Source organism: Lolium rigidum, chromosome 4 (assembly GCF_022539505.1).
Source record: "Lolium rigidum isolate FL_2022 chromosome 4, APGP_CSIRO_Lrig_0.1, whole genome shotgun sequence".
Classification (NCBI taxonomy): Eukaryota; Viridiplantae; Streptophyta; class Magnoliopsida; order Poales; family Poaceae; genus Lolium; species Lolium rigidum.
Window position 1 is genome coordinate 247,936,034 of NC_061511.1, and position 60,881 is coordinate 247,996,914.

The window sequence follows — 60,881 nt, forward strand, 5'->3', positions numbered from 1 at the left end:
GTGTGTCACCCTACGGTTCGTGAACTATGTGGACATGGTTGAGTACTCACTCCGACCAATAACCAATAGCGGGATCCGGAGATCCATAATGGCTCCCACATATTCAACGATGACTTTAGTGATCGAATGAACCATTCACATACGATACCAATTCCCTTTGTCACGCGATATTTTACTTGTCCGAGGTTTGATCTTCGGTATCACTCTATACCTTGTTCAACCTCGTCTCCAGACAAGTACTCTTTACTCGTACCGTGGTATGTGGTCTCTTATGAACTCATTCATATGCTTGCAAGACATTAGACGACATTCCACCGAGAGGGCCCGGAGTATATCTATCCGTCATTGGGATGGACAAATCCCACTTGTTGATCCATATGCCTCAACTCATACTTTCCGGATACTTAATCCCACCTTTATAACCACCCATTTACGCAGTGGCGTTTGATGTAATCAAAGTACCTTTCCGGTATAAGTGATTTACATGATCTCATGGTCATAAGGACTAGGTAACTATGTATCGAAAGCTTTATAGCAAATAACTTAATGACGAGATCTTATGCTACGCTTAATTGGGTGTGTCCATTACATCATTCATACAATGATATAACCTTGTTATTAATAACATCCAATGTTCATGATTATGAAACTAATCATCCATTAATCAACAAGCTAGTTAAGAGGCATACTAGGGACTCTTTGTTTGTCTACATATCACACATGTACTAATGTTTCGGTTAATACAATTATAGCATGATATATAAACATTTATCATAAACATAAAGATATAAATAATAACCACTTTATTATTGCCTCTAGGGCATATCTCCTTCACTGCTGTAGTAGCAGGTGGAGCAATAGGTGTGCATAAGAAATCATTATTATTTGTGGTTGTGAAGTCACACAACTTAGTATTCTCAGGAGTGGCCATTTTAGCAGTAGTAAATAAAGCAAACTAGATAAAATAAATGCAAGTAACTAATTTTTTTGTGTTTTTGATATAGAGTGCAAGACAGTAAATAATGTAAAGCTAGCAACTAATTTTTTTGTGTTTTGATATAATGCAGCAAACAAGAAAGTAAATAAAATAAAGCAAGACAAAAAAAAAGTAAAGAGATTGGATTGTGGAGACTCCCCTTGCAGCGTGTCTTGATCTCCCCGGCAACGGCGCCAGAAAATATGCTTGATGCGCGTACAGCACGCGTCCGTTGGGAACCCCAAGAGGAAGGTGTGATGCGTACAGCGGCAAGTTTTCCCTCAGAAAGAAACCAAGGTTTATCGAACCAGGAGGAGCCAAGAAGCACGTTGAAGGTTGATGGCGACGAGATGTAGTGCGGCGCAACACCACGGATTCCGGCGCCAACGTGGAACCTGCACAACACGACCAAAGCACTTTGCCCCAACGTAACAGTGAGGTTGTCAATCTCACCAACTTGCTATAACAAAGGATTAGATGTATAGTGTGGATGATGATTGTTTGCAAAGAACAGTAAAGAACAATAGCAGCAGATTTGTATTTCAGATGTAAAGAATAGGACCGGGGTCCACAGTTCACTAGAGGTGTCTCTCCCATAAGATAAATAGCATTTTGGGTGAACAAATTACAGTCGGGCAATTGACAAATAGAGAGGGCATGACCATGCACATACATGATATGATGAGTATTGTGAGATTTAATTGGGCATTACGACAAAGTACATAGACCGCTATCCAAGCATGCATCTATGCCTAAAAGTCCACCTTCGAGTTATCATCCGAACCCCTTCCGGTATTAAGTTGCAAACAACGAGACAATTGCATTAAGTATGGTGTGTAATGTAATCAATAACTACATCCTTGGACATAGCATCAATGTTTTATCCCTAGTGGCAACAAGCACATCCACAACCTTAGAACTTTCGTCACTCGTCCCGCATTTAATGGAGGCATGAACCCACTATCGAGCATAAATACTCCCTCTTGGAGTTAAGAGTAAAAACTTGGCCGAGCCTCTACTAATAACGGAGAGCATGCAAGATCATAAACAACACATAGGTAATAGATTGATAATCAACATAACATAGTATTCTCTATCCATCGGATCCCGACAAACACAACATATAGAATTACGAGATAGATGATCTTGATCATGTTAGGCAGCTCACAAGATCCGACAATGAAGCACATGAGGAGAAGACGACCATCTAGCTACTGCTATGGACCCATAGTCCAGGGGTGAACTACTCACTCATCACTCCGGAGGCGACCATGGCGGTGAAGAGTCCTCCGGGAGATGATTCCCCTCTCCGGCGAGGGTGCCGGAGGCGATCTCCGAATCCCCGAGATGGGATTGGCGGCGGCGGCGTCTCGGTAAGGTTTTCCGTATCGTGGTTCTCGATGCGGGGGTTTCGCGACGAAGGCTATATGTAGGCGGAAGGGCAGGTAAAGGGGCGTCACGAGGGGCCCACACAACAGGCCGGCGCGGCCAGGGCTTGGGCCGCGCCGCCCTGGTGTGTCGCCACCTCGTGGCCCCACTTCGTCTATCCCTCGGTCTTCTGGAAGCTTCGTGCAAAAATAGGACCCTGGACGTTGATTTCGTCCAATTCCGAGAATATTTCCTTACTAGGATTTCTGAAACCAAAAACAGCAGAAAACAACAACTGGCTCTTCGGCATCTCGTTAATAGGTTAGTGCCGGAAAATGCATAAATACGACATATAATGTGTATAAAACATGTAGATATCATCAATAATGTGGCATGGAACATAAGTAATTATCGATACGTCGGAGACGTATCAGGCATTTACATCGCCATGCCCGCCTCCGAAGTGATGCGTGAGTAGTTCATCCATGAACTATGGGTCCATAGCTGTAGCTAGATGGTTGTCTTCTCCACTTTGTGCTTCATGTATCGATCTTGTGAGCTGCCCTACATGATCAAGATCATCTTTATGTAATCCTCTATGTTTGGTTTGCTGGGATCCGATGAATATTATTTACTATGTTAAGATTGATTATATATATATATCCATGTCATATGTTATTTGTGATCTTGCATGCTCTCCGTTGCTACTAGAAACTCTAGCCAAGTGGACACTTGTGACTCCAAGAGGGGGTATTTATGCTCGATAGTAGGTTCATGTCTCTAGTTTTCTGGGAGAGTGACTTTATAACTTCTAAGGTTTTAGATGTGATGTTTCTACTAGGTAGAAAACAACAATGTTTTATCCAAGGGTAATTTTATTGTTTACTTTACACACATTGCTTAATTTGATAGTCTGTTGCTTGCAACTTTATACTAGAAGGGGTGCGGACGCTAACCTGAAGGTGGATTATATTGTAATGCCCAATACCAAATTATCATAGTAATCATCTTGTCATGTATCGATCGATATTCTGTCTTTGCCCAACTGTAATTTGTTTACCTAACATGCTATTTCTTTATGGAGAGACACCTCTAGTGAACTGTGGACCTCGGTCCTATTTACTTTACTGATAAATTCTACTGCAATCCTGTTCTATTTACTTTCTGCAAACATATCCTTCCATTCGATACGTCTAATGCTTTGTGTTCAGCAAACCGGTGAGATTGACAACCTCACTGTAAGTTGGGGCAAAGTATTTGGGTTGTGTTGTGTGCAGGTTCCATGTTATTGCTGATGCCGGTAGTGCGTCCTGCCACTAGTCAGCCAGCAATACCTTCAGAAGTCACGCCTTTCTCCTACTGGTCGATTAAACCTTGGTTTCTTACTGCGGGAAAACTTGTTGTTGTGCTCATCACACCTTCCTCTTGGGGTTCCCTAACAGCGTGTCTGCGAGCACACGCCATCAGGTAGCACCAATAAAAAAGAATAGGGGAAACAAAGTAGAGATGGAAAAGTTGGTGAAACACACACCCACGAGAAAGTGTAAAAAGATGTTTCCGAGGAGTACAATTCCGAAAACCATTATTACGACAACTCTAATAGACTCCCTGATTTTTAGCCCTAAAAATAGTGGTTTTGGAGCTTAAAAATACGATAAATGTGGGTTTAGTGAGTCTTGTAGAAGTGCTTTTTTCCATGTTTGCTCCGAAATAGCAATTTTATTTTATCTAGAGCTAACTTCACTCCACTTTCTCTTACCCCTTCCTTTCTTCCTTCCTTTGTTTCCCCCTTTTGAATCCACACTCTTTTTTCTTATTAAAGAGGCGAGCTAACCCTAATTTCGTTAAGAAGCTAAAGTCTCAAACCATTTGTCACGTCACCTCTGCCGAACTACAAACTTTATGAAAATAAATAACATCTAAGCAACTAAAGTGGCACATCTAGAGAAACTTCGTTCTATACAAACATACATCTCTTTTATATACGGGTAGCCCTCGTTGTCCATGTAACACGTGGATAATCAATTCCCCAAAGTTTAGAAACCTATCAACCATCACATAATGACTGGTCTCATCCATGTCTTCTTCAAAAAACTTCACTTGCTATTTTCCTCAACCTCTCAGCCACCAAACCAAGCATTGTTTTTTGAACATTTCCTTTCTGAACATTGGACCAATCATATAATATGTGGCAAGAGGATGATTAGGCATGATTCTTTAAAAGGGAGCATTATTCTACTTTTTTTTTTCATATTCCACATGATTCAAGCTACACTAATCATAAACGTAATCCTATTTCTAAGTAAACCATGTTAACCAATTTCCGCACAAATCATAAAAGCATTAATTTTAGTACTAATGCCTAGTGCACTTCCTGCCACACTTTAGGTATATTTTGCTAAAGGACAATCAAAGAACATAGGTATATTTTGCTAAAGGACAATCAAAGACTCCTTACCACCACAAAAGTCACAAAAATTAATTCAATTCTGGCATTTCTTCACTAAGTTATCCTTAGTAAGAACCCTATTCTTGATGATTATTCAAACAAAATCTCAACTTTGAGAAGTAATTGTAACTTCCACACTATTTTATAAGATAACATAACTTTCCTAGATACCAAATAAGTATAAAGTAATTGAACATGAAAGATTCCATATTTGGTTAGAGTCAAGAAACTTTATCAGCCTCACCAGGCAATGATAACTGATCACATATATCTATCATTTTTTTCCACATCTCTCTTAAGTCGCGACATGATGCAATCGTTTGAATCCAGTACAACTAAGCTATTGCGTAAATCTTTAGAGAACATTCTTTCCTGAATAAAAGGTAAGTTATAGAGTCTAAGAAACATATTACATAGAAAGGTTTGCTTCCTACCTGAGACAGCCTCCCAAAACTGGTGCCTTTCCATCACCAAGAACTCATTTACGCAACTATATTTTTTTTTCCATTTTCATTAGACCAGACCAAAAATGAGAACAACCTGTATCTTTTTTTTACATATAGTCAAATGATTAAACTTGAAGAATGTAAAACAATAAGTAATAATGCACCACACATTACTTTTCAAAGTACCATGAACAATGATACAAAGTTGTGTGCATGTGTGAAACACAAACAAATATTATGCAAAAAAAAATGTTGCTAAACATTGGTCAAAATATTTTTTTTTAAAGACTTCATCTTTTGACTTAGAAAGAATTGAAAACAAGATAGGGCCTCCTTCGAGGAACGCTAGGATTAAAAGGCACTAGAGCGTAGTCGATTAAAATAGAATATATAATGTTTTGGAAGGTGTAGCTCATGTCAACACTTCATCATAGGTGTGGAGTTCCATTAATTGCTCCTATTATTAGCACTATTTATTGACACTTTTGCTTCTCTCTAAATTTCCTGAACATTAGGTGTTGCATTGATAATAAAAGTAAGTTGCAGGTTGACATTAGGCTTGAAATGTTTCATGTCTCCTTGACTGACTAGCCAGACCAACAACAACATGGCTTCAAGATCGTCTGGTAGTTGGATCAAATGATAACTTCCTCACATGAAAACATGGAGTTGGTTAACACTTCAATCCCAATGTCAGTCAACCTATATCATGTAAATGAATTTTTTTCATCCTCTCTTTATTTGCTATATCATTGTTTCTTCATTTTTATTTTCCACCCTTAGTAAACATAGTGTGTTCCTGCTGCACTCTATACCTGCCACTGCTCCCCTGCATTTTCTCTAAAAATTAGGTTCCACGATCCATTCTCCTCTCCATCCCGCAGGTCTCCCCGATGCAACACTTCCGTAGCCTAACCCGTTGCTATCCCGTGAGCCCTCGCGTCTCTGCCATAGTCCCCATGTGTGTGCCACCATTATCATAGTCTCGTGGGAGACTGAAGAGGACAGGTTTCCCTCGGGTCAACGAGAACATTACCTGTAATTCCGAAGAGGTATGATTTTACGGTTTGCTTGATTTCGAGTTCTTGCTATGCCGATTTGATTTGATTTATACATTGTCATCTAGGAATCAACGTATGTATTCGGTCCTCATGGTATGGAATTGAGTAGAAGCATGGTATCAATGTCGTACTGCTAATTTTGAATGCTTTGAACTTCACAATCAACGAAAAGAAGAAGGTCGAAGAAAAACTAGAGCTAGCTCACGAAGGCAACCTAGAGGATTGAGAAAGTGATGATGAAGACAAGAAAAGGATATAATAAGATAACCGAAGAAGTGAAAAATACAAGTGAAGTTGCATATGGCCAATATTATCCATGATCAGAAGACCAGGTTGAATACAACTCAGATGAAGATGCAGATCATGAGATATGCTCCCGAGAAGGAAATATGCCTACAATAAGAATTTGGAGCTTTTGTAATCTTAATCGCAATACTTGGATTCTTTTAGCAGTTAGTAGTTATTTAGATTAATGTGGTTTATGGTTGATTTTTCACAAATAAATTGTAGGGAAGGTGGATCTCACTCCTGGGCCCCTGGGGATTTCTATTTGTTGCTTGAGCATTGGCTTGCCCTGCAAACCTCAACATTGCTTGAAAATTTCGACAATCCTTCTGCAAGTGACCTGACTACCTTCTTTCATTATTGTCGAGATAAAAAATGCATCTGACACGGCCCGTTCATCATATCCTCGGGAGATACATACGGTCTCTGGAACCTTGGTCCACTATTTTGCCTGTTATTCCGGGAGTCATCTCTATTGTCGCCTCGCTGCTCACTACTCCTTTGATATTCATCTCTGTTGTTTCCTCCAGTATTTCCTCGAAAACCAGCCGATATTTGGCCAGGAGCATCATAACTTGAGAACTGTCGAGGGAATCGTCGTCTATTTTGGAAATTTCGACCACGGTCCTCCTCTGGTGACCTATGTCGCTTATTGTGAACAACATCTTCTCCATCTTCCCACCTGTTTGCTATCTCCATCAATTCTGATACTGTCCTTGGGTTGGTTCTCCCCAAGTCCTCGACGAAATCTCCTCGTTGAATACCTGCCACGAACGCATCTATTGCTCTCTCGTCAGATATGTTCTATGCCGAGTTTTTAATGATGTTCCACCTCTGGATGTACTTTCTCATTGATTCATCATGCTTTTGTCGACACGACCTCAACTCTTCTAATGAGGCAGGTGTTTTGCAGGTAGATCGGAAATTCTTAACGAATACATCCTCAAAACTGTCCCAGCTGTCGATGGAACCTGGAGGAAGCTTCTTTATCCAAGATCGTGCGGCTCCACTCAGGTGTACCTGAATGCTCTGCATGGCTGTTGCTCTGGTTCCACCTATCAACTTCACCGTCTCGAGATAATCCACAAGCCAATCCTCGGGATCTTGCAGGCCATCGATTTTTTTTTGAAATTATCGGGTAACTTAAACCCTGAAGGAACTCGAGTTTTCGGACCCTCCTTGTAAAGCACGGTAGCCCACACATATCCTCTTCATCTATTTCTGGGGAATGCCGATGTTCCCTTCTATTTTGTCGTGCTCTGTCTACCCGTGCTTGAGTTGCTGTGTCTCTTGCTCCACTTGTTCTCTCGGGACCTGGTGCTCGCTGCGATGAGGTCGTGGACTATTTTGCCTTGCTGATCCTTCGGGAGGCGAATTTACAAACGCCGTTCCCATGGCTCCAACTCCTGCCATGACCATATTGTACAATGCTTCTCTTGGATCTCCGGGAGGTGGCTTGGATGCGAGGATGAACGCTTGCGTCGCCATGTACCCAGCTTCTGGTGTCTTAGGGATAATGTTCCCCCTCGTGTCTATCGACATAAAGGACATGTCGAGGTTTTGAACCAGATTCTCACTATCTGCCTCAGGTATATTTTGCAGCCGAGATCTCGCTCTGTTTCGAGCTGCTCTGTGACTATCTCCCGAAGTGCCAGATTGTTGACTCAAATTAGCTCTCCGCCTGCTTGACGCAGAAGCTGCTTCCTGCCTCCTATCCAACTCGATTTTCTGCTTCTCAAGCTCTCGCCTGGTACGTGCAAGCCTATATTGATACGCTTGTAGCTCCTCAGGTGTCGCTGTTATGGTCATTGGCTCTGTACCATCAATGGCTCTTGCGACTCGATCCCATACTGCCTGCGGAAATCGCACCATCTCTCGCATTCCTGGTCCAATATATTTTGTTCCTAAACCTCGCGTGAGATCTGCAGGATCAACATACGGATTTCCCGCCTCGTCGAAACTCTCTAATGTCTCCTCCTGTGGGCGACTTGGTTCTCCAATGGCATAGATCTGATGATATTTTGGATTCTGAACTTTGTCGGGTTTGGTGCACCATCATAAAGATTGGTGAAGACCTTTCCAACAATAGTGGATCTGTCGATGAAGTTGAAGCTGTCTATGTTGCTCGAGTCATCGCTTATATCGGAGTCCGCAGATGACTCGAAGGACATGTCGCTAAAGATCTTGGCGAGTTTTTCACTTGCCATAGTGCTGATGAAGCGTGACGAAGAAATCTCCTCGTCGCCTGACTCGATTGACGATGTTGAACTCAAAAAATCGGGATCGGCCGCCGATAATCCCGACGAGATCGGAATTTCGAGACGATACGATCCTTCCTTCTCGACGCGGAAGTGGAACTTTCCGAACGTCATTTCCATGGGCTCCTCCAGATACGCATATGCATCCAAACGGGAGGGCGGGTGAGGAACAAAATCGACTAGACCAGTTTCGATCTGTTTACCTCTGTCCATCGCGTTGCTTGCAGTTGACGAAGTCGACGATCTTGAACGTGCCATCGAGATCAGCTCCTTGACACCTCTAATTCCCACAGACGGCGCCAATTGACAAGGGATTAGCTTATCAATGCCTACGTATTGTAGACTAGGGTTTTAGTCGGAAGTAGAGGGCAAGTAGATCTCGAAGGTTTCAGCCGAAAGGTACTCAACTATTATGAAAACTAGGGTTGCGTGAAACAATGAGTCGATTCTCTCTTTGTCCCTCGACTCCCCCTAATATAGGAGGCGGAGCCGAGGGATTCGTAATACACAAGTTACAGAGTCTGGGAGGGTTTCTAACCCGTCCCGTAAAATTACAAATCTAATACAACTCTAACTTTCCTTAATATAACTTGGGCTTCTGAACTTTTATTCTTCGACTCGTGGGCCTTCAGTAAACCCCGGGTACCATCTTTGGCAGATCCATTAGGAATACCTATGTCAGCCAGATTTAGGGAAGATGCTAGAGACGAAGAGCATTGCTAGAGCATCTCCAGCTAGCCGATATTGTAAAATTTAAGATGGCCTATAAACTGTTTTTACGATACCACGGAGGACTGGGAGAACATATACCATAAAAAAAATCCTCAAAAATACTCTCCTTTCTTCCCCCACGGACACGAAAGCTCCTGCCTGCTTCGTCCAACCGCTCATGGTCGTGCCCCGGCCGGCTGCCTACTCCATCGTCACCATATCCAGCGCGTACCATCCTACCCATGCCCGAGCAGTGCCGCTGGTGCTCGGGTGCTCGGGCGTGGATCTGGCCGTTCGCTTGCTCCGGCGCCGCTTGGCCTACCCCATGTCGCTTTGGAGCATATCTAGCCACTATCGAGCTCCTCATGTCCCCTACAATGGCTGACTTCCTTTCCAATACGATTTTGTTGTAATTCTGTTAAAAGATGCTCGTAACTAGAGTAACGTGGTGAAATACGACGATGATTTGGCCAGACTCCAAACATCGCGGTGGAATTCCACCGGAACTAGTACCGGTCTGTCGACCATCCGAGGCAAAATTCCCTCTTTCAATACCAGTGTTTTTTTTTACGTTTTGGATCTTTTATGGATTGCTAGAGATGTTTTTTTTGAACTTGGATTGCTAGAGATGTTGTTAACTCCTAAATTTCATCTCCCTGATCATTAAAGCATATTTAGGAAGTCAAAACAAAAAGGACAGAGAGTAGATAAATGGAGGCCGAGCTATATATAGCCTTCTATTTTTTAAAATTCTAAAATGATCTTTTGAAGTTATGAAAATTTTCGAATTTTTTTTCTGGATGTAGCCCAATGATGTATCTTACAATGGTGCAAAATATGTAAAGTTCTTTATATTTTAGGCTACATAAAAATGATAAAGTGTGACGGTTTTATAATTTTGAAATATGCACTATTCACCGTACTACGATTCACACATTTGCCTTTTTTTTGTGTGTAGCCTATAATACAGCAATAATTTTCACATTGAGGTTTTGCAGGTTTGTAATAAACATTATTAGCTACATCCAGAATTTTGTTTCAGGCTTTTCAAAATTGCAAAATATAAATTTCGAATTTTAAAATAAATAGCTACATATAGCTTGACCTTTCCGTGCTACAGATTCGCCTAGAATTTATGAAGTCTTAGAGCATCTTCAGTCGCGTCTCCCCAAAGCGTCCCCCAAACCGCGCCGGATCGAGCGTTTGGGGGACGTGTTTCGTTCGTGCCGCGTTTGGGGGACGTCGCTTCCCAGTCGCGTCCCCCAAACGCCTCCCCCAAATGAATATTGGTGCACGAAAATAAAGGTTTTCATTCAATTTTGATTATATATTACAAAGTTTGAATGAAAACGGCTAGATTTCATCTAAACCTAGACTACGACCGCCCGGCGGTGCGTTCGACGGCCCCGCCCGTCGTCGCCTCCCCTACGCCGCAGCTCCTCCTGCGCGCGCCTCCTCTCCTTGCGTTCGGCGGTGGCCAGACGGTGCCGCTCCCGCCGCGCGTCCTCCGCCGTCCCCTGCTGCGCCGCCTGGAGGGAGAGCTCGACGGCGCGACGAATCTGCGCCTCTTCGCGGGCACGGGCGTCGTCCTGGAGCTTCTTCTCCAACTCGAAGGACTCGACGAGCGCGCGTTGCTGATCGGCCGTCTCGTCCGGGTGCGGCCCGTCGTCGTTGGACCACTCGAACTCGTCGTCGTCGTCGTCCTCCACCTCGGTCTCCTCCGCCTCGGCCTCCTCCTCCTCCACTGGCGCCTCCTCCTCCACATTTGTTGGCGCCTCCATCATCGCCGCCGCCAATGCGTCGGCCTCCGCCGCCAACTGGTCCGCCCGCCTCCCCCATAGCGCCGTCAGCGCCGCCTCCCGCTGATGACGCTCCTCCATCGTCAGCTGCTGGCGGCGCTCGATCGACTCCGCCGCCGGCGCTCTGTCGCATCCCACCGTTCACGGTACGGCGCCTCCCGCTCATCGCGGCGGCGCCGGCGCTCATCGGCCCACGCGCCGCTCCATCTCCTCCCGTGCCGGCGCCGTCGCGCCTCTTCTCCCGTCGAGGCGTCGAACGCCGCAACGGTGTCGCGCCTGCTCGCTCTGCGCGACGCTGCTGCCGCCGCGGCCTCGTCGGCTGCGGGGGCGAGGGCGTAGAACGCCGCTAGATCCGCCGCGTGCGCCGCCTCACGCGGCCGGCGGGCCTCGCTCCTCGAGTGCCTCCCGCCGGCTGGCCGATGAGAGCCAGGCCAAAGCGGCGTCCCTCGCCGCCGCCGCTCATCCCGGGCCGCGGGGTCGGTGTCGACCTGCGATTCCGGGACTGGAAGTGGAGGAGACGACGGTGGAGGGAAGTGGCCAGCGTCGGGGTGGTTCGCCATTGCCACTGGTGGTGGAGGAGACGGCGGTGGAGCGACGAGGGTTGTGTTTGTTGCCGGCGGGGTGTGGTGGCTACCATTGAGCCGGGAGACCTTTTATAGACGCCAGCGTCGGGAAGAAAGCGCGGGAACAGACGAGAAGAGGCGGGAAGATCGCGCGGGAACGGGCGGTGGCGTGCGAACGCCGGCGACGGGTGGAGGCTGCGCAGCAGACCGACGAGACGTCTCGCCTGCCCTCCGTCGCCATTAAGGCAAAGATGCCGCCGTGTGTCACTACGCGCGAATAACTTCCATCGCGAGGTAGGCGACGGTTAGGTTAAAATTAACTGTGCCGCTGACGGGTCAGCCCCGCCACTCCCCGCCTCGCTTTTCGTTGTGTCCGGCGTGCCCGGTGCGTCCCCTGTGGGACGGGGACGAGCTCGAGGCGCCGAACACCGTATCGGGACGCGCCAGACAAAAATGAGTTTTGGGGGACGCAGCTGTAACGTATTTTTTGTTCGGCGTGCCCCAAATCCCTTTGGGGGACGCGGCTGGAGATGCTCTTATGGAGGTGCTCTTCCTCTCTCCTTCCGAATCCACACCTCCTCACCATCTATATACCTGCCGCTTCATTCAAAAAGATTAAAAAAAAACACTATCTACCTGCGGCTGCTGCCGACGCCTCAGTCACTCCAGTCCACACGCCTCCACGCCCGCCCCCGTCTCCGGCCTCTCACGCGCGTCGCCGGCTTCATCGTTTCCCCCATCTTCCTCTCCCCACGGTACATCGCGCGCGTTCTTGCTGCACCGTCTGGCTCGTCCCAGTCTTCGGCAATTCGTCTGCTTCCAATTCGAGGTATGAGCTATGCTGTTTGTTCACATCCAACGCAGCGAGCGATTCTTCTACGGAGTAGTTAAATCAGTTAGCTAGGGAGGGAGGGACCTTCACAATTTCTGAGTATGTGTGCACCCGTCACACCATCTAGATCCGCCCCTGGTTCGTGGTCGAAAATAGAGGACAAGAAGAGTTGGGATGTGCACCGTTTATAAATCTTTAGCTTCCAACTTCCCATGATAGATGAAGTAGCATAATTCTTTTTCTCCATCATAAACTTTCCATGAGAAGAGTGTTCATGAAATTTACATATAATTTTCTATATAAGCATTTTTGGGAAGATTTTTTTAATCAATTTTCTCATTGTTGGTATAAAATGATAATTGGTTCTCCAGTTAAACCAAAAGTGCTAATGATTCTTTGCTTTCAGCAGTTTTAATCCCGAGAACTCTCCTATGGTGTAGAGGTACTCGCAAGGTTGCAAACCCACCCAACTAATACTGGGAGTGTGGGGGATAAGTCTTCTGCACCTAAAAGAAGTGTTGATTCGGAGTGTGGTTGTGTTACCGTCGCGAGACACGATGAAGGAGACTTCCCAGGTGAGACTATCTGCTGCGCCCCTTTTTTAAGGGGTTGAGCTGCTAAGGTTCAGGTTACATTATAAAAATTTAGAAACCTTCCATTTTAACAAGTTCCATGTTTTTAGGGGATATGGTTATGCGGTATTGTATTGAAATGCTTTATAAAAAAATGGTTTGCTTCGACGAGTTTACGCAAAATATAACCTTATACAGTTTCAAAGCAGAAGGTGCAGACATCTTTACTTTTGGAGGGTGTATTGAAACACTTAAAGTAGCTATCTTACATAAATTTCACAACTTCATTCTCTTGTAAATTAGAATCCAGAAACAGACAATAACCAACTGGTTTTCTGAATCTTGGAGTAGTGGAGTATATTCACCAAATTAGTATAACTGTATAAGCCACTGACTTTGCTTTCAACATTTATTGATAGCTGTTATCTTTTTATTGCATTTGATTAATTTGGCACATTATGGGCATTTCCACAGGATATTGAGAGCAAGCCAAATCTGCAGCGGTCAGTGCAAGTTGGTGATGAAGATTCTGAACAGCCAAATACAACAGTGACCGACGAACCTTTAGGGGATTCCTGTTCATTATCATGTGCAGACGATGATAATAAAAAGGTTTCCCGTGAAGATATTGAATTAGTAAGATGCCTAGATTCTCTGCTATTTTTGTGGTAATAATTTGTACTGTAGCTTTTGCTATAACTAAATAACTAAGCATTTTGGGCTATTGCAGGTCCAGAATTTAATAGAACGATGCCTACAGTTATACATGAATAGAGGAGAAGTTGTTAGGACTCTTTCTACTCGCGCAAGAATAGAACCTGGTTTTACTACATTAGGTAAGGTTTCGTGCTGAGTTTGTCCTGCAACTCATTTGGCAGCAATGCCATAGCTCTTTCTCATATCACATGAAAGAACCTGTCATCAGATAATCTGCTTGTACACCAGCCAGAACTATTTTGGCGTAGTGACTAATTTCATAAATTGAGAACTAGTTCTATTAAGAATATGTTTTAACATAACATTTGTTGCTAGACTGCATTGTACATATTTTTCATTAAGATTGTATCCACTACTGATCCTGTTCTGCGTGTTATTGAAATGATCTACTAATCCATGTTGTTCGACACTCCTTCTGGAAATATTTATATGTCTTTAGGAAGCTCAGCAGTTAGATGTAACTATTTTAGCACTAAAGCCTTTCTCTGCCTTTGCTCGTTCAGTATGGAAGAAGCTTGAAGAAGAGAATTCTGAGTTTTTTCAGGCTTACTACATAAGGTTGAAATTGAAAAAACAGATCAACTTGTTTAACCATTTACTAGAGCACCAATACAATCTGATGAAGCAGCCAGTACCGCAGCAGGTTCCATTTGCTCCAACACAGAATGGGATCCGTCCTATGCCCGGTAATGTCTATCTTCATATTGTAGTATCGTAACTAAATTAGGTAATGTTGGATTTTGAAATTGTGCTTGTTGTTATTACTTATTAATAAGCCTTTGGTTCATCACTGCAATGGATGTATTGTTTATAATAGCTTTCTTTTTGTGCTAGTTGGCCAGTTGGTGGTGTCTGTAACTCCCACATAAACAGCAGAATACTTCAATAGTCACTATATCCTATGTTAGGTTATTGCCTGAATGACCAATACCTGCCTCAGGCTATCAGCTTAATGACCTTGAAAACAGCTATTTACTGATATGTTTTGGAAACAATAACTTAATTTCAATCTGACCTTGAACATGCAATACATTGCCATATTGGTCTAGTCTATTATTTCTGCAAAAGTTTTTTTTTTCAGTTGTAGATGCTGATAAACAGTACTGGACTTAAACCAGTTGAATCCCTGATTCAAATAGCACTCCCTTTCTTTTGCTTTGCTTTCCTCCATGCACGTGCTAATGATGCTCTTGGCGCCTATGTTAATATGCGGGCCTTCTGCCCTGGATCGTGTTGTGATTACTATGGCATACCTTGATAGCTCATGCAAGACAGTTATAATGTTTCCATCTTGACAGTGAAATTGCATGCTATCTTTTCTTTTCAGGTTTTGCTCCAGTTTTTTCACTGATCTGCTTCTTTTGTTAAGTTCTATTACGTTTTTTCTTATTCGATTCTACCTGTTATCAGTGCAGTTAACAATTTGCCTATGGGATATCCAGTTCTTCAACAACCTGGACTACCTGCTCCTGGTCAGCCTCATGTTAATGCAATGGCTTGTGGTCCACCGGGCTACCATATAGCAAATGGAATTCCTTATCATCCGATTCGCATGAGCTCAGAAAATGGGTAAGCATTTTCATTACCTTGTTTCCATTTGCTTATGTGTCTTTGCAGCTTTCTTTCAGTTAATTATGATAAATTTGAAAAGTGAAAATAATATTTCTATCTTGGTAGATATCGTTCTCGTGTCCTCTTAAGATCTATAGCTGTACAATCATGCTTGTTCAAGTATATTATTTTTCTCGTAACTTTTGAAATTCATTTAATGTGTAACTTGTTTTGCTAAAGCATAATGGAGAATGAAGCACCTGAAGTTGCACATGCTGCAACAGCCTTTGGTACTGTGTCATCTGAGATTGCTATGAGTCCATCATCTGCAATGTCGAGCAACCATGTTTCTTTCACTCCATCTGAGATATCAGCGATGGATGTGGATGCATCAGCAATAGATGCCAGCTTTGGAGTTGATGTGGGGAATGGAGGTCCTCTACAAATAGGATTAGACAGTGGGGATGGCTCTTCCTTGGGGCAGCAGATCTGGGATTTCAGCCTATCTGATCTGTCAGCAGATTTGACAAATTTGGGAGGTAGTTTTCTATCTCTAAGATTGCATGTACATCAGTTAAGTTTTTTTTTTATCATGCCATCCCAACTGATATTGCAAGCTAGTAACATTGCTTCATTTGATTGGAAGTTACGACATATATGATGAGATATTCTTGTAGCCTGACTCTTGTTTTACTGAGGAAGTTAGTATGCTAACTAAAAAGAATTTAGAATATTTGTTTAAATCCTAGTTGCAGCAGAGCAATAATCTGAAAAACCTACTATTGTTTTTACGAGAAAAGTAAGATAAGGACAACAAGCTATAGCTTCTGTAAATATGCTGTTATTCCAGAACTTTGTTTTCTTGGAACTCACAAACATGTTGAAATCTTAGTTGCAACAAAGCAAGAATCAGAAATCGCTGCTAGTTTTTTTATGGAAAAGAATTAGAAGGACAACAAGCTATAGCTTTCGTTAAAATTGCTGCTATCCGAACCATCTTTCCTGGAATTGTCTATCCATAACATATTGTTCTGCTATGATACTATCGTTCCACTTTCTTTGGAAGATCAGAGTACAAATAAGACGTAGCAAAGTATGTTTCTTTGTGTAACTATATTCGAGTCTGAATACTATTGACTACTTGATCGTGATTTAGTTTTGCTATCTCTTAGTAACGGCTGTTCTGTTGATTTTCAGACCTGGCAGCTCTTGAGAACTATGCTGGCAACCCATTCCTTCCCTCAGACTCCGATCTCTTACTTGATTCCCCAGATCAGGAGGACATAGGTGATTTTCAATGCTTCTTTAATGTGTCTATTGATATTTTAAAAGCTGGATCTGTTACTAGTCAAGGCTAATTGTTTGCATGCTGATTACTTGTAGTTGACTATTTCGCCGACGCTGTGGACGGGCCTTCACAATCAGATGAAGAGAGATAATCACAGATGCATAGAGAAAGAGTCTCAAAACCTGACCCGGGGCAGGCTGCTTGATCTTGTAGTGTTTTGAAGCTACAATACTGTATGAAACGAACTTTCTATTAGCTTAAATGTACCAAGTTTTATTCATGAGGAACTCTGGAATTTTGTAGTCACTGGTTCCAGTTTTCAATAAACAGTGAGGCAGCTTATTTTGCTCACTTGATATTTTAGTTTCTTGAAATAATGACATCTACAACAGTGCTGTCAAAACTTTATGAGCCCTTTTCATTACACTGAATCTTTTGATTCGTTGGCATGCCTGCCACATTTCAGGCAATATAAATTATATTAGGTTGTGATGAAATCTAAACTATAATGATGTGATAAAATATACTCCGTAGCATATTTTTCTGTCAAACCAAATTGGCAATTGCAACTTTGTTTGAGGGTGGACCATCCCTGGCGCGTGTGGGCGAACGCATTTGCATGTCTACTGCTGAAATTAAGGCTCTTGTCGGTACAAGCGAGATGATGACTGGTTTCCTAAGTTGAAAGGGATTTTGCATTTGTCGGCAGAAAGTATACTTGCTGCCGTTTACAATAGATGCAACGGAAAAGGTTACGAGAAGTCCAATTTACCCCCCTAAATTCGTCTCAAAATTCAGATTACAACCCTCAACTTTATTTTGGTTTCAACCCTAAATTCTATAAACCGTTCGGAATTGAACCTTCTATCCTTTTGGCAGGTTTTGAACCAGTTTTTCTTGCCAGTTAGCGGTTTTTCTCCCTATATATTGTGCCAACTCATCAACATACACATACACGGTACATGTACTTCCTCTCTCTCCATATCGCATGATCACCTCATGTCTCATCATGATCGTCTTCCTCCCTGGAACACGGCCATGGCGATCACAGAGAGGTGCCTCTATCGGACAATAACACCCGGCGTATGCCCTCTATATAACCTGTCGTGCCCAGCCTTCCGCCAACACGGGGCAACCACCACGCAGCGCATCGAGCCGCATGGGAGCCATTTTTATTCCGGCGGGTGAAGAGTTGAAGATGAAGCATAGAGCTGAAGATGAAGAGTTAAAGACATAGAATACATGTACGCACTTTTTACCAATACAATACATTATGTGACAAGAAAAACCGGCTTAAGACAATGCAAGGGGTGATTTTGAACCCTTTTTAGAATTCAGAGTTGAAAGTTGAACCAAAATAAAGTTTTCATGGTTGTAAGCTGAACTTTGAGACAAGCTTAGGGGGGGGGGGGGGGAAATTGGACTTCTCTCTTGCTAAATTGTTTCCGCTTTATCCTGTAATGTCAGGAGCAAATTGAGCCTTTTTTACTTTAACAGTAATAGCAGTCACTAACATATTTGTTTGAGCATACTTATTAGCAAGGATTCAAAAAACCCGGATACAAGAAATTGAAAACTAAACCAAAGATGGCACTAGTGAAAGTGCATGAAACCCCCATGTGTGGTTTTGGTAATAATGACAATCACTATGGACTAATGTGTCCATTGAGTTCTATTTGTAGAATTTATTCATAGACAATGCTTGAACCGTGTGTTGCATGAAGGTTGAAAGAAGATCAATTGATGATCAAGATATTCATGGAGTGATCCGAAGATTGAGCCTATTAAAAGTATGCCTTGAAAAAGAAGATGGAGTGAGCTGTCTAGTGTATTTTCAAGACATCAACTTTGAAGAAAGAAAAATTAAGTGAAAGTTTAAGATGAGCCATCTTGAACCATTCATATGCTTTCCATCCATATGGTGATCATGGATATTAGAAGAAACTCTGTCATAATGGTTTACGGAGGAGCAATCTACTAGAATTCATCAAGCAAGCACAATCCAGAAAGGTGTTTCATCTTGACGCGGTTAAGATCCTCATCATCCAACTCAAGTGAAATGCGCAAGTTAAAGGTTTGTTTTTGATAGGGTCTCTTTTTCTTACCGGTCTCGTGGTGTAGTTGGGAGACTGGTCTATAGGATAGTTGGCCATATTATTAGTATGGATCTCGAGTGAGTAGCTTGATCATATCGTTTGGAGAGAGCTCAAACTCTTGTATGATTTGCATCATCTTTCTTGGTTGTTCTTGGTTCTATCCATGTAGTGATTTAGAGCTTATGGTTATTTCGATGACAATTTCTAGCTCATTAAAAACCGATTTCGTATAAAACACTTGTTGCGTTTTTTTATTTTTGAGTTTCCCCGGTTCTTCGTATTGAGAGGTTCCACCTTGATACGTCTCCGACGTATCGATAATTTCTTATGTTCTATGCCATATTATTGATGATACCTACATGTTTTATGCACACTTTATGTCATATTCGTGCATTTTCTGGAACTAACCTATTAACAAGATGCCGAAGTGCCGATTGCTTGTTTTTCGCTGTTTTTGGTTTCGAAATCCTAGTAAGGAAATATTCTCGGAATTGGACGAAATCAAAGCCCGGGGGCCTATTTTTCCACGAAGCTTCCGGAAGTCCGAAGACGAGACGAAGAGGGGCCACGGGGTGGCCAAACCCTAGGGCGGCGCGGCCCCACCCCGGCCGCGCCGGCCTATGGTGTGGCCCCCCGTGCCGCCTCTTGACTTGCCCTTCCGCCTACTTAAAGCCTCCGTGACGAAACCCCCGATGCGAGAGCCACGATACGGAAAACCTTGCGAGACGCCGTCGCCGCCGATCCCATCTCGGGGGATCCGGGAGATCGCCTCCGGCACCCTGCCGGAGAGGGGAATCATCTCCCGGAGGACTCTACGCCGCCATGGTCGCCTCCGGAGTGATGAGTGAGTAGTCTACCCCTGGACTATGGGTCCATAGCGGTAGCTAGATGGTTGTCTTCTCCTCATTGTGCTTCATTGTTGGATCTTGTGAGCTGCCTAACATGATCAAGATCATCTATCTGTAATTCTATATGTTGTGTTTGTCGGGATCCGATGGATAGAGAATACTATGTCATGTTAATTATCAAGTTATTATACATGTGTTGTTTATGATCTTGCATGCTCTCCGTTTCTAGTAGAGGCTCTGGCCAAGTTTTTACTTTTAACTCCAAGAGGGAGTACTTATGCTCGATAGTGGGTTCATGCCCGCATTGACACACGGGACGATGACGAAAGTTCTAAGGTTGTGTTGTCTTGTTGCCACTAGGGATAAAACATTGGCGCTATGTCCAGAGGATGTAGTTGTTGATTACATTACGCACCATACTTAATGCAATTGTCTGTTGTTTAGCAACTTAATGCTTGGAGGGGTTCGGATGATAACTTGAAGGTGGACTTTTTAGGTATAGATGCGGTTGGATGGCGGTCTATGTATTTTGTCGTAATGCCCAATTAAATCTCACTATACTTATCATGTCATGTATGTGCATTGTTATGCCCTCTCTATTTGTCAATTGCCCGACTGTAATTTGTTCACCCAACATGCTTTTATCTTATGGGAGAGACACCTCTAGTGAACTGTGGACCCCGGTCCATTCTTTAATACTGAAATACAAATCTGTCTGCAATACTTGTTTTACTTGTTTTCTCTGCAAACAATCATCTTCCACACAATACGGTTAATCCTTTGTTACAGCAAGCCGGTGAGATTGACAACCTCACTTGTTTCGTTGGGGCAAAGTACTTTGGTTGTGTTGTGCGGGTTCCACGTTGGCGCCGGAATCTCTGGTGTTGCGCCGCACTACATCCCGCCGCCATCAACCTTCAACGTGCTTCTTGGCTCCTCCTGGTTCGATAAACCTTGGTTTCTTTCCGAGGGAAAACTTGCTGCTGTGCGCATCATACCTTCCTCTTGGGGTTGCCCAACGAACGTGTGAAATACACGCCATCAAGCATATTTTCACGGCGCCGTTGCCTGGGAACCGAAGAAAAGCTACACCACAAAGATTTCTAACTCCCACGTCAACTACGCACCAGCATATTTTCCGGCGCCGTTGCCGGGGAGATCAAGACACGCTTGCAAGGGGAGTCTCCACTTCTCAATCTCTTTACTTTGTTTTTGTCTTGCTTTATTTTATTTACTACTTTGTTTGCTGCATTATATCAAAACACAAAAAAATTAGTTGCTAGTTTTACTTTATTTACTGTCTTGCACTCTATATCCAAAACACAAAAAAATTAGTTACTTGTTTTACTTTACTTAATATCATGCATGTTTTTATTTCACTAGTTAAGCATAATGGAAAACAACAAAAATATGAGAGATCTTTATGAACTTTATCTTGAATTAGGACATGATGTGTTTGAAGAGAGAATTAAAAAACCCATGGAACTTTATATGCATGCTAATGGGAATGTTATTACTACGGATGCTTTGAACACCATTGTTGCTAATGCTATGGAAAATTCTAAGCTTGGGGAAGCTGGCTCTGATGAGCATGATCTTTTTAGTCCCCCAAGCATTGAGGAGAAAATTTTCTTTGATGATACTATGCCTCCTACACTTGATGAGAATAATAATGATAGCTACTTTGTTGAATTTGCTCCCGCTATTACTAATAAAATTGATTATGCTTACGTGGAGAGTAATAATTTTATGCATGAGACTCATGATAAGAATTCTTTATGTGATAGTTACATTGTTGAGTTTGCTCATGATGCTACTGAAAATTATTATGAGAGAGGAAAATATGGTTGTAGAAATTTTCATGTTACTAAAACACCTCTCTATGGGCTGAAATTTTTGAAGCTACACTTGTTTTATCTTCCTATGCTTGTTACTTTGCTCTTCATGAACTTGTTTATTTACAAGATTCCTATGCATAGGAAGCATTTTAGACTTAAATGTGTTTTGAATTTGTCTCTTGATGCTCTCTTTTGCTTCAAATACTATTTCTTGCGAGTGCATCATTAAAACTGCTGAGCCCATCTTAATGGCTATAAAGAAAGAACTTCTTGGGAGATAACCCATGTGTTTATTTTGCTACAGTACTTTGTTTTATATTTGAGTCTTGGAAGTTGTTTACTACTGTAGCAACCTCTCCTTATCTTAGTTTTATGTTTTGTTGTGCCAAGTAAAGTCTTTGATAGAAAAGTAAGTACTAGATTTGGATTACTGCGCAGTTTCAGAATTCTTTGCTGTCACGAATCTGGGTCTATCTCCCTGTAGGTAGCTCAGAAAATTATGCCAATTTACGAGCATGATCCTCAGATATGTACGCAACTTTCATTCAATTTGAGCATTTTCGTTTGAGCAAGTCTGGTGGCCTAATAAAATCCATCTTTACGGACTGTTCTGTTTTGACAGATTCCGTCTTTTATTTCGCATTGCCTCTTTTGCTATGTTGGATGAATTTCTTTGATCCATTAATGTCCAGTAGCTTTATGCAATGTCCAGAAGTGTTAAGAATGATTGTGTCACCTCTGAACATGTGAATTTTTATTATGCACTAACCCTCTAATGAGTTGTTTCGAGTTTGGTGTGGAAGAAGTTTTCAAGGATCAAGAGAGGAGTATGATGCAATATGATTAAGGAGAGTGAAAGCTCTAAGCTTGGGGATGCCCCGGTGGTTCACCCCTGCATATATTAAGAAGACTCAAGCGTCTAATCTTGGGGATGCCCAAGGCACCCCTTCTTCATCGACAACATTATCAGGTTCCTCCCCTGAAACTATATTTTTATTCGGCCACATCTTATGCACTTTGCTTGGAGCGTCGGTTTGTTTTGTTTTTTGTTTTGTTTGAATAAAATGGATCCTAGCATTCACTTTGTGGGAGAGAGACACGCTCCGCTGTTGCATATGGACAAATATGTCCTTAGGCTCTACTCATAGTATTCATGGCGAAGTTTCTCCTTCGTTAAATTGTTATATGGTTGGAATTGGAAAATACTACATGTAGTAACTCTAAAATGTCTTGGATAATTTGATACTTGGCAATTGTTGTGCTCATGTTTAAGCTCTTGCATCATATACTTTGCACCCATTAATGAAGAAATACTTAGAGCTTGCTAATTTGGTTTGCATATTTGGTTTCTCTAGAGTCTAGATAACATCTAGTATTGAGTTTTGAACAACAAGGAAGACGGTATGGAGTCTTATAATGTTTACCATATGTCTTTTATGTGAGTTTTACTGTACCGTTCATCTTTGTGTTTGTTTCAAATAGCCTTGCTAGCCTAAACCTTGTATCGAGAGGGAATACTTCTCATGCATCCAAAATACTTGAGCCAACCACTATGCCATTTGTGTCCACCATACCTACCTACTACATGGTATTTATCCGCCATTCCAAAGTAAATTGCTTGAGTGCTACCTTTAAAATTCCATCATTCACCTTTGCAATATATAGCTCATGGGACAAATAGCTTAAAAACTATTGTAGTATTGAATATGTACTTATGCACTTTATCTCTTATTAAGTTGCTTGTTGAGCGATAACCATGTTTACGGGGACGCCATCAACTATTTCTTGTTGGATATCATGTGAGTTGCTATGCATGTCCGTCTTGTCCGAAGCAGAGAGATCTACCACCTTCATGGTTGGAGCATGCATGTTGTTAGAGAAGAACTTTGGGCCGCTAACTAAAGCCATGATTCATGGTGGAAGTTTCAGTTTGGACACATATCCTCAATCTCATATGAGAATAATAATTGTTGCCACATGCTTATGCATAAAAGAGGAGTCCATTATCTGTTGTCCATGTTGTCCCGGTATGGATGTCTAAGTTGAGAATAATCAAAAGCGAGAAATCCAAAATGCGAGCTTTCTCCTTAGACCTTTGTACAGGGCGGCATGGAGGTACCCCATTGTGACACTTGGTCAAAACATGTGCATTGCAAAGATCTGGTAGTCCAAGTTAATTAGGACAAGGTGCGGGCACTATTAGTATACTATGCATGAGACTTGCAACTTGTAAGATATAATGTACATAACTCATATGCTTTATTACTACCGTTGACAAAATTGTTTCATGTTTTCAAAATAAAAGCTCTAGCACAAATATAGCAATCGATGCTTTCCTCTTTGAAGGACCATTCTCTTTACTTTTATGTTGAGTCGGTTCACCTATCTCTCTCCACCTCAAGAAGCAAACACTTGTGTGAACCGTGCATTGATTCCTACATACTTGCATATTGTACTTGTTATATTACTCTATGTTGACTATTATCCATGAGATATACATGTTACAAGTTGAAAGCAACCGCTGAAACTTAATCTTCCTTTGTGTTGCTTCAATACCTTTACTTTGATTTATTGCTTTATGAGTTAACTCTTATGCAAGACTTATTAATACTTGCCTTGAAGTACTATTCATGAAAAGTCTTTGCTTTATGATTCACTTGTTTACTCATGTCATCACCATTGTTTTGATCGCTGCATCCACTACATATGTTTACAAATAGTATGATCAAGGTTATGATGGCATATCACTTCAGAAATTATCTTTGTTATCGTTTTACCGCTCGGGACGAGCGAGAACTAAGCTTGGGGATGCTTGATACGTCTCCGACGTATCGATAATTTCTTATGTTCTATGCCATATTATTGATGATACCTACATGTTTTATGCACACTTTATGTCATATTCGTGCATTTTCTGGAACTAACCTATTAACAAGATGCCGAAGTGCCGATTCTGTCGTTTTACTGCTGTTTTTGGTTTCAGAAATCCTAGTAAGGAAATATTCTCGGAATTGGACGAAATCAAAGCCCGGGGGCCTATTTTCCACGAAGCTTCCGGAAGTCCGAAGACGAGACGAAGAGGGGCCACGGGGTGGCCAAACCCTAGGGCGGCGCGGCCCCACCCCTGGCCGCGCCGGCCTATGGTGTGGGCCCCCGTGCCGCCTCTTGACTTGCCCTTCCGCCTACTTAAAGCCTCCGTGACGAAACCCCCAGTACCGAGAGCCACGATACGGAAAACCTTACTAAGACGCCGTCGCCACCGATCCCATCTCGGGGGATCCAGGAGATCGCCTCCGGCACCCTGCCGGAGAGGGGAATCATCTCCCGGAGGACTCTACGCCGCCATGGTCGCCTCCGGAGTGATGAGTGAGTAGTCTACCCCTGGACTATGGGTCCATAGCAGTAGCTAGATGGTTGTCTTCTCCTCATTGTGCTTCATTGTTGGATCTTGTGAGCTGCCTAACATGATCAAGATCATCTATCTGTAATTCTATATGTTGTGTTTGTCGGGATCCGATGGATAGAGAATACTATGTCATGTTAATTATCAAGTTATTATACATGTGTTGTTTATGATCTTGCATGCTCTCCGTTTCTAGTAGAGGCTCTGGCCAAGTTTTTACTTTTAACTCCAAGAGGGAGTACTTATGCTCGATAGTGGGTTCATGCCTGCATTGACACCAGGACGAGTGACGGAAAGTTCTAAGGTTGTGTTGTCTTGTTGCCACTAGGGATAAAACATTGGCGCTATGTCCGAGGATGTAGTTTTTGATTACATTACGCACCATACTTAATGCAATTGTCCGTTGTTTAGCAACTTAATACTGGAGGGGTTCGGATGATAACTCTGAAGGTGGACTTTTTAGGTATAGATGCGGTTGGATGGCGGTCTATGTACTTTGTCGTAATGCCCAATTAAATCTCACTATACTTATCATGTCATGTATGTGCATTGTTATGCCCTCTCTATTTGTCAATTGCCCGACTGTAATTTGTTCACCCAACATGCTTTTATCTTATGGGAGAGACACCTCTAGTGAACTGTGGACCCCGGTCCATTCTTTAATACTTGAAATACAAATCTGTTGCAATACTTGTTTCTACTGTTTTCTCTCGCAAACAATCATCTTCCACACAATACGGTTAATCCTTTGTTACAGCAAGTCGGTGAGATTGACAACCTCAGCTGTTTCGTTGGGGCAAAGTACTTTGGTTGTGTTGTGCAGGTTCCACGTTGGCGCCGGAATCTCTGGTGTTGCGCCGCACTACATCCCGCCGCCATCAACCTTCAACGTGCTTCTTGGCTCCTCCTGGTTCGATAAACCTTGGTTTCTTTCCGAGGGAAAACTTGCTGCTGTGCGCATCATACCTTCCTCTTGGGGTTGCCCAACGAACGTGTGAAATACACGCCATCACACCTCTTATTTTTTTTTTGTGGGTAGCTCTTGCCATCCTATTTCCAATAAAATTATTTTCACCTAAATTGGAGTTTCTAACTCAAGTAATTGAGTTTCTAGTTTGCGGTACCATGCCGCTGCTGGTCACCAGCCCGCTCGCCCCAGTACTTCCCCATAGTACCGGGCCGCCCCTGGCTAGTAGTACCGGGCTAACCTAATTGCTCCATGTGTTGGCTGTTGGCCTTGCGCCATGCCGATATTACCGACCCATGCTAGGTCGAGCCCAATGAGCAGAATTTCTTTGTCAACTCTTTAAGCCTTTCTTCTTCCTCTCTAGCTCTCTTGTCCCATTAGCTCTCCACCATTGTAACTTTTTGAGAGCTTCCTTTCTCCTTAATACCTCCATGATTTTTGTACCTATTTGAAGGAATAGAGAGAGGAGATTTAGATCCACAATCCTATCAATTAATATTTCCTCTTTGCGAGGAAATCCCTAAATCTAGATCTTGGAGAAATTTCACATTCTCTTCATTTGTTTTCTCTCTCTTATTTCCCAATCGATTTTGTAGCTCTGGTGGAATTTGAGAGTGAAGGACTTGACATTGCATCTGGTGCACCGGTTTGAGTTCTCCATGGTGATTCGTGAAGTGAAAGTGAGAAGCTTATTACTCTTGATTTCTGGGAACCATAGACGGCTTTGGTGCTTAGTGGTTTTCTTGGAACCTACAATTGAGTTCTAGAGGTTCCTCAAACATGGGACCTTCGTAGCGATTTCATATGAGTCTCTAATTAAGTTGTGGGGATTGTCTCAAGTTTGTACGCGTTCGGTGACCACCCCCAAGGTTCCATAGTGGATCGGCGACGTCTCTTTTGGTTGGAAAGTTCGAGGAGAATGCGACAGCACTGCGTGTGTGTCCTCCTGTTGCTGCCCTGGACCCTACTGGCAGTGAGTCAGCGGCCGCTTCGCTTTCCTGCGCGCTCTGGTCACTGCGGCGCCATAACGGCCCGCTTCGACTATAGTGGCCACGCCAGGTCTGGTGTGCGATAGCTGGTCTTCTATGCCCCCTGCCCCTGCAATGCCACTCTCGCCTCCTTGTGTCCCTAGAGCACCGTCAACCTCCCTCGAGGCGATCTTGTGAAAGGAATCCTAGCCGTGGAGGAAGCCGATGCAAGCATGACCGTGAGGCCGGGTCGTCGGCAAAGTCGAAGAAGCAGCGCGCCAACGTCCCCATTCATATGGATGTCGCATGTACAATAACATGACCAACTGTGAGGGGTCGGACAACATCCACCTCCCCGACAGCTGGCACCTCAACGCGCGGAGGGTACCCATGACATTATTTCTCTTTTCGGACTACCAAAGATGGATGGACGCATCTGCGGCTTTAATCCCTCTTGGGATGTGGAACCATGAGTACTGTCAGTGTGCTCCTCCCCTCTTTTGCGGCTCAGCTCTAGATCTGCACAATTTTCAACCGGCCGTCACCATAGAGCTCGAAGAGTGGCACAGTAGTGGTCATGCAAACGAGGTGGCATGGTGTCAGTGCGAGCGATAAGCTCTGATCTACAGGAATTTCAAATTCTTCTAAATTTCCTTTTTTTCAGCACTATTTTTCTAGTTTATTTGCTTTCATTTTGCTGTTCTTTTTTGCAGGGCTTCTTTGCTTGGTTTAAAGATGGAAGATCGATTGATCGCGCGCGGTTCCTCACGGACGAGACGGCCTTGTCTGTGCTTTCGACTTTACTTTGTCTTTGCCTTTTTGTTGCTCTGCCTCTTCGCCGTCTGCCTACGTAGACATGATACCAACAGGAACTTTTTTTTTTTTTTTTTTTTTTTTTTTTTGCTTTAGTTGTGTTTCTCTCATTTCTTAAGCCTTGACGACCATGGCCTTTTATCATGGCCTATTTAATTATACTGTCTCGTTCATACAAAAAGAAGGCATAGTTAACATAGACATGCTCGAGATGTTGGATGTTTCCTTAGATTGGCACAAGAATATCCTAGAGCTGTAGGTCTTTGTACATGGAAATTCAATTACTGAGGCTCTTTGGCCAACAAAATTACAGAGGCTTAGCTGCAAGAAAGGTATGGCCCATCTTCCTCCTCCTGAAGAAGAGGCGGTCGAAATATTTGCCATTTGGTGAAGACGGTCATGCTTGCTTAACTTATGTCAATCCAAGACGCCGAAATATTTGCCATTTGGTGTAAGTAGTTCATTACATATATATTTAACACCAGAATAACAAACTTACTCGGCCAGGGCCGCGGTCCCTCCCTCCCTCCACCATCGCCCCCTCCCATCCCCTCTCCTCCCTCGCCACCTTCGCCTCAGGTTGTCTCACGCGAGGCGGCTCCGGGCGACGACCCGAACCCAAGAAGAGGCGGCCCATCTTCCTCCTCTTGGCCGCTGCCGCCGTCGGGTTCGCCGGAGGCGGCCGCGTCCGGCTGCCAAAGGCAGGGGGCGGTGGTGGCGCGTCCATGGACTCCCCTTCGCGCGGAGGCGGGGTCTTCCAGGGGCGGCGATGGTGGACGGCGGGTCTGGTGGCGGTGGCCTTTGGCTACTTCACCTAGATAAAAGCGGGAGACGCGGTGGTGTGGCGGAACTCGGCGGGGGAAGGGCGGCAGCGGGATCGCTGCTGACCTCCACCGGCCGGGTTGGAGGAGGAAGATGGACCACGGTTCCCTGCCAGGGCGGCGGCATGGGGGCCGGCCATTCCGACTTTCATGGTGGTGGTCCTAGGGTTCTTCTTTCGCGAAGATGAAGACGTTCCGGATGTCGATCTTTCTTCATCTAGCCGGAGTGATGAGTTCCGGAAGGCTCCGACAGCGAATGGAACAGTGCATCTTTTGCTTGGAGTTCACATGATCGGGTGGTATTCGGTCGCGCGCACCCATGTTTTTATTCCGACCGTTTGGTTCCGGAGGGAGCGGCGCGAAGCTCTGTTCTGTGTTGATATCAAGAGACTTTTGGTCCATGATGAAGTCAGAAGCAGAGAATTTCATGAAGGCGGGATTGGGGGATTAGCTAAAGAAGGTTCAAGTCTCCGCGATGTTGAGGAACTTGCTTGGTGTTCCGGGATTCGCACAAGTGGTATGAAAGTGGGGGCGGCGGCACACGTGAAGTTCAGAGTCCTACCTTTCAGGGTGAAAACCCAAGGTCTGATCTTAGCTGGTTGTGCCTGACAATGACCTTGTTGGAGGCATTGTTTTGAGAGCAGGGACTATCTTCAGGGTGAAAATCTAAGATCTTTGATCGGACGACGACAGCGCTGGTGCACTGTTTCCTTTTTGGAGGCGTCGTTTTTGGAGAGTCTGTATTTCAGGTGTTGTCTAGGGGGTGAATGTATTACTGTTGCTAGGCCTAGGATAATATAGCGGGATTTTTCTTTCTTAGTTTTCTTTTTATCTTTTTTGGCTGTATGCATCCGTACTGCCATTAGGGTGTTGCATTGTTGCAGAGGCTAGGTGTAATTGGTATCTTTCGATATTAATATATTCCCTTTATCGAAAAAAAAGTTCATTACATACAAATGAATTCAAATAAATTCAAAGTGTATGTCTAAATTGCTTAAACTTCGGTCGGATTTAAGTCCAACTCAAATACAAGTTCCGGTCTATTCACCAAAAATATTTTCTGGTTAGACCAAGAGTCCGCAATCTCCAAATCATCCCTTTTTTTTAAGCATATCTCCAAATCATCCTCTAGAATGGTATGTTCTCAGTCGGAATAGGCGGTTTCTTCCCTTAAAACCGCACTTGAAAATTTTATATCTTAAACTGAATTGCGATTTTTCACAAATTGATCCTATTTGTTTTTGGGTTAAGCAGAAGAAGTTAATCACCCAAGTTTCAAACCCTATCTTTTATTAATAATTAGTTTGATCTTTTTTCCCACCTTTAGAAGCGCGAAGCATAAATAGATCTAAAGACTTCTTCCATTTTATGAAAGGTAACTATCCCGGTTTCATATACCCCAAAGTCTACAACCATGTGTGCACAACACAGTTATTTTATCACAATTTCAACGCCCCGAAATAGACAAACAAATAAAAGTATTGTTATCTCGAGGAGTAAGAGCATGTCGTGATTGTCAAATTAATGGCCAAAGTTAAATCACGTAAAATAAAGCCGTCATATAAACAGGATCGGGGAGTAACTTTTATTCCCAGGCGCCCCTTTTATTTGAGAAAAACATATGTATCCATGGTTGCCGTGTAACATAAAACCCCACATTTTGGAAGAAGAAGAAAGACAATCAAACTTTTACCATAAACTTTCTGAGAAAGCCGTTTTGAAAATCACTTCATGTAAACTACAGTACAGACGAGGACATGCATGCGCGACAGCTTCTTGAAAGTTGAAGTAAACAAAACGAAGATGCTGGTCAAGATCATAAACAAGCTCGCTTACCCAAGTTCAGTACCAACTCCAACGCCAGACAAGACAAGAGGATATTCGGCAATGACGACAATGTGCGTCCGTGCCGGCCATCCCCGTTTCTGGCGCATCATACGGGTAGTGCACAAGAAAGTTGCGGCGCGCGGACTTGGTGCCTCTCCGGCTTGGGGGTTCGGACTGAAAGTCTGAAACTGCTCTGCTAGTGCCGCAAAAATCACGGCATGATCAGCTGAGGCCATGGCTCCACCAAAGTCAAAAGCTCAAATGGAAACGGCCGGCACGCACGGCGCGCGCCACTGCGCCTGCATCAAACGACGCGAAAGAAAAGAGTGGTGAGAAGAGGATAAAGGTAGGCCCGCGGCAGTATGTCGTCGGAGTACATGCCATATTGCAATCTTCCCGTGCCAATTCCAGTGTCTACACGGTAGCAGGCTTTCGATCTTCTTGTAAACATGTTATGTTGTGATTTAAACTTATATAAATGCCAACTTTTGATGAACAGAGCTGGTCTTATTATCAGGGGTTTAGATCTAAGGGCATCTCCAACGGACCGATCCAAACCAGCTACCCAAACAGTTTATTTATGTATGTTTCGGTCCGCCTGTGCTCGCGTGGTCCGGCCTGTCCGGACATCACGCTCAGCGGTACGACCCATTTGATCCGCTGACGATTTGAAAACCTTACCAGTTGGACAGCTTCATTTCAAATTTCAACACAAAAACATAGCAATTGACAAGCATAATATGTGACAAACATATGCCTTCGCCCTTCAGGCAGCGCCAACTAGTAACAAGTTTCTGCGGAATGTGCAAAGTTAGACACTATCTTACAATATATCCAAAAATGGCAAGTTTCACCTAAAAAGTGGCAACTTTAACCCAAATAGCAACCATCTATGCCAATGCCTTCAATCATCGCGATCAAGGATCATCTTTTGCTTCTTCTCGATCCAAGCCCTTTGCACATGATCGGTGATGGTGGCCAAGTCCGTGAGCATGATCCGATTCTCCTCGGCCATGATCTTGGCTTCGGCCTCCAACGCCTTGGACTAGGCATCGGCATCCATGACCCTTGCCTTGGCCTCGGCCTCGACAAGCCTAGACTTGGCAAGTGCCTCTTCCACCACAAGAGCTTTCAGTTGAAGATCAACAAAGCTCATTGCGGTTGCCTCTTTCTCTTTGTGCCGCCTCTCTTCCCTCTCGGCGACGGTCTCTTCCTTCTTGACCATCAACTCCCTCAAGGTATCTTGGAACGCCAATGAGGAAGCTTTACAGTGCATGTCGGTCTTGGTTGCCTTGTGGCCAGCTAGTCATTTCGAACGGCCACCACCGCCTGCCTCTTCGGTTGCGTCGGCGCCTAGGCTTTAGCCATCGTATTCAAGGTCGATGATACCGCCCGTTGATGAATTGCCATTGCCCTTTTTCTTCACCATCTCGAGTTTCTTCCGAAGGGCGTATCTTGTTTCCCACTTCTTGGTGTCCTTGAGAAACATTCAACAATGGCTCATTCTGAAGCCCTTGTTTTCGTAGCTCGACTTGAAGTGCTCAAAAGCATAAACAACCTACACACGCACAACAATCAATGGTATATGCTCTCATAAGTGGTAGCAACCTTGAGAAGATGGGAAGAGGTTTACCATGTCAACGGCCGAGACACCGCTCGTTGGCCTTCCCTTGACCGTCTCGAATGAGCCTTGGAACCGGCTACACTCGGCATGGATGAAGCCCCACCTCTTTGCAAGGGAGAGCTCTTTGCATTTGCCAAAGAAGGGTTTTTTCCATCAACAACCTATGCTCATGGAAGTACTTGCCCACGCGGGCCCAATAAGCATTGCCCTTTTGCTCGGCACCGCAAAGTGGATCTTGGGAAATCTCAATCCAAGCGGCACATAGATATTGTACTCTTCGACGGTGTAGCTCGTCGTCCTTTGGCTGAACTTCTTGCCATCGGCAACCAAGGTGGCAAGTGAAGCGGCCGGTGTTGCCGCGGTGGCTTGGGTGATTTCCTCGGCCTGTCTTGGGTGACATCGTCGCCCATGCCTTGTGTGTAGTCGTCGTTTCCAAACAACGGCTGCTCGTCAATGGAGTAGCCCTGATGAACCTTCTCGTACTAAGTGTCGTCATACTGAGTGTAGTCTTCGTCTTCCTCGTCGGCGCCCTCGTAGATCATGTCCTGCATGATGGCCTCGCCATTCATGTCCGCACATTTCTACACGCATAGTGGCCATGAGAAGCCGCCAGGACCATTAACAATTACAAGAGATGGGCAAGAGCTTTACCATCTTGGTCCCCAATGGGAGCTCGCCTATAATTCCATCGAACATGTTTGCTGGTGGCGGCATATCGGCAACAGAGATTCGCCGTTGTTTCTTCCGCCCTACCGGTGATGATTTCCCGGTCGTGGGAGTCCGGTTGAGGTCGATTCCTTGGCCGGACCTATCCGACGACGTCGTGCATGGATCACCTAGCCGGGACAACGCACATCTAGCCCTGCTATGGCCTCCGCCCTACTAGGATGGCTTAGGTTGAAGGGGAGGCCGGCCGCTCGGCTTCGACGTGATGGCTCTCATCGACGACGCGTCAACGGCCAAAGAGATAACCGCCCCATGGCCGAACGCCACGTTCAACGCCTCCTGCTTCATCATCATGACGGCCTGTTGGGCGGCTTTCTGAGCCAGCAGCTCGCCATTGGCATGCTGACGCTGAGCGATGATGCGGTCGTTCGCCATGAGCCACTCTTCTTCCAGGTTGGTGATCTTTCGAGATTTGATGGCTTCTCTCCGGCCTGCGCGCTTGTCGGACTCGTCCCGGCGCTCCTCCTCTGTAAAATCCTTGGTGGCTTTCTTCAGCTTCACCTGCTTCTTCCCGGCGGTGGTGATGGTGCTTGATGAGCGCAAATTGCACACCGTTGGGGAATCCCAAGAGGAAGGTATGATGGTCACAACAGCAAGTTTTCCGTCAGTAAGAAACCAAGGTTTAATCGACCAGTAGGAGAAAGGCGTGACTTTTGAAGGTGTTGCTAGCTGACTATTGGCAGGGAGCACTACTACCGCCAGCAACAACGTGAAACCTGCACACAACAGAACCAAAATACTTTGCCCCAACTTACAGTGAGGTTATCAATCTCACCGGGTTTGCTGAACGCAAAGGATTATACGTATAGTGTGGAAAGATGATGATTGTTTGTAGTGAAATTAAAGAGAACAATGCTTGCAGTAAGTAAACAGAACATGATGATTGTATCAGCGTAAAAGAAAGGACCGGGGTCCACAGTTCACTAGAGGTGTCTCTCCATAAAGATAAATAACATGCTGGGTGAACAAATTACAGCTGTACAATTGACATAATAAAGATCATACATGACTAGATGATTACTATGAGATTCGTTTGGGAATTACAACATAATACATATACCGTAATCCAATTGCGTCTATGACTAATAATCCACCTTCCGATTATCGTCCGAACCACTTCCAGTATTAAGTTGCAAGCAACAGATTATCGCATTAAGCAATGTGTGTAAAGTAAACAATAGAATTAACCTTGGATAAAACATTATTGTTTTCTTCCTAGTAGCAACATCATATCTACAATCTTAGAAGTTATTGTCACTCTTCCAGAAAACTAGAGGCATGAACTACTATCGAGCATAATAGCAACGGAGAGCATGCAAGATCACAAATAACATATGACAAGTATATATAATCGATCTCAACATAGTATTCAATATTCATCGGATCCCAGCAAACACAACATGTAGCATTACATAAAGATAATCTTGATCATGATAGGCAGCTCACAAAATCTAAACATGAGGCACAAATTGGAGAAGACAACCATCTAGCATCTAGCTACTGCTATGAATCCATAGTCCAGAGATGAACTACTCACGCATCACTTCAGAGGCGGAAATGGCGATGTAGAGGCCTCCGGTGATGATCTCCCCCTTCGGCAGGGCGCCGAAAAGATCTTCAGAACCCTCCCGAGCTAGGGTCTACGATGGCGGACGCGACGGAAATTTTCGTGGATGGAGACTCGGGTGTTTAGGTTTTTCCCAAGATCGTGAATAAATAGGCGGAAGGGCGAGGTCGGTGGACACATGGGGGGCCCACACCACCCCTTGGCGCGGGCCTACCCTTGGCCGCGCCATGGGGTGGTCTGACTGTAGGATAACGTTGCATAGAAAACAAAAATTTTCCTACCGCGAACACGCAATCCAAGCCAAGATGCAATCTAGAAGACGGTAGCAACGAGGGGGTATCGAGTCTCACCCTTGAAGAGATTCCAAAGCCTACAAGATGAGGCTCTTGTTGCTGCGGTAGACGTTCACTTGCCGCTTGCAAAAGCGCGTAGAAGATCTTGATCACGATCGGTTACGGCGCCACGAACGGGCAGCACCTCCGTACTCGGTCACACGTTCGGTTGTTGATGAAGACGACGTCCACCTCCCCGTTCCAGCGGGCAGCGGAAGTAGTAGCTCCTCTTGAATCCGATAGCACGACGGCGTGGTGTCGATGGTGGTGGAGAAATCCGGTGGAGCTTCGCTTAAGCGTGCGGGATGTGGTGGAGGAGAGATACCGCTAGGGTTTGGGGAGAGAGGGAGGCTAGGGCGCCGGCCAAGGGCAGCCCTAGGTGGTGCGGCCAAGAGTGGGCAGCCCCTCCTCTCCTCCTCATTATATAGGTGGAAATCCCCAAGTGTTGGTATCCAAGTCTTCGAATAAGACCCCAACAATGAAACCTCCCATATGTAGGGAAACCTACCCAAGGTGGGAATCCCACTTGGGGTGGGATTCCCCCCTTCCATGAGGGGGTTGGCCGGCCACCCTAGGGGAGTCCACCTTGGACTCCTCCCCTTTAGGGTTGGCTGGCCATGCAAGGTGGAGTCCCTCCGGGACTCTACTTTCCATGGTGATTTCTTCCGGACTTTTCTAGAACCTTCTAGAACCTGCCATAAATGCACCGGATCATTTCCAAACATGGAATATGACTTCCTATATATGGATCTTATTCTCCGGACCATTCCGGAACTCCTCGTGATGTCCGGGATCTCATCCGGGACTCCGAACAAATATCCGAACTCCATTCCATATTCAAGATCTACCATTTCAACATCCAACTTTAAGTGTGTCACCCTACGGTTCGTGAACTATGCGGACATGGTTGAGTACTCACTCCGACCAATAACCAATAGCGGGATCTGGAGATCCATAATGGCTCCCACATATTCAACGATGACTTCGGTGATCGAATGAACCATTCACATACGATACCAATTCCCTTTGTCACGCGATATTTTACTTGTCCGAGGTTTGATCATCGGTATCACTCTATACCTTGTTCAACCTCGTCTCCGATAAGTACTCTTTACTCAGTACCGTGGTATGTGGTCTCTTATGAACTTATTCATATGCTTGCAAGACATTAGACGACATTCCACCGAGAGGGCCCGGAGTATATCTATCCGTCATCGGGATGGACAAATCCCACTTGTTGATCCATATGCCTCAACTCATACTTTCCGGATACTTAATCCCACCTTTATAACCACCCATTTACGCAGTGGCGTTTGATGTAATCAAAGTACCTTTCCGGTATAAGTGATTTACATGATCTCATGGTCATAAGGACTAGGTAACTATGTATCGAAAGCTTATAGCAAATAACTTAATGACGAGATCTTATGCTACGCTTAATTGGGTGTGTCCATTACATCATTCATATAATGATATAACCTTGTTATTAATAACATCCAATGTTCATGATTATGAAACTAATCATCCATTAATCAACAAGCTAGTTTAAGAGGCATACTAGGGACTTCTTGTTGTCTACATATCACACATGTACTAATGTTTCGGTTAATACAATTATAGCATGATATATAAACATTTATCATAAACATAAAGATATAAATAATAACCACTTTATTATTGCCTCTAGGGCATATCTCCTTCGATCTCCCACTTGCACTAGAGTCAATAATCTAGTTTACATTTGTAAAGATATAACACCTTGGCCTTCGGTGCTTTATCATGTTTCGCTCACGAGAGAGGTTTTAGTCAACGGATCTGACATGCTCAGAACCGTATGTATTTTGTAATTCATTTGCGTCTCAACGCATCACTCATTTCCAAATGAGTCGGCATTAAATATGTTTGGTCTTCTGGTGGAACCTTAATTCCGCGGTCTGAAATATGTCACTAATATTGTCACACACAATATAGCTTCAAAGTTCTGACTGCGTCGGAAATACACCAAGTTCTCAAAGAACCTCTTGACTTAACATCCTTTGTCATTGTCAAAACAATGACATACTACTGCCTTCTTTTGTAGATTCCGTCACAATATTTAGAACTCTTCTAAATCTAGCATAGACAACTTCTAGCTCATTGTGCTACCTTTTAAACAACACTTAGTCTAATTTGAGATTGAAATTATATTTTATATGTGACAAAACCAATATTGGTGTAACACCTTACAGCGATTTGTTTGTCATTTCTTCATACAAAAAAATATATATATATCCTTAGTTCTTCTAAAGTACTCAAGGATATTCTTACTGTTGTCCAATGATCATCATATGAATCATTCTGGTATATGCTCATAACACTTTATAGCACATGATATCTGATTGTGTACATATTATTTATAATCACTCATGTGTTTTTACTCATTGAGTGTCAGATACACTCAAGTCTTGTTAAACCTTCACATGACAAGAACATTTTCTTAATATTTCTATATTGAACTACTTCAATATCCATCATATGTACTTTGACTTAAACTTATTTATGTGTTTCAATCTATCTTCATAGATCTTGACACTAAATTTGTTTCAGTCCATATCCTTTCATTGAAGTTAATTCTCAATGAAACCTTTTTAATCAAGTATATAATTACATCATTTATAACCAACTATATGTCACCTACATAAAGTATTATAAATGTGTCTTAGCGCTCCCACTTAATTTCTTGCAAATGCAAGCCTCTTCATCGTCTTTGATGAAATCAAAAACTCTTTGACTATTTCATCTGGTGAAGATTCCAACTCCGCAATACTTACTTCATCCAATTGAAGTTCGTATACCTATCTAGTATTCCACGGACCAGACAAAACTCTTGGTTGTATCTTGTATACACCTTTAATACATACTTCTGATAAGTAATGTATTTTGCCATCCTACTAGCATATCTTATAAAAGAAATATGTAGTGATTACTAGAATAATCCACATAGACTATAAGCATTGCTACGGAAGATCTAATCTTATCGTAGTCAACTTTCAACAAGTCGAGCTTCTTCAAAGATATTTCATCTAAGTCTATAGATCCATTTACTTTCAAAAAGTATTCATCTATTATGGATTTCATGGTGCATGGCCATTTTAACGGAGTCAGGGCCCATCATAACTTCTTTGCTTGTAGTTGGTTTATCATTGTTCAAAATCAATCCTTTGTCCACAAATCATTTATTTGATCACAAAGTAAACCATACCTACAAGGTTCAATATGTACTTCTATCTCCATGGCTAAAACACTTTGTAGTCATAGGAGCCATGATCGTCGTGGCCGCTTCGGAACCAATTCCGATGTCTGCGCTACTCGATCATTATGCTCGAGTTCATAAACCTTATCAAGTTCTATTGTCCTCCCACTCAAAAACTTCGCTAGAAACAATTTCTTGGAAATAAGAAACATTGACAAACACTTTTGTCTTTGTCTCCATTGTGGGAAGAATTCCCAATCAATTCTCCGGGATAACCAACAAAGACATTCATCCGATTTTGGTTGTAAACTTATTTACTTATGCTATGCATACCAAAATTTAAGAAAAGACTATTAGGGTTTATACCCATGTCATAACTCGTATGATATCATTTCAACGGATCATGATGATGCTCTATTCAGTGTAAAGCGGTAGTCTCTAAAGCATAATTCACAAAAATATAATGGCATTAATATTTTATCTCATCATTGACCCAACTAGGTTTGGATACATCTCTCGGATACTTCATCATCACTATGATACTCCAAGAAATGTGAGTTGTAGAACAATTTCATAACTCTCTTAGATGTTCGCTAAAATTCGTAATTCAAATATTTCCTCCATGATCCAATCATAGATATTTGACTTTTCTATTACGATGATTTCCACTTCATGCTGAAATTTATTTGAATCCTATTCAAATGTTTCAAACTTTTCCTTATTGAATATATCCACATATATACTCAATTCATTGTTTGAAAGTTTTCATGAAGTAGAAGAATCTTCCGCACACAACTATGCCCAGTGAACCACATATATCATTATGCATGTTTTCACTAAGTTAGTTGCCCGTTCAATTCTTCGGCCTATGAACGGTATTTCGGTCATTACCTTTTAGAAAAGATTTTGCAAGTGCCAAACGATTCAACAAATCGAATGACTCCAAAAATCCATTTGCATGGAGTTCCTTCATGCGATCCTTTCTAACATGACCTAAATGGCGGTTCCACAAATAAGTGGAATTCAAATCATTTGCCTTATGGCATTTTAGCGTCAGTGTTATGTATGTGTGTTTCACCATTCAGATTTATAATAACTTATACATCGTATATGGAGTAATGTCATAATTTGAACAACTCATTGTTTTCATTTGACCAAAGCAAAATAACAATTATTAAGTTCTTTATTATAAATTCTAAGGGCTAGATAGAATGCCAACGACGAACATAATAACACATTATTTTGTTCCAGACGTACATTTCTATCATATTCCTTGTCAGTCACTTAGGCCATTGTATTCTTGTATTGCGTTGTTTTGTATGACACTTCATACCAACCAATATAGTAATAATATCCAAGAATTTCATAGTGTGACCTAACTAGGAATACAACCATAACATGTATATCATTTATATACACATGAGCTAGACTTTCTAGTCTTTTCTTTCTTTCTGCCAAAATATCTTTTGCAGTTTCTCTTTTAGCTTTCCTCATTATTCAGAAAAAACACTTCAACATTAATAACTTCTAGGTTTGTTGGTCTAATACCAATAACCTTGAGGTTCTTATTTTGAAGTTGATCATCATATGACAAGTGTTCTAGATTTCACTTATTAGTAACTATGATGAACAATTTCACTCATAATTTTATCCATCAATTCATGACAACTTTTTGAGACCATGTCTGTACATGCTAGGCTCATAAAGTTTAACCTTAGTATTCGCATGTGCAAATCTGGCTTGCACCCGTTGTAAGCACACGTAGAATCTATAACACCCGATCATCACGTGATGCTTCGATACGACGATTCTTAGCAACGGTGCATACTAAGGATGATAACTTCATGGATATGCGAATATTGTTAGTGCCCCAATAGTTGGAGGATTGTGACGCCTGGCGTCTTCAACCTTCATACATTCCCATAAAACTTATGAGTTTATGTAGTCTCACCAAAATATATTCTATCATCTTGCAATAAGGTCTTAGATATCACATATATCTCATACCTTGATTATTTCTGAAAACTAAATTTTCAGCTCCTTACTTTTCAAACAAATTTGAACTTCAAGTTTGACGGAGACAAGATAACTTTAGGTACTAATTGAAACCTTAGCTCTTTGAATTAATAATGTGAGGTTTACTAAAAGTTTGCAATAGGACTTAATTAATTCTTGATTCTTTAACAATACGGTACCAATCCGTAAAGTTTCTTGTCAGATTTTTACAGTATTTTTATCTCAATAACAAGACTAGCGCATAGTAGAAAACGGATGCCAATACTACAAAATTAATTCAAAATACTACTCAGACTATGTTTATGATAATTAGTTCATGTTTTAATCTAATTACTAATGAACTCCCACTTAATACAACATCCCTCATAGTTGTTAAGTGGTACACGATCCAAATTCACTACACCAAAAAACGATCATCACGTGAGATGATGTAGCTTCAATGGTGAACATCAACATGTTGATCATATCATCCATATGACTCGTGTTCAACCTTTCGGTTTCCGTTGTCCCGAGGCCATGTCACGTACATGCTAGGCTCGTCAAGCAAACCCAAGTATTCCGCGTGTGCAACATGGCTTACACCCGTTGTATGTGAATCGTTGAATCTATCACATCCGATCATCACGAGATGCTTTGAAACGACGAACTGTTACAACGGTGCATACGAGGGAGAACACTTTATTATCTTGATATTAATGTGAGGGATCATCTTATAATGCTACCGTCGCGTTCTAAGCAAAATAAGATGCATAAAAGGATTAACATCACATGCGGTTCATATGTGATATGATATGGCCCTTTTGTCTTTGCGCCTTCGATCTTCATCTCTAAAGCACGGACATGATCTCCATCATCAGCGGGCATGATCTCCATCATCGTTGGCGTAGCGTCAAGGTTCATGACGCCGTCTTCATGGTTGTTCACCTCATGTAGCAACTATTACAACTACTTTGAAATACTACTCAACATGAAAATTAAAGACAACCATAAGGCTCCTGCCGGTTGCCACAATACAATAATGATCATCTCATACATATTCATCATCACATTATGGCCATATCACATCACCAAACCCCTGCAAAAACAAGTTAGACGTCTCTAATTTGGTTTGCATATTTTACGTGGTTTAGGGTTTTCGAGTAAGATCTAATCTACCTACGAACATGAACCACAACGGTGATACTAGTGTTGTCAATAGAAGAGTAAATTGAATCTTCACTATAGTAGGAGAGACAGACACCCGCAAAACCTCTTATGCAATACAAGTTGCATGTCGAACGAGGAACAAGTCTCATGAACGCGGTCATGTAAAGTTAGTCCGGGCCGCTTCATCCCACTATGCCACAAAGATGCAAAGTACTCAAACTAAAGATAACAAGAGCATCAACGCCCACAAACCATTGTGTTCTACTCGTGCAACCATCTATGCATAGACACGGCTCGATATCACCTGTAGGATAACGTTGCATAGAAAACAAAAAATTTCCTACCGCGAACACGCAATCCAAGCCAAGATGCAATCTAGAAGACGGTAGCAACGAGGGGGTATCGAGTCTCACCCTTGAAGAGATTCCAAAGCCTACAAGATGAGGCTCTTGTTGCTGCGGTAGACGTTCACTTGCCGCTTGCAAAAGCGCGTAGAAGATCTTGATCACGATCGGTTCCGGCGCCACGAACGGGCAGCACCTCCGTACTCGGTCACACGTTCGGTTGTTGATGAAGACGACGTCCACCTCCCCGTTCCAGCGGGCAGCGGAAGTAGTAGCTCCTCTTGAATCCGACAGCACGACGGCGTGGTGTCGATGGTGGTGGAGAAATCTGGCGGAGCTTCGCTAAGCGTGCGGGATGTGGTGGAGGAGAGATACCGCTAGGGTTTGGGGAGAGAGGGGAGGCTAGGGCGCCGGCCAAGGGCAGCCCTAGGTGGTGCGGCCAAGAGTGGGCAGCCCCCTCCCTCTCCTCCTCATTATATAGGTGGAAATCCCCAAGTGTTGGTATCCAAGTCTTCGAATAAGACCCCAACAATGAAACCTCCCATATGTAGGGAAACCTACCCAAGGTGGGAATCCCACTTGGGGTGGGATTCCCCCTTCCATGAGGGGGTTGGCCGGCCACCCTAGGGGAGTCCACCTTGGACTCCTCCCCTTTAGGGTTGGCTGGCCATGCAAGGTGGAGTCCCTCCGGGACTCTACTTTCCATGGTGATTTCTTCGGACTTTTCTAGAACCTTCTAGAACCTGCCATAAATGCACCGGATCATTTCCAAACTTGGAATATGACTTCCTATATATGAATCTTATTCTCCGGACCATTCCGGAACTCCTCGTGATGTCCGGGATCTCATCCGGGACTACGAACAAATATTCGAACTCCATTCCATATTCAAGATCTACCATTTCAACATCCAACTTTAAGTGTGTCACCCTACGGTTCGTGAACTATGCGGACATGGTTGAGTACTCACTCCGACCAATAACCAATAGCGGGATCCGGAGATCCATAATGGCTCCCACATATTCAACGATGACTTCGAGTGATCGAATGAACCATTCACATACGATACCAATTCCCTTTGTCACGCGATATTTTACTTGTCCGAGGTTTGATCATCGGTATCACTCTATACCTTGTTCAACCTCGTCTGCCGACAAGTACTTTTTACTCGTACCGTGGTATGTGGTCTCTTATGAACTTATTCATATGCTTGCAAGACATTAGACGACATTCCACCGAGAGGGCCCGAGTATATCTATCCGTCATCGGGATGGACAAATCCCACTGTTGATCCATATGCCTCAACTCATACTTTCCGGATACTTAATCCCACCTTTATAACCACCCATTTACGCAGTGGCGTTTGATGTAATCAAAGTACCTTTCCGGTATAAGTGATTTACATGATCTCATGGTCATAAGGACTAGGTAACTATGTATCGAAAGCTTATAGCAAATAACTTAATGACGAGATCTTATGCTACGCTTAATTGGGTGTGTCCATTACATCATTCATATAATGATATAACCTTGTTATTAATAACATCCAATGTTCATGATTATGAAACTAATCATCCATTAATCAACAAGCTAGTTTAAGAGGCATACTAGGGACTTCTTGTTGTCTACATATCACACATGTACTAATGTTTCGGTTAATACAATTATAGCATGATATATAAACATTTATCATAAACATAAAGATATAAATAATAACCACTTTATTATTGCCTCTAGGGCATATCTCCTTCACTGACCGCCCTGTGGTGCCTCTTCGACCCCCCCTGTGGACTCTATCTTCGTTACGGTAAAATATTAACTTCGGCTTTTGTTTCGTCCAATTCCGAGAATATTTCCTGTACAACTTTTCTGAAATACAAAACAGCAGAAAACAGGGAACTGACACTATGGCATCTTGTTAATAGGGTAATGCCGGAAAATATATAAAAGTGCAACTAAATGTAAGAAAAACATATATAAATTGGTATAAAACAAGTATGAAGCATCAAAAATTATAGATACGTTTGCGATGTATCAGGTGGCCGTGGCAGGCGTGGTGGCAGAATCCATTGCTTCCGTTGGCTTTCCTGCCGGCCAAATTTCCGTGGAAGGGTTTTTGGAGGGAATGTGTGTGCCACAAGCGGAGGGCCATGGTCTTCTAAGGAGGACATGGGAGGACACGCGAATTTTCCGGCCCGACGCATGTGCGTCCCGAATTTGGGAAACGATGGATCGGTCCGCGCGAGACGATCCGTTTGCGTTGCCCCGTTGGAGCGTGCGCGGGCTGTCCGGCTATCCTCGCGGACCATTTCAAATAGCCCAGAACCATTTGGATCGGTCCGCTAGAGATGCCCTAAGTGAAATGGAGTCCGAAATTAACCCATAACATCGCGCCAAGTCACCTAGGTCATTACCAATACTTATACCAGGGGCGGGCTCAGATATGAGCCACACAACGGGCTGGCCCTTTTGGGTAGGCATTGAGCTACTGTTTACATGATTTTTTCAAAAATCTGAAGGAAATTTATTAGTTTTTCGGGCCTAAGCCCAGGGCTGCAGCATCGGCTGTACTAGGTGCAGTCCACCTATTGTATATTTCATTATCTATCTATCTAATGATATTAAATTTTTTTTTTTTGCATTTTAATGATTTTTAGTAAAAAAAAGTTAAATTTAACATAGTTTAATTTTCTTAAAATAATATAAGCCTTAAGTTTTAGGATGGAGGTAGTAGTAAAATTTTGCTGGTTAGCGATCATGTTTTTTTTTGCCCGCTTTGTCACGTTAATATCCTTGTGCTCCATCTCCTGGTTTGTCTTCCTTCTTACTCTTTGCATATCGCCATTGTAATGAAACAAAGGAGCAAATGCGGAAGACCTTCCATAGCATCTCCAAAAGTTCCACTTGGTTGATATTGTCACATGGTCGCCTCCTTGAAGATGCAGTCTCTCCATTGTTCGGGATGACGACAACTCCTCCATCATCGATCCTCGGATTCAACAACAGGGACGCTCGGTGATGGCTATTCGATATCTATAGCTCAGCTCCGCACCTCGTGTGCATATTTTAGATTGATCGTCAGGAGAGCCACCCGTGGAGCATCAACTAGATCGCACCGCTATCGAGACGCTTCGAAACCACAGATGCGGCAATTTCGAGTCCGAGTAGTCGACGGATGAACGAACACCGTATAGTTCCATTAATTTGTGATATTCAACATCTCCACGAGTTTAGATTGACTTCGTATTGTACTGTGCAGCCAGGCACTTATCTTTCTTGCTCTACTTTTGAGAGCCATGTAATGATGTACCTTGATCCTTAATGTCAATACATCTAGTTTGTAAAAAAAAACTATCTCCGAAAGGCTCCCAATTGGGCATCTCGTACAACACCAACAATGTATTGGTCTATTGGACGCGCCTGACCCACCCGCCGCCCCCAATACGACATTCCTAATAGCTCTCAGGCCCATTTTTCATTCCTTCCATTAAAAAAAATGTAAGACACACAGATGAGTTTCGAGATGAGAGGCGCCACTCTAGTTGTGCATGTGTGCTCATATTTTATCGTAGAGGGAATGGGAAAGGAGGGGCTAAGGAGAGACACACAGAAACATGATGGAAACAACAATGTGACGACCACCCGGCTCTATACCCTAAACCCTAACACAGCCAAAGAATTGAATAGCCGGAAGATTTGGATCGTTTTCCTTACCCCTTTTTTTTGTCTAAAAAGTCAATATTAGACTTTGTTGCACTTTGCATCGTGCTTCAAGCCGGAGATACCATTTCCGCCGTGTTTGCAGACTAGTAAAGACCCCGAAATAGAGTCATGGAAAATAGAACATCGTGGCGTGGCCAAAGCTTAACTAGCTTACAATGTTTAAGTGGATGTTTAAGCGTCTTGGAAGAGATGGCGCTATGGATGAACTAGATCATGAATTTTTTTGAGGCTACCTCAATGCATATTTTTAATTTTATTTATAAAGGTTATAAAGGTCTACAAAAGAGAGCAGTTGCTTGAGAGGAGCAACTGCTATTACTGGGCATCCTAGCTATTACTGGTGATGAAACATAGACATGCACATAATCACCGGAAAAAAGGTGGTGGATAGTTACCACATTCATTTCGATGTAAGTCCGGATTCATATATTACCACAACTATTATTTCTTTCTCAAATACCAATGTCAAAAATACAAATATAAAATGGAAATGATGCAAAGGCAGGGGGCACCCCATTTTGGAAAAAAATGACAAAAATACAAATACAAAATATGTTATTGAACTTAATTAGAAGCAAATGTGGCTATGGAAATACATATATCTATATCCAACAAGATTAACATTCGCTCCACATCCGCTCTAAGTTCATATTCGGCAACATCTATATTTGTATCTGTATTAATTTTGAAAATATGAAAACAGATATGGAAAGTCACTATTCGAGGTGCATCCGATCTTTTTCGAACCTTTGCACTTGCAATTGAAATTAGTACGAGGGTGTGTAACCTAAGGCCTCATTGGCCTGTAGTACTGTACTTTGAGTATTATCCACCAGCCACTTGCTAAAGTGTGAAAGGAGGACTAGTGAGTAAACAAACCAGTCATGCCTCCTTTGAATCTCAAGTTCCGCCCCCTTTTCCCTCCAGTATAAGAGGAACCCTGTTGAACTTCCCCAACTCCCTCCAAAACCAGCCAACCAAATCCTCTGCTCTTTCACTCTGTTTCAGTTTCACACTACTTCTTGGGTGCACTGCCATGGCCAGGAATGGTGGTGCTAATGTCGTTGCTGCAATCCTTGGTCTCCTGGCACTTGCACCAATGGTGAAGCTGGCTTCTGGCCATGACTACGGCATGGCATTGAAGAAGAGCATCCTCTACTTCGAGGCGCAGAGGTCCGGCACGCTCCCTCCTGACCAGAGGGTCACCTGGAGGGAGAGCTCTGGTCTCTTTGATGGGAAAGCCAATGGAGTATGTACACGTTGTATTCATAGCACTGACAGAAACATTTGACGAACCAATGTCATTTATGTTCCCTGGGTGCATAGCATTTGTTGTAATGGTGCTTGCAATTTCCTTTTTTTATTTCAGGTGGATCTAGTGGGAGGGTACTACGACGCAGGCGACAACGTCAAGTTTGGGCTGCCCATGGCGTTCACGGTGACCATGATGTCGTGGAGCATCCTGGAGTATGGCAAGCAGATGGCATCCGCCGGCGAGCTCCAGAACGCCATGGGAGCCGTCAAGTGGGGCACGGACTACTTCATCAAGGCGCACCCCGAGCCGGACGTGCTGTTCGGGGAGGTTGGGGACGGCGACACGGACCACAACTGCTGGCAGCGGCCGGAGGACATGACGACGAGCCGCCAGGCGTTCCGCATTGACCCCCAGAACCCCGGGTCAGACCTGGCCGGAGAGACGGCCGCGGCGATGGCCGCCGCGTCGATGATCTTCCGCACCACTTATCCGGGCTATGCCAACCTGCTCCTCGAGCATTCTAAGCAGGTATATAGGCCCTGAATCTTGGAAATCTAGCAAGAATTTCATAGATTTACAATGTTGTCTGATTCTTTGATGCTCGCTCAGCTGTTCCAATTCGCCGACAAGTACCGCGGAAAGTATGACTCAAGCATCACCGTGGCGCGCAATTATTACGGGTCTTTCAGCGGATACGGGGTAAGCAACTTTGAGACGTGAGATGGTGATTGGTGAGACTGACGCAATGCAGACGTTCTGACCGTTCAATGGCGCGCTGCAGGATGAGCTGCTCTGGGCGGCGGCGTGGCTGTTCGAGGCGACGGAGGACAGGTTCTACCTCGAGTACCTGGCGACCAACGGCGACGCGCTGGGCGGCACGGGCTGGTCGATCAACCAGTTCGGCTGGGACGTCAAGTACCCCGGTGTGCAAGTCCTAGCGGCCAAGGTATGTACACTTCGCCTTGGTTAATCATCGCTCGCATTCGGCAACTGAAGCTCATCTGCCTGACCTCGTGTACGGTGCAGTTCCTTCTTCAGGGCAGAGCCGGCGAGCACGCGGACGCGCTGCAGAGGTACCGGCAGAACGCCGAGTTCTTCGTCTGCTCCTGCGTCGGCAAGGGCGCCGTCAACGTCCCCAGGACCCCCGGTGGCGTGATGTACCACCAGAGGTGGAACAACCTCCAGTTCGTCACCAGCGCGTCCTTCCTACTCACGGTGTACGCCGACTATGCCACGGTGACCGGCAGGGGAGCCGTGCGCTGCCCGGCCGGTGCCGTGCAGCCATTCGAGATCCTCGCATTTGTCAAGTCTCAGGTAATCTTCCCAACATTCCAACCTCGGCATGTCTGGACGACCAGTTTACTGACACACTCGTTGGAAATGTTCAGGTGAACTACATCCTGGGCGACAACCCGAGGGGGACGAGCTACATGGTCGGCTACGGTCTGAACTACCCGCGGCAGGTGCACCACCGTGGCGCCTCCATCGTGTCCATCAAGACCGACCCCTCCTTCGTCAACTGCCACGAGGGCTACTCCAGCTGGTACGGCAAGCAGGCCGGCAACCCCAACCTCCTGGAGGGCGCCATCGTCGGCGGCCCCGACGAGTACGACGACTTCGCCGACGAGAGGAACAACTACGAGCAGACGGAGGCGGCCACCTACAACAGCGCGCCGCTGCTCGGCGTGCTCGCTCGCCTCGCCGGCGCGTGCGGCGGGCTCGACGAGTATCACCAGTCAGTCCCGGAGGTGGCTCCTTCGAACGCGAACCACACAGTCCGGCAATCTCATCGACATCATCACGGTAATTACTAGCTGTACACACAATGTAACAGATGGAACTCTGAATGTGTCTTCTTATTCATCTTGGGGTTGAGCTGCAGCTTCAGAGCACCTCGAGATCAAGCAGAACGTAACGAGGACATGGGCGAGCAAGCGCACGACCTACAACAGGTACTCGGTGACGGTGACCAACAGGTCCCGGAAGACGGTGCGGGGGCTCCACCTCGGCATCTCGGACCTCAACGGGCGGCTGTGGGGCCTCGACAAGGCGCGGTACGGCTACGTTCCCCAGAAGTGGCTGCCGGCGCTGCGCCCCGGGAGGAGCCTCCGGTTTGGGTACGTGCAGCCGGGTCCTCCGGCGAATGTATGGGTCACTGGATACAAGCTGGTCTGAAGCCTCGACACTCCAGTCTTGGCGCGGTGCTAGGATGGATAATCTCTAGAGTTCGTGTTGTGTGTTTCGTGCGAGTTAGGCGTGGGAACGGGAGAAAGAGCGAAGAGGCTAAAGATGTTTTTCATGCTCATCCTCTTCCTCCCAAACAAGGCGTTCCTGTTACTTAGGAGAGAGATTTGGAATTTGGAGAGATTGAACGTAGATGTTCATCCTAACCTTTCAAGTTATCAAAAGTTGTGCTTTCTGTACCGAATGCTAGTATGATGGCTAGCAAATCGGGACGACCTTCATGAGGAGAAAGAAAGAACAGAGAGAGGAGAGATTAGATTTCTTTTCTTAATTCAGTCATAGTTTCGTTCGGTTACGGAAGCAGGCAATATAGCCACACACACAGGCACACTACTTGGCACGCAGGCCCCACTAGCACTTTTACACTTTACCCCTCTTCTTGCGCCACCCTGTCACACATACCCCTAGGTGGCGCACTTGTGTGTCTAAGAGCATCTCCACTCGTCTCCCCGACGAGGCCCCTGAGCGACGTTTTTTCCATTCGGACGGCGAAATTCGGTCCAGTCGCGCCCCCGGTTGCTCGTTTTCGTCCAGATTTGGCCCTTCATCCATCCGGCGAGCCCACGCCATCCCCGGTCCCCCGGGGAGCTATCGGGGAGTCCGTACGAGTGAAAAGCAGGGAAGGACCCGATTTGTCGGCGACTGGACACACGAACCCCACCACCACCTCGCTCAAAATCCCTCCCACCCCTCGTATCTCTCTCGCCGCCGGCACCACCCCGCCGGCTTGTTGCCCAGATTCCGTCGTACCTCCTTCCCACCTGCCTATATTCCGTCGTCTTTCGACGACGGCCAATCTGCCTGCCTGTTTTTTGACGATGGCCTACTCCTCGTCGTTCGCGTCTCGGCTAGCCTCGACCACGCCCGTCAGGTGTTCTAAAACCTGGCCGAACTTGTTTGCCGAACTTGTTAAATTTTATGTCGAATTTGTTTGAAATATGTCAAATGGCCGAAGTTGGGGGTGTCCTGCCGAGGGGACGGCTGGAACTTCGGCGCTCCCCAGGCCAAATTTTCCTCCAATCCAGAGGAAAATTTCGCCGGATTTGGATGTGGAGAGCGCCAACGAGTGGAGATGCTCTAAGGCATGGCAGACTGCGTGACAATGCCCCCCTGAAGAGAACTTGCTTGTCCCCAAGCAGGAGCCAGTGGAAACTTGGTTTTGAGCACATCCCAATCTTTCCACGTAGCTGAATCTTCCGGTAACGTTTCCCATTTGATTAGTATTTGAACAATAGCCGTATTGCCTTTCTTCACCATGCGTCTGTCAAGGATCCTCTCTGGTACTGCCCGTCCATCAGGTCCAGAGGGGGTAGGTTGGGAAAATCCGCGAACACTGGCGTATAGTCAGGTCTATGTTCCTTGAGCTGGGAAACATGAAAGACCGGGTGTATCAGACTTGACTCTGGCAATTTTAGCTTGTATGCAACTTTCCCAAATCTCTCCAGAATTTCATATGGGCCCAAGAATCTGTGTGCCAATTTTGGAAAAGGACGACTGGCCACTGACTTCTGTACATATGGCTGCAGTTTTAGGAGTACTTTATCCCCAATTAGGAACTCCTTCTCAGTTCTGTTGCGATCAGCTTTCAGCTTCATGCGATTTTGAGCTACTGCCAGTTTGGTCTTGAGCAACTCAAGATGTGCCGTGCGATCCAGAGCTATAGCTGGCGCATCGGGATCAGTGTCGATTGATGGCATCGCTCCCATGTTTGGTTCAGTACCGTATAAAGCTTTGAACGGAGACATACCAGTTCAGGAGTGCACAACAGAATTATACCAAAATTCTGCCAGGGATAGCCACTGTTTCCAATTCCGACAATTTTCTTGGATGTTGCACCTGAGATACATCTCCAAACTCTGGTTTACTCGTTCCGTTTGGTCGTCCGTTTGAGGATGATAGGCCGTCGTAAACTTGAGTTTAGTGCCCAATTTCTGAAACAGCTGACGCCAAAAATGACTGGTGAAAATGGCACCGCGGTCAGAGACGATCGAGCGTGGCATGCCATGGAGCTTGACCACGGAGTCGACAAATACTCTAGCCACTTGAGGAGCAGAGAAAGGATGCTTCATAGGTATGAAATGTGCATACTTTGTAAACCGGTCAACGACCACCAAGATTGTATTAGTTCCTTCAGACAGAGGTAAACCTTCGACAAAATCGATGGTTATGTCTTGCCAGGCCCCAGCCGGCACCGACAATGACTGCAGTAAACCTTGAGGGTGTTTGTTAGAGTGCTTGGCGTGTTGACAGACATCGCACTGACGGACGAACTCTGTAACATCAGTATTCATTCCAGTCCAGGCAAACATCCGTTTTAGCCTCTAATATGTGGCTTCAACGCCCGAATGACCCCCTATGGCGCTCGCATGCATCGCTGAAATGACCTTCGTCTGGAGGGCAGAGTTAGCTCCCAACCACACGCGACCTCGCAGCCTGATTAGTCCTTGATGCAGAGTATATCCATGCTCATCTGGACTTGCCAGCGCCAATTCAGTGAGACGACGCTGCGTGTCAGGGTCTGTTACATAGGAATTTACTATCTCATGGAGTCAAGCTGGTTGCACTTCATAGCAAGCCTGTATTGTCATTAGGTGACCCACCCGGGAGAGGGCATCAACAGCTTGATTTTCAATACCCTTGCGGTAGGCAATGCGAAACTGGAGCCCCATCAACCTTGCCATAGCTTTTCTCTGAAATGGAGACTGAAGTTGTTGGTCATCTAGATACGATAAACTGTGGTGATCAGTCTTTATAATGAACTCTCCGCGTTGCAAGTATGAACGCCACCTTTCTACTGCCATCAACATGGCCAATAACTCTTTGTCATATATGGGTAGGTGTTGATGTGAAACCGCCAATGGTTTACTAAGGAAAGCAATAGGATGTTGGTCTTGCATAAGCACTGCACCAATTCCCAAGTCACAAGCATCTGTCTCCACTATAATTTGCTTCTCAAAATTCGGCAATTGTAGTGCATGAGTAGTTTGCATTGCTTCTTTCAGGGCTTGAAAAGCTATGGTAGCTGAGTCAGACCAGATAAATGCTTTCTTCTTAAGGAGGTTGGTTAGAGGTCTTGCAATTATAGCATAGTTTTTTCACAAACTTCCTGTAGTATCCAGTGAGTCCCAGAAATCCTCTCAAGTCAGTAATAGAATTGGGAAGAGGCCATTTTACCATTGCTTCAGTCTTCTTGGGGTCAGTGGCGACTCCCTCAGCAGAGATAATATGTCCTAGGTATTCTAAACTACTACAAGCAAATGAGCACTTGTTTTCTTTGACATATAGCTGGTGCTGGCGTAGAATAGTTAGTACCTCTGTCAAATGTTGTACATGTTCTGCAATTGAGGTACTATATACAAGAATGTCGTCCATAAACACTAAGACCGACTTCCTGAGGCAGGGTGTGAGAACTTCATTCATCACACATTGGAATGTGGCTGGTGCGTTGCACAACCCAAAAGGCATGACCCGAAACTGATAATGACCCTGATGAGTTTTAAACGCAGTTTTAAACTCATCCGTTGGCAGCATTCTGATCCGGTGGTAGCCTGCCCTTAGATCCAACTTGGAAAATATCTTAGCTCCAGCTAGCTCATCAAGAAGCTCATCACCGGCATTGGAAAGATGTTCTTGATGGTAATTTCATTTAGTCGACGATAGTCCACACAGAATCGCCAGGAGCCATCTTTCTTTTGCACCAAAAGCACAGGAGAAGCATAAGGAGACACACTGTGTGTAATAATGCCAGCAGCTAACATTTCTTTTATTTGTCTCTCAATGTCATCCTTGTGAGCAGGAGAATACCTATATGGGCTGCTGTTAAAGGGCATTGCATCAGGCTTAAGAGGAATAGCATGGTCATATTGCCTCTCATGAGGTAAGTCTGTTGGTGTAGCAAACACATCAGAGAATGTGTGTAGAACTTGTTGAATATCATCAGGCATTTCCGTGTTAGTCATGTCACAATCTGGTTTCACAATGACCATTGCCCAAACCTCGTTTCCTTTGTACCACTTGATAAGTTGTTCAATAGGCAGTTCTCTGATACTGTCGACATTTGGTGCAGACATACCTCTCAGAGTAATGAATTTTTTGTTATAGGGAAAAGACAAGCAATCATTTGCCCAATCAGTCACCACGGGACTGTCTTGCTTCAACCAGTCAATCCCTAAAATAGCATCATAGGCTCCCAGTTCTATAACTTTCATATCAGTGTTGAACGTCTCTCCCTGACACCACCAAGATAAAGCAGGTACCATCTGATTGCATTGCAGATATTGTCCATAGCTAATTTGATTGAGATGGGAGAGATGGACTGAGTAGTGCACTGAATCCTGTTACTATGGCAGCATTCAACAAACTTGTACTGCTGCCTGAATCAACCAAAATTAACATCATCTGATTTCCCACCATAGCCCGGAGCCTCAAAGTTTCTGCCCCATCTGTACCAACCATAGCATTTATTGATAGACTGAGTTGTTGAGCCTGGGCCAAGTCATGCATTTCCATCATATTCAGCACTTCCTCTGATAGAATCTCTGGCGTGTCTTCCTGTTCCAGATGATGCAATTTAACAGGCTTCTTACTGTTGCACTGGTGAGCAGGATCGTATCTCTCGCCACAACGAAAACAAAGATTGTTAGCTCGCCTGTAGTCGCGGAGCTGCCTGTCTTGACAGTGTCGGATTTCATTCCAGCTTGTTCAATTCGAGCTTGTTCAATTCGAGGGTACTGGTACTGCTTGGCTGCCCAAGGTTTTGCTTCTGCCAACACTTCCTCCTGGACACGAGCGAGAAGAATAGCTCGTTCCACTGTCTGTGGTACCTGAGTTTCTACTGCCGCTCGGAGCTCGGATTTCAGGCCCTTGATGAACTGAGACACGAAGAACTGTTCGTCATAATGAGGATTTGCCATTGATACGTGGTAAGACATGGCTTCAAATTGCAGTTGGTACTCCTCAACGCTGCCTTTCTGCTTGAGAGCTAGCAATTGTTTCAGATGCTTTCGATAATCGTCTGCACCAAATTTCTCCATGATTGCAGCCATCAGAACTGGCCATGAAGACACCTCGTGACGGAGCCCATACGCCTTCAACCAGAGAGCAGCATTGCCATCCATATGCAGAGTTGCCGATACCAGCCAGAGAGCAGGGTTGACATTGAACAAGCGGAAATAATATAAGCATTTATCCTTCCAAATCTGTGGGTTCTCACCGTCGAATCGCGGAAACGACATCTTGAGGTTATGGCGTGTGGTTGAATCCCCTCCGAAATTTTTCCACCACCGCCAGCGCCGCCCAAACTTCCGCCGCCAGCGCCACCCAGGCCTCCGCCACCAGCGCCACCCAGTCTACTGCCGCCAGCGCCACCCAAACCTCTGCCGCCAACGCCACCAAAACCACCGCCGCCTGCACCACGAGTGTTGTCGCCGAGGAGGCCAGCCCCATCGCCAGGCTGGGACGAGCCGGCCTGCACCGCTGAGGACGCTCCTGCGCCTGCTGTATTTCCCATCCATGAGACATGGGTAGCGGTTACCTTGCCGTGGCCCGTGATGGTGACGGCGTCCGGATCAGCGTCGTCCTCCTATGAGGAAGGCGGGCGCATATGGAGCCGTGCGAGAGAGTAGCAATTGCCTCCTCCAGGCGGTGCTCCATCGCGGCGACCTGGTGCGTGTTCGCCGCTTGCGCAAGCGCGCCGTCCTTGACCGATTCCGCGATGATGGTCATCTGCGCGATGAGGGATTGCTGCGTGGTGTCGATCACCGCCATACGCCTGTGCAGCAGATCGACAGCTGAGCACACCTCCTTGAGCTCTGCTGCCGAGGACGCCGCCGCCTCGCCCATTGTAGTGACCCAGCGTACCACTGCATGGTGTAGTACACAAGTCGTTGACATAACACAAGTGAAACACCGTTCCACTCATATTACATCTCTCAGAGTGGTACAACAGAAACATATGCGAGTCCAAGGTATGTCTATAGAAGTACACACGAACTGTTTACATAAGATCAACACAGCCTCCTGCTTTACAGTGAGGTAAAACTTCAAATAAAGCTCCAGAAGAACGACTCGTAGTCTATCTTATTGCTAACTCAAGTTTAAGAGCTACTTGGCTTGTTATAGAAATCTTGCTACTTAGGTGCTAGGATTAGGGAAAGGTTCCCTTCTATTACTAGTCTAGGTTTCCATTATAGCTGATGCAGAAGTTGACTCCATTGACTTCTTTGATTGGATTCTACATATTGTTGCAGTTGACTCCTTTGTCTTCGAGTTCCACGGTAGTTTCTCCTTCGGTGCCTTGATCTAAGAAGGGAGTTCAAATGGGAGGGAGTGAGTACGAGCGTACTCAGCAAGTTCATATTAGGAAACGGATGAAGCTCGGTGAGCATGGGGGTACGTGAGCACCCCCTAGCTGTCTGCCACGTGTCTAACACCGTTTACTGTCCGTGAGAACAAAATTGAAGAGAAAGAAATCCCCAATCTCCCAAATCCCGGCTACAGGAGAAGCGGAGTCCAAATCGAGTCTACAGGCTCCAAGAACCCAACCATGGCGGCTCAAATCGAATCTGCGGGAGCTCGAGGGGAGGCCATGGCGGACGAGCATCTCCACGGCGATGGCGGGGCTGGTCGGTGGTCGCCGGGAGGGAGTACGGTGAGGCCACCTCCTGAACAACACGGCCCCTACCCAACAACGCTGCCGCCGCTACATCACCGGAGCTCGTCCGCCATGGCCTCCCCCTCAAGCTTCGGAAGAATCGATTTTGGCCGCCGCCAACAGATCGAGCGACCGCCCTCTCTCCACATCGCCTCTGCTGGATTCAGGCGGCGGGGAGCGCCGCCCGATTCGTATCGCTCCAGTAGTAGTTAGGGGCGGCAGCAAATCCATTCGGTTGGAAGCAAGACGCGCCACAATCGCCGCTCGAGAGCTCGTCGGGATCCGCGGCCGTTCCAGCGCGAGCTAGCTTTCCTAGCAGCACAAGCCACCAAGCCGCAATTGCCTCCCGCTTCCTCGCGCGAGTGCGTGCGCTGCACTGCCGCATCGCCTTGGCCTAGACGCGATGCCTCTGCACCTCCGCCCCTTTTCTGTGGACGCTCGCGCAGGCACACTGCTCTACAACGAATTTGATTTGAGAATCTCCACAAGCTTCGGCAGAATCAATTTTGGCCACCACCAACAGATCGAGCGCCCGCACTTTGATTTGAGAATCTCCTAAAACTTCAGCAGAATCAATTTTGGCTGCCACCAACAGATCGAGCGGTCGCTCAAATCGAGACGAGCTCGCGCACGCGGCAGCAGCAGCAACCATGAAGAGCTTGGCCACGGACGAGCGGGTGTTCTGCCCGGACTGCCACCGCGCGACGGAGGTGGTGCTCGACCACGCCACCGGCGACACCATCTGCACCGAGTGCGCGCTCGTCCTCGACGCGCACTTCATCGACGAGGTCTCCGAGTGGCGCACCTTCAGCACCGGCGCCGTCGCCGGCGGCGACGACCGCGACCCCAGCCGCGTCGGCTCCACGGGCGACCCTTCCTCGACGCCAAGCTCTCCACCGGTCCCCAGGATGTTGACCAACTGCAGCAGGGCGTCCGAGCGGGGCGAGATTTGGTGTTCGGGGTTCCGTGGGGAATTTCACGGCCGTCTGATGGCCGTGACTCGTGAGTATCTACTCGCGAAGATCCAATCTAAAAGCAAATCTAACGGTGTCGTCGTGGTGAACGAGCAGATGCCATAGGATGGCTTAAGTTGGGGCCGAATGGACGTATGAGGATTCGGGGGAGGGTTTGCGATTAGATGGGAAGAACTTCCGGATGCTTTCCTCAAGAACACAACCAAAGGCCGGTATACAAGAAGAGAGACAAGAGGAAGAACTCTTTACTAGATCGCTAGCTTCATTGATCTCAACATGGTTACAAGTTCTTGTACACTGATCTCTCTGTGGTCTCGCGCCTGTAGGAGGCAGTACCCCCTCTCCTTATATAGGGAAGAGGGTGGCTTACACTGGAAGAAACCCTAATGGCATCTTTGACTAGACAAACTACTTTACAAAGCTACTTTAATCATAGATGACACCGGAGTCCTCTTTAATCAGGGGCGCTGACGTCCTCCGGCTTCTTTGACCGTCATCCTTTTCTTTATCGTCAGCCCTTCGTCTAAAGTTACTTTGCTTAGCTCATCCTTGTCTTCTAGCTCTGGAGAGAATCTTTGACCAGTCCTGCCGACAGGCTCTCCTTTCCGGTATCTTCTTTACCGGGTGCCGGCATACCCCTTGGGGATACCGGCCCAGCTTTGCTTTCCCAAATTCCTACCAGGCTTCCGGTAAGAACATTAAACCGGTATCTCGATGGCTCAAACCATCCGGTTTGGCATGCCTTTGGCATACCGGGGGTTATCCCCCCAACATTAGTCCCCGAAGCTGGTATAGTCTGGAGGATTCTATCCTACAGACCATGCCAGGTTCTCATCTTCTCAGGATACCGGTTTAATTACTCATGTCTTGAGCTTAGTTCCGGCACCTTTACTCTTGTTCTTTCTCTTCTCTTTGCAAGGCTCGTTCCGGCATCTCTCTTTTCCGGTATCATGTGTCTTTACTGCTTCCTCGGCGAAGTCGAGAATATCTCGGGCCCTGCGCCTGACAGAGACATGCGCACTGTGACTGTTACGCCAGTGTCAGTTGTCATATCGCTTCGACTCCCGCGCGCTCATTTAATGCAACGCAGCGGATCCCACTACCTCTTCGGGATCCCGTGTGTGCCTCCGTGTGGCCCCCATTTTCTCGCGTGTATTCCCTCGCCACGTGGCGGCCCAAGGCGCGAACCGTCGTGGGCCGCGAGGCGAACCGCCGCGGCCCAGCGGTTTCCTGCCCACCTTCTCTCTCCTTTATAAACAGAACCGCCCCTTCTTCTTCGTCTTCTTCGCATTCTCCTCCTTCGCGCACAGAGCTTCACGCCTTTGCGCCTCCGCCGCTCTCCGTCCGCCGTCGCTCGCTCAAGCTCCGGCGCCCGGCGAACTCACGCCGTGCCTCCGCCGGACTTCGCTGTGCGTAGATCTTCGGCCGCAACTTCATTGCTCCCGCCGCATTCGTGCTTCTTCACGAGCTTCTCCGCCTCGCCGTCGACGGTGCTCCCCGGCGACCGCAGGTCCGCTCCGCCGCCAGCAAACACTTCCCTCAGCGACTCCGCCGCTCTAGGTTGGTACCAATCTCGTTTCACTCGTTCTCTGCTTGCTTTCCAGATCTTGGGTCTTTAGTGTTCTTATTTCCTCTTTTTCTTTGGTTTTCTTCTTACTCGTAGATCTTCACGCGGGGTCCAAGTCTGGGATTCTTGTTTTTTCGCCTCTCCTTGCAATGTCTGACGAGGAATCCTCCTCTCGCATCTTCTTCTTCCCTTTCTCTCAAGCGCCGTAGACCATCTCCCGGCGAATCCACGGCTTCGGATCCGATGGAGACCGATTCCGGCAATCAGCAGGAATCCGGTAGCCATCAAGAGTCCGGTGGCCACCTAGAATCCGGTAGCTTTAGCCAAGCTTCCGGTAGCGCAACCTCTAGCAGCTCCAGCCAATCTTCCGGCGAGGAGCCTTCCCCAATCACCCGCGGAGCCTGGATGGGTTCCAGTGTTACCGAATTCGAGATCGATTGGTTATACCGGTCTCGACGGATTCCGGAAGGAGTTTCTTGCCGGATTCCGGATGGCGAAATCGAACCGGATCCTGAAGATGACGAATATGTTGTCTTTCTTGCTCACTTTGAGCGTGGCTTCGGCCTTCCTGCTCCCCTTTTTTCCGGGAGTTTTTAGATTTTTACAAACTCCAACCTCACCACCTTCCTGGCAACGCCATCTTCTACCTCTCTTGCTATGCCACCTTCATGGAGGCCTATATCGGCATTCGTCCCACTCGTGAGACGTTTGCCCGCTTCTTTGCTCTTCGGATCAATTCCGTTCGGGGCAAGGATATTCCTAAACCCAAGCCCCCCGTTCGGTGCGGGTCTTGCATTATCGGCTCCCGTCAAGGGAGCCCTTTTTAAGTTTTCCGGCCTCGAATCTTGCCGGTTGTGGCAAGGGACTTTCTTCTACGTGAAGAACACCGGCCGCGCCGATCTCATCGATCTTCCTCCCTTCGAAGCGGGGCCCCCCAGCAGGACCAACTGGAGCTACAACCCGAAGTCTGATCACGCTGAAACCAGCCGGGTGGTACGCTTCTTGACCTCTTTGAAGAAGGAGACCAAGATCTGCTCGGATGACATCATCCGCACTTTTATTTCGCGCCGGGTGCTTCCTCTAAAGCGCCGCGCACATAGGATGAGCGAGATGTATGGCCCAGGCGATCCTACCAAGATCACAGGCCGTCCTCTTAGCAAAAGGGATGTTGTTCGCAAGGCTAAGCAGATTTGCCAAACTGCTATGCCATCTGATTGGGAATGGGGCCTCCTTACCCTCAGCACTGATAATCCTCCGACCCAAGAAGTAAGGGATTATGCGACTGGGGTTGTTTTTTGCCGGTAGCTTTCTACTCTTGCTAATCTTACTTTTTTCATGTTTCAGGCCAAGGACCGCTTCCCCCTCATTGAAGCAGAGCGGCGTGGACCTTGCCAGCCTCGCGCCCTCGACTCCTTTGACCCGGATCCTTACATTTTCTGGAAGGACTTGAAAATGGGCAAGACTCCGGCAGCGCACCTTGGCCGGTCTCCGCCGAAGCCAACCGGGTCCGCTGACGACCTGACCACGCTTGAGGTATTTTCTTTTCCGTTTTCCTTTACCTTCCGTTATCGCTTTCCTGTGACTTGCTTCTTAGCCAAACTTAATTCGTAGATCCATGAGCGCGTGCCGCCCCTGCGTGCCGAGGCCGGCTCCGAGTTCGTGGACAAGCTCATGGCCCAGGGCCAAAAGAACAAGCAGCCGGCATCTGATGCCGGTGCCAGCCAGGCCCGTCCCTCTAAGCGCTTCCGGACCGAGCCCCTGGGGGAGAAGCAGGTGGGCATGCGTCGCTACGGACGCAAGGCGATGCCAACCTCTTCCGGGTAAGTTACTCATTTTCCGGCTTGCCTCTTTTTCGCCAAGTTCTTTTTCCGGTTTCCCTTTTCCAACCGTCTTTCTTTCTTTTTCTCAGCCCTGCGCTCAAGCTTGGCCCAAGGCCATCGGGCTCTGAAGATTCCGCAAGGACTTCAACCCCTCCTCCTCGCTCAAGCCCGGCACCACCTGGTGCCGTGACATCTCTGCCTCCCTCTCGGGGGGCACAACAAATTCGGGGCGTGCGGCCCCTTCATCATCAGATCACCGCACGGAGGAGGATCCTTCCTTCCCTCCAGAGACCCGGGATACCGGCGCCAGCAACATCGGCGCCGGCGAAGAAGCTGCCGGGCGGGCGGAGCCTCCAGCTCCTCCCGTCCTTGAAAAGACAACAACTTCCGCGCCGGAATCTTCCGCGCCGGAAGGCTCCAAACCGGGTGATGCACCCAGCGCTCCTCCGTCTCCACGCTCCCTCCTGATGCCGCCGCCAGGTGCTCCTCGCGCCAAGCCCCTCGGGGCCACTTCTACCGCGGCGCCGCCCAAGACCTCCAAGCTCATCAAGGGGAAGGCGACGGCCTCCAGCGCCCCTTCCGGCGGCCAGCAGCCCTTGGTGCTGCACGTCGCCAAGGCCGCCAAAGATGCCGCCACGAAGGCCACCGGCCTTCTTGGCCGCATCACAGAGTTCAAGCGCCAAGGCCGCGACCTGGGGCACCTTCTGCCCTATGCCCAAAAGTGGAACGCCGCGGACATGACTCCGGCGACCCGCGGCCTGGGCAAGGACAGGCTGCCGGCACCTGACCCTGTCGGGGACCGGTCTTCCGAGGAGCACTTTATGCGGCTTCGCAGCGCCGTTAAAGAGCTTGACAGCGCGTGGTACGACTCCACGAACAATCTAATGGTATGTTTTGCTAACTTGTCTCAATCTTTACCGGTTTCTTCGTTTCCGGCTTTGTTTTATCCTTTCTTTGGTTTCATGCCGGTTTCTCTCTTGTCTATCTTCCCAGTCCCCGAGTTTTGTGGTGAGAGCGCAGCTCTTAGTGCAAAACTTAACTTAAAATTTAGCGTGAAACCGGCACTGCCAGTCCCGAGTTTCGGGTTAAATACCTTCTTCTTAGCACACAATTTACCTTAGAAGCGCGCAAAACCGAGCCGCTGCCGGTCCCGAGTTTCGGGTTAAGAACTTTGTTCTTAGCGCAAAACTTATCTTAAAACG

At 45.7% G+C, this 60,881-nt stretch overlaps 2 protein-coding genes across 3 annotated transcripts; both read left to right on the forward strand.

Annotated features, from left to right (window-relative positions):
* The first annotated feature begins 12,676 nt into the window (after nt 1–12,676).
* Nucleotides 12,677–17,227, forward strand: LOC124707460. 2 transcript variants are annotated; one of them, XM_047239115.1, is made up of 9 exons: nt 12,677–12,745; nt 13,189–13,323; nt 13,795–13,956; nt 14,051–14,156; nt 14,541–14,723; nt 15,453–15,606; nt 15,829–16,127; nt 16,786–16,875; nt 16,972–17,227. In XM_047239115.1, exons 2-9 carry the CDS (start codon nt 13,306–13,308, stop codon nt 17,025–17,027), a joined length of 1,068 nt encoding a protein of 355 aa, XP_047095071.1. In that variant the 5' UTR covers nt 12,677–12,745; nt 13,189–13,305; the 3' UTR covers nt 17,028–17,227. The 2 variants fall into 2 exon arrangements, with proteins under 2 accessions (XP_047095071.1, XP_047095070.1); XM_047239114.1 differs by lacking the exon at nt 12,677–12,745 and having other exon boundaries at nt 13,156–13,323.
* Nucleotides 17,228–46,203: 28,976 nt separating this feature from the next.
* LOC124650171 (endoglucanase 15-like) lies at nt 46,204–48,597 on the forward strand. The gene is made up of 7 exons (XM_047189724.1): nt 46,204–46,416; nt 46,537–46,950; nt 47,032–47,121; nt 47,204–47,368; nt 47,449–47,736; nt 47,811–48,225; nt 48,311–48,597. Exons 1-7 carry the CDS (start codon nt 46,204–46,206, stop codon nt 48,595–48,597), a joined length of 1,872 nt encoding a protein of 623 aa, XP_047045680.1.
* Nucleotides 48,598–60,881: the final 12,284 nt, after the last annotated feature.

Excerpts from the sequence above, each read along its gene's own strand:
- LOC124707460 (XM_047239115.1), top strand. Across the intron at positions 14,157-14,540 it reads ACCTGGTTTTACTACATTAG|TATGGAAGAAGCTTGAAGAA; the intron begins GTAAGGTTTCGT and ends TTGCTCGTTCAG. Across the intron at positions 15,607-15,828 it reads CGCATGAGCTCAGAAAATGG|CATAATGGAGAATGAAGCAC; the intron begins GTAAGCATTTTC and ends GTTTTGCTAAAG.
- LOC124650171 (XM_047189724.1), top strand. The coding sequence starts at position 46,204 with ATGGCCAGGAATGGTGGTGCTAATGTCGTTGCTGCAATCCTTGGTCTC. Across the intron at positions 47,122-47,203 it reads GGTCTTTCAGCGGATACGGG|GATGAGCTGCTCTGGGCGGC; the intron begins GTAAGCAACTTT and ends GGCGCGCTGCAG. Across the intron at positions 47,369-47,448 it reads TGCAAGTCCTAGCGGCCAAG|TTCCTTCTTCAGGGCAGAGC; the intron begins GTATGTACACTT and ends TGTACGGTGCAG.